At 44.8% G+C, this 69,248-nt stretch overlaps 4 protein-coding genes across 4 annotated transcripts; all 4 read right to left on the bottom strand.

Moving 5' to 3' along the window:
• Positions 1–10,881: 10,881 nt before the first annotated feature.
• HOXC5 (homeobox C5) lies at positions 10,882–12,857 on the bottom strand. The gene is made up of 2 exons (XM_054398607.1): positions 12,401–12,857; positions 10,882–11,096 (listed from the first exon to the last, which is right to left on the bottom strand). Exons 1-2 carry the CDS (start codon positions 12,855–12,857, stop codon positions 10,882–10,884), a joined length of 672 nt encoding a protein of 223 aa, XP_054254582.1.
• Positions 12,858–17,696: 4,839 nt separating this feature from the next.
• Positions 17,697–19,495, bottom strand: HOXC6 (homeobox C6). Its single transcript, XM_054398606.1, has 2 exons — positions 19,096–19,495; positions 17,697–18,013 (listed from the first exon to the last, which is right to left on the bottom strand). The coding sequence occupies exons 1-2, from the start codon at positions 19,493–19,495 to the stop codon at positions 17,697–17,699; spliced, it is 717 nt and encodes a 238-aa protein (XP_054254581.1).
• Positions 19,496–43,051: 23,556 nt separating this feature from the next.
• Positions 43,052–46,342, bottom strand: HOXC8 (homeobox C8). Its single transcript, XM_054398597.1, has 2 exons — positions 45,907–46,342; positions 43,052–43,344 (listed from the first exon to the last, which is right to left on the bottom strand). Exons 1-2 carry the CDS (start codon positions 46,340–46,342, stop codon positions 43,052–43,054), a joined length of 729 nt encoding a protein of 242 aa, XP_054254572.1.
• A 10,971-nt stretch (positions 46,343–57,313) lies between these two features.
• HOXC9 (homeobox C9) lies at positions 57,314–60,517 on the bottom strand. Its single transcript, XM_054398598.1, has 2 exons — positions 59,971–60,517; positions 57,314–57,558 (listed from the first exon to the last, which is right to left on the bottom strand). Exons 1-2 carry the CDS (start codon positions 60,506–60,508, stop codon positions 57,314–57,316), a joined length of 783 nt encoding a protein of 260 aa, XP_054254573.1. The 5' UTR covers positions 60,509–60,517.
• Positions 60,518–69,248: the final 8,731 nt, after the last annotated feature.

Raw genomic sequence — 69,248 nt, 5'->3', positions numbered from 1 at the left:
TGCTCCAGCCCCCTGATCATCTCCGTGGTCTCCTTTGAACCCCCTCCATCAGGTCCAGGTCTCTCTTGTATTGAGGACTCCAGAGCTGGACACAGCACTGCAGGTGAGGTCTCCCCAGGGCAGAGCAGAGGGGCAGGATCCCTTCTCTCCATCTCTGGCTACACTGCTTTGGATGCAGCCCAGGCTGCCGTTGTCCTTCTGGGGTGTAAGTGTCCATCCCTGGCTCCTGTCCAGCTTCTCATCCATCATCATCCTCAAATCCTTTTCTGCAGGGCTGCTCTCAATCTCATCCCCCCCACCGCAGCGCGGATTGATGTCGAGGGTTGCCCGGACCTAGGTGCAGGACCTTGCACTCTTACGACCTGCTGACTCCCTCCAAGTTCAATTTCTTTCTTTTTCCTAAACCTCCACGAACCAAAAGTTGCTGTTTTGGGGTTTGATTCGTTTTGGGGGGGTTGTTTTGTTTTTCTCTTCCTCGAGAGCAGCAGCTTCATTTTACCCCAACTCAAATACCCCTCTAAAAGCCCTGCCCTAAGCGGGAATCAATTCCTGGGGTCAATCGCAGCCACTCTCCCTTTGCTGGTGATTCTTTTATTGCCGAAAGGGAATCGGAGTAGGATCTGGTGAGTGTCAGGAAAACATTCCAAGATCTCCGTGCCTGTTTCTGTAAGTGGGGGTGTCAGCACCACCCTAGCACCTATAGATCACATATCCATACATCCATACCACCCTCTGGCAGCCTATAGCATAGAGCTGCCAGGAAGTTAAAAAAAAAAAAAAAAAAAAAAAAAGGAGAATAAATGGAATATAGGTGGGGGAGGGAAAAAAAAAGGCGGGGGTTAGTTCATGTCATGGTGCTTTGACCCCTTATCCCGTGGGATAAAGGGATGTGAAGGATTTGTCTGGAGTGTAAGGGATTGGAGTGTTTGTTTTCTTCACGTGGAAAAGTGGATGGGGAGGATGGAAATTCCCAGTTCCTGCTGGGAAAAAAAAGAAGGGGAAAAAAAAGAAGAAAAAAAAAAGGGTTGGTGGCTGGCCGGTAGGAGAAAAGAAAACAAACAAACAAAAAATCACAACTAAACAGCTCCCGAAAAATAAAAGGAAGGGAGGAATAGAAATGGAGAACTCAGGATTCAACTCTTGACCGGGAAAACCCACAGCAAACCATGGCTGGAGAGCAACGTGCTGGGAGGAGCGGGTCATAAATCAATAAAATCAATCCATCAGTGGGATCTGCAGGGACAGGAGGGAATGGGCAGGGAAAAGGGGAAATGATGGTTGGAAAGCTTCTTCCCCGCCTCGGGGAGGAGAGAAAAACCCTCACAGATGATGGGGTGGAAACGTAGGCTGTGCCTGCTTGAGCTGGATTTCACCTGAATCAGTGGCATTTCACCTTTTTTTTTTTTCCAGTGGGATTTCCCCTTTTTCGATTGGATTTCACCTCTTCCAGACAGATTTTGCAAATTTCCAGCCAGATTTCCCGTTTCCAGCCAGATTTCACCTCTTTCTGATCAAATTTGCTCTGTTTCAGTCGGATTTCACCTGTTATTTCCACTAGGTTCTCCCTATTCCAACCACATTCCTCGTTTCAGATAGATTTTCCCTATTCCAAACCAGATTCCTCTTATTCCAGGCACATTCCCTTGTTTCAGCCAGATCTCCCCTATTCCCAACCAGATTCCGCCCTATTCCAGGCAGATTTCCCCCATTACCAGCCAGATCTCCCCCCTTCCGAACCAGATTTCCCCATTCCCAGCCAGATTTCCCCTATTCCCATCCAGATTTCCTCTATTCCAGCCAGATTTCCCCCATCCCCAGTCAGATTTCCCCCCACACCCTCTAATCCACCTTTCCCACAATCCATTTTTCTCCCAGCAGCAAGCTGGATACGAGGGAAATTCTATTCCCCAGGGTCACTCTCCGACTTTATTTATTATTTTTTCCCCTCTTCCCTGTCCAATTATGCAGAAAATTATTTCCCTTGTTCCCATAAAGAGGAATTTCTGTGGCTTTTTCATTCCCTGTTTCACAACTGGAAGCTTTTCCCCCCCCAGCCCGCCGGTCACACATGCAACATCTTGAATTGAAATGAAATTAGACTGAAGTGAAAAATCCCAAATATCCGGCAAAACCCGGCTCCAGCCCAGCATCTATTTTTAATGTCCCTTCATCCATCATTTTCCAGGTGGGAAATAAGAAGAGCCGGGGGGCAGAGGAGCGAGGAAAAAACACTGAGTTCCACGTCGGACACAAAAAACTTCCTTTTTTCTCCCCAAACCTCAGCCACTCTCCCGTCTTTCTCCCCACACGCGTGGGAGAACATTCCCTTTGACCCCTGGAAAACTCTGGACGTCCTATTCCACCCCCCTCTCCCCTCAAATCCCTTCTTCCTTTGGGATGCTCCCAGGTTTGGAGTCAGTTCGTGTGATCCCAGAACTATGTTTTCAACACTAACTTCTTGTTAGGAGTTTCGGGGGGGGGGGGGGGGGGGGGGGGGAGGGCTGGAAGAGGGGGGTAAGCAAGGGTTCCAGGGTCTCCCCAACCTCTCCCCTGTTCCCAAATCCCCTGGGTAGGATTCTCCCGAGTTTTTGGCGGGGGGGTGTGGAGGTTTCTGTCACCTTTTCCCGACCGATAAATAAAGGGAATCACTCCAATATTTAGCATCCCCCCCCCCCTTTCCCAAGCCCTCAGCACCCTGACAGGGACCTCTATAGACCCCCACAGACCCCCTAAGGATCCACCTCGAGAGATAGAGCTCAGGATCTGCCCGGGGTTGGGGGAATCCCCCCCAGGACACCCCCAAAATGAGGGTCCTGGATAAGACATTTGGACAAAGGGTTCACAATCTGCCTTTCACCTCCCCTTGGGAGACCCCCAGAGGACCACAGGTCCCGAGAGGTGCCTGCCCCAGGGTTACTCCCTGTTTTTTTAGGGGGACTAGAGACCCCCATCCCCCAAGGGCTTAAGACTTGGGGGTCCCAGGCCTCTTGCTCCATTCTTTCCTCCAAGGCACACCTCGGGGGTGAATCAGTCTCGTGTGTCCCCCCATCTGGGTGGTCCCTGGGGTGTGGGACAGTGGATAGCTCAGCCCTGGCTGCAGGGGGGGGTCACTACCCCCTCTTCCCAGTACCCACATCCCCTCCCAGCACCTACAGAGCCCTCCAGAACCTACAAAAACCAGCAGGACCCACAAAGGTCTGAGAGGGGGGGTTAAGGGAGGTCTGCGAGTGGGATGGATGGTGTCTGAGGAGGGGTCTGGAGGTGTAGGGTTGTCTGTGGAGGTCTGCGTGGGCCTAGGAGCCACAGGGCCGTAGCCAGAGGGACCCTCCCCTTGTTCACACCTACATCAGTCCCTCCCAGCCCCCCCGCCCCACGTATGGCCCCTCCCAGCTCCCCCCACCCCACAGTTCCTCCACGCAATATTTACCTTTTTTCTTTTTTACCCTTTTACTCCTTCCCACACCCCCCCCCCCCCATTTATCTCCCTTTCCCTTTCCTCTCCTTCCAAAGCCCAACTCTCCACCCCTCAACCACAAATAAACAACAAATCCACCCCCGACCCCCTCCAAAACTCGGGGATGGGATTGAAAGTTATGGATGAACCCTGAGGGGGAGAGGTGGGGGGGTGGGGAAGGTATGGAGCCGGGGCCGGGGGGGTCCTGCCTAACTGGCAGCCCTGGTGGTAGGAGGGGGAAGTATGGAGGGGGAGATATGGGGGATACAGAGAGAGAAGGGTACGGAGTGGGGGGTTGGGGGGTGGGGAGGGAAAGGAGTTGAGATTCTTGCCAGATAAGCTTCTCACTGCTTGGCAAAAGTCACATCCCACCACCCCACCCCCCTTTTACAACCCTCTTATTCCCCTTTACACCCCCTCGCCCCCTTTCCTACACGAGGAGGGGGATTCTTCAAGCCTTTCACCATTCCAAGCTGCTTTGAAACCAAACCGAACCTTAAATCACTGAAATACACCAAAACCAACCTCAGAATAACCCCAAAGGACTGAAATACACCAAAACCGACCTCAAAATAAGCCCAAAGCACTGAAATACACCAAAATCGACCTCAAAATAAGCCCAAAGCACTGAAATACACCAAAACCGACCTCCAAATAACCCCAAAACACTGAAATACACCAAAACCAACCTCAAAATAACCCCAAAGCACTGAAATACACCAAAACCAACCCCAGAATAATCCAAAGCACTGAAATACAACAAAACCAACCTCAAAATAACCCAAAACCACTGAAATACACCAAAACAAACCCCAGAATAACCCCAAAGCACTGAAATACACCAAAAACAACCTCAAAATAACCCCAAAGCACTGAAATACACCAAAAACAACCCCAACACCCCCAAAACATTGAACTACACCAAACCCTAACCCCAGAAACACTGAAATACACCAAAACCCACCCCCCAAAATGCTGAATTATACCAAAACCAACCCCCAACACCCCCCAAACATTGAACTACACCAAAAGCAACCCCCAGAAACACTGAAATACACCAAAACCCACCCCCAAATGCTGAAATACACCAAGAAGAACCCCAAACCCTGCCTAAAACACTGAACTACACCAACCCAACCCCCCCAAACGCTGAACTACACCACCCCCAAACCCCTAAACCACTGAAGTACACCAAAACCGACCCCAACCCCCCATAAACCACCGAGCTACACCAAAACCAACCCCCAGAAACATTGAAGTACACCAAAACCGACCCCAGCCCCCCATAAACCACCGAGCTACACCAAACCCAACCCCCAGGAACACCGAACTTCACCAAACCCAACCCCCAAACCCCTCCAAAACAATGAACTACACCAAGCCCAAAGCTCCCCCCCGCCAAAAGACCTAAATACACCAAAACCAACCCCAAACCCCCATAAACCACTGAACCACACCAAACCCAAGCCCCAGAAACACTGAAACACACCAAAACCAACCCCCACAAACACTGAACTACACCAAACCCAAACCCCTGACAAAACAATGAACTACACCAAACCCACCCCCCCCGAAAGACCTAAATACACCGAAACCAACCCGACCCCGGCCCAAGCCAAGAACCAAACCCCTCACAACACCCCAACCTCCCCCCCCCCCCCAAGCAAATAAATAAATAAATAAATAAGCGCGAGATTTACGCAGAAGCGGAAGAAACTCACTCGGGGTGGGGGTGGTTTGGGTTCGCCGGGCGCTGGGTGCGGGGCAGTGGGGGGGGGGGGGTTGGGGTGGGGGGGCGGAGGTTGGGGTTTAGCCGAGGAGCTGCCGGTCCGGGCTGGGCACTCTCTCTCACCACTCAGCGCCTTGTCCCTCCTTGTCCCCGCGTTAAGCAGCTCTAAGCAGCTGCGGTGGTGGACAGTTGGGATTATCTATGATGTAAATATATTGTGGGTTTGTCAGCTCCCCCAAACCATAAAACTTACTTTAATGACATCACGTGCTCCGGGAGAGCCACTCAGGGCTTTTGCTTAGGGCCATCCACATAAATAACCTTCAAAAGTTTTAAACTACTAAATTTCAACCTCGCCAGCCCATCGAGTATTTTTCTGCTAATGTTGGGCTATGTTGAAACTAAAAGAGCGTGGCATTTAATTTGATTGATTTCGGTTTATTCCGTTTTCTTTTATTTCCTTTATTTATTTGATTTAATTGCATTTATTTGATTTAATTGCATTTGGTTCATTTGAGTGCGTTTATTTTATTTGATTGTGTTTATTTTATGTAGTTGTATTTATTGAATTGTATTAATTTTATTTAATTTTATTTATTTGATTTGATTTTATGTAGGTATTTTATTTCTTTTATTTCTTTAATTCCTTTTACTTCTTTAATTCCTTTTACTTCTTTAATTCCTTTTACTTCTTTAATTCCTTTTACTTCTTTAATTCCTTTTACTTCTTTAATTCCTTTTACTTCTTTAATTCCTTTACTTTTAACCTTTACTTTTAATTCCTTTTACTTCTTTAATTCCTTTTACTTCTTTAATTCCTTTTACTTCTTTAATTCCTTTTACTTCTTTAATTCCTTTTACTTCTTTTAATTCCTTTTATTTTTTTATTCCTTTTATTTCTTTAATCTCTTTTATTCTTTTACTCCTCTTATTTATTTTATTCTTATAATTTATTTAATTTCATTTACTTCACTTTATTTTATTTTCATTCACTGCTTGATTTTCTTTTACTTCTTTTCTTTTATTTTACTTCTTCTTCTTCTTATTTTATTTTTTTCTTGTTTGCTTTTTTTTTGTTTGGTTTGTGTTTTTGTTTGTTTGTTTTTTCCTTTGGTTGTGTTTTTGTTTGTTTGTGTTTTGGGTTTTTTTTTAATTGGAAAGCGAAAAAAATACAAGGGGGGAAAAAAGAAAATAACAACAACCCAAAATCTCTCCTCACACACTAAAAATCATGACTTTTTTTATATATAAAGGGAGAAAAAAGGAAGTTTTTGGGTTGTTTGCTGGGTGGTTTTTTTTTTCCTAAGTTCCCACGGGGGTGACACGGCTGAAGGGCAAGGTAAGTGCTTTTTGCTTTCCTTCTTGGCTCTTTGGGAAGGGAGAGGGGAAATCAAAAGGCGAAATCAGACAGCACCAGCAACACCACCACGACCCCCATATCCCATCCACCCACCCCCCTCTGGAAAATGCCCCCTTCAAGAAGGGAGGGGTGCAGCGAGCCCCTTCTTTCTCCCTCCCCACTCTCCCTGGGCCAGCAGAAGCCAATAATTAATCACACTCCACAGGGTGGGGGGGTTAAAGTGGCTTTTTTTTTTTTTTGACGGGTGAAGAGGAGGGTTTTAGTGAGGGGGGTGGTGGTGTTACCCCCGCCAACTAAACCACGCGTGGGCTGGGAGCTGGTTAACCCTTTCCTTGCCAGAGCTGAGTTGGCTTGACAGCTTGCCGGTGGGAAAAGGAAGGGAGGAGAGGGGGTGGAGTGGCGGCGGAGAGGCGGCGAGGGGGGGGAGGAAGGTGTTGTTGGAGTAAATAATAGACTGGGGGAAGAAAAAAAATAATAATAACAACCCAGAGATGCTGCAATAACTCGGGGGAGAGCGAGGGGAAAACGTTGCTTAAGAGAAAATTGAATGGAATAACGAGCAATTACCAGCAGACGCCAAGAGGGTTTTTTTGTGCCTGAACAACCAGTCAATGGATTTACACAGCATGGGGAAAAAAAAATAAGAAGCAGAGAGGTGGGGGGGAGCCAAAAAAAAAAAAAAAAAGAAGGAAAATAGAAGAAAAAAAGAAGGAGAATGAGCTGATGAGAATGGCTGTGGAGCCTTCCTTGGAGTCACGGCAGGCCCCAGGAATTTGGGGGCAAATGTTAAAAGGGGAGCAAGGTTTGGGGTTTTGAAGTGTTTTGAGCCTCAAAGGGCAGTGAGGAGGGGGAATATAAAGGGAAATAATAACAGTTAACAACCACAATAATGAAAAAAAAAAAGAGAGGAACTTTATCCACTCAAAGCAGGAAAAATCAAAGGAGAGGCAAATTAAAAGGGAGGCAAGTTTGGGGTATTTAGTGTTTCAGCCCAAAATGGTAGTAAAGAGGGGGAAATAACAAGGGAAACAAGAAGAAAAAGAAGAAAAAGGAGGATTTCCCCCCCCCCCCACTAAAAGCAGTAAAATCAAAGGCAAGTCTACCTAAAGGGCAGCAAGCCCTTCAATGACAGTAAAATGAAAGTACTTTTGCAACTCTCTCCTCCCCAAATAACCAGACCCCAACATCCAGCAATAACAACCAATAAAGCAAAATCCTTAGGATCGCTTGGAATTCCCAGGGGGAAAGGAGGAAAAAGGAGGGGAAAACAGCCCCACTTGAGCACGCTGTGCTAATTGTACCCCTCAAGGCAGCCGGAGCCAAACTTTTGTTGTGCAGCTTGAGGAAATTGTTCCCTTGTTTCCTCCCTGTGTAAAGGAAATCCTATAAACTTTTATGGAGCCCTTGTTTTTGGCTTCTCTCGGCGTTTGTTTGCGCCTGTAAAAAAAAAAACCCAAACCAAAACAAACAAACAAAAAAAAACCCAAAACAACAAACCCAACCCAAAACCCAACCAACTGAAAAAAAAAAAAAAACAACCCACAACCCTCTGGAGGAACCACCCCTGATGCGTCTGGAGGATACAATCCCCAGCTGCCTGGGAAAATCCGTAGGTTGAGCCCTGGATGCAAATCTGATGTAAAGCTGCGGGGCACGAGTGGGTTGAAGAGGAGGAGGAGGAAGGGGGAAGGTTTGCACCCACCCCACGTCCCCGTTGAGGTGTGTCGGGGGGTTCCTACAGACCCCACTGTTAAAGTTTGGGGGTTGCTTGGGATTGTTGGTTTGGTTTGGTTTTTGTTTTTGTTTTTTTTTTTTGCCTCAGCCGACGCCATATGGCTATAGGGATGGAGAGATCCATATGGATCGGAGTGTTAGCCTCCGGGATGTATGAAGAGCCTATGGAAGGCGGGTTTGCAGCCCATGTGTTCCGCATTAGCCCCTCGCCCCCTCCCCAACCTCAGCAGAGAGGGAAAATAGTACATACAGACACCACCACCTCCCTTCCCCCCCCCCAATATCTGGATGTTTAAGAAGGAAAGTGTAGCGCCCCCCGCCCCCGCTTCCCCCGCAGCCCTCCTTCCGTCAGGAAAGGGAATCAGCAAGGCCCGAAGCCCACTCCCCCACACACACACATCTCCCCAGACAGCCCCCTCCACATCCCAGTCACCTCCAGCCAGGCACTGGGATCTCCTTCCCGCATCCAGGTCCTGCCTAACCTGAAGCGAGAGGCGAGATTTGGGGGTCAAATACTTTTATCCCGAGAATTAGACGGCGGGGGGGGGGGGGGGGAGGGGGAGGGAGGGCGGAGAGGAGAAACAGAGAGAAAAGGAAATTTTAATGACATATTCCCACGAAAATGGCATCTGCCAGGCGAGGACACCAGCCTGGAGGGACAAACCTGAGAGGAATCCAGGCAGAGAAGTCCGAGGTGGGACAGGGAGCTGCTCACCTTCCTCAGGGCCCAGCCACACCTCATCACCACATCCTCAAAATCTCCTTCCCCCCACCCCTTTTTATTCCGCGTTATGAGGAATAGGAAACGCAGCACATACCTTGGATGGGGTGGGTGGGAAGGCGGGGGGGGGGGGAGGGGGAGGAAGAGAAGGATGCTCCAAGCTCAGCATCCCTTCAACCCTCCTGCCAAGCTGCTTTTTAATGAACGAAACGTCCAATAACATTAAAAAAAAAATACTAAATGAGAAAAGGAAAGGAGCAGAAGCTGCTCGGAGGCGGGGAAGAAGCACAGAGGAAAGAAACAAGCCAAAAAAAAAATCCATTTTTTGGGGGTTATTTCCTGTTTATTCCATATGACAAAATATAGAAGTTTCATCAACCCTTCTGCAGATGAAACTGCTCATAAATATAACCGAGTACATAGTCATTATTTATATTTTTTTTTTGTAGGGGGTGGGGGAAGGTAGAAGAACCTTCTACCACGGACCAGACTTAGCCAGAGATGGAGAAATTGGGGTTCACCTTGGCTTTAGGTTTGGGATTTTTGTGTGTTTTGGTGGTTTTTTTTTTTTCTTCTTCTTTTCTTTTTTTAATATATATCTCAGCATTTAGCAAATCGACATCAATTACGCAACAAATAAATTACACAATCAGAAATTCAAAGGGTTTTTCACTTCCCGACCCTCCCCCCCACCCTCCCACCCCAACTCCCCACCTCATGCGGCACTTTTCTGCCCAGAGATTTCAGAGGGTCACCCCCACACACACACACATACGCTCCCCCCTCCCCCCTGGTCTATTAATTCCTTTTATATGCAAATAATAATTAAATTATGCCAGCCGAGTCCCAACGTCAACACCGAACACACATCGGGGACACCTCGCTAGCCCCACTTCCTCTCCAGGGTGGATATTAAGTGGATTTTTCCAGGGTTTGGGGGCAATATTTCCCTTTCCGACTCCAGAGAGCCAGAGTGGAGGTGCTAGAGCATCTTCCCGGGGCAATTCCCAGTCAAGTCCATCAGGAATTTCCTTCTCCTTCACCCAACTTACTGGATTTGGGGAGGATTTTGTTTCCCCCCCTATTTTCCTTTTTTTTCCTTCTTTTTAACCCTTTCCCCACCATTTTCCCTCTGAATATTGTGGGGTTTAGAGGTGGGAGGAGGCTAAGAATCGAGATTTTAGGTCGGGAGGACACTGAAACTTGCAATTATAGAGACGAGAGGACACAGGAAATTGCGGGTTTAAGAGGTTAAGACACTAAAATTGCGATTTTAGGCTGAAAAGGCTCTGAAAAGTTGCGATTTTAGGCTGAGAGGTCCCTGAAAGTTGCGATTTTAGGTTGAGAGGACATTGAAAGTTGAGATTTGAGGCTGAGGGGACACTGCAAGTTGAGATTTTAGGGCTAGGAAGACACTAAAATGACGATTTTATGCTGGGAAGACACGGAAATAGCGATTTTTAGAGCTGGGAAGACAGGAGTGGTCACTCTGCGGCTTATTTTTAAGCCTTTTTGGTGTTTTGGGTTTTTTCAGCTTTCTGGCTGTTTCTTTTCCCTCCTCAAGGAGTGCGCAGGTTGGGACACAGCAACAAAATGAACGAGACACGAAATTTTTTTGCGTGAAGCTGACAGCGGGGTTGGAGTCGGGGCGGGGGTGTTGCATACTAATAAGATTTTTCCTTTGTCTGAGGGGTTTGTGAGGGACGTACCCAAATCCACCCAGCAGCTCCTTCCCCACCCCAAAATGCAGCCTTTCCTCAAGGTATCATCCACCAGAAGTGATGGAAAAGACAAACGTAAAGGTTAAAAAAAACAAACAAGAAAGGGACACCACCATCACCCAACACCCCCCCCCCAAAAAAAAAAAAAATCTTCCCGCGCACCTAAAGAGCCTCTTTGCTTTTCAACTTGGAATCTTTCTTCCATTTCATCCTGCGGTTCTGAAACCAGATTTTGATCTGCCTCTCGTTGAGGCAGAGGTTGTTGGCGATCTCAATGCGCCTCCTCCGTGTCAGGTATCTGTTAAAATGAAATTCTTTCTCTAGTTCCAGAGTTTGGTAGCGGGTGTAGCTGGTTCGGGAGCGTTTCCCATCCGTTTCTGGAGGGAAAAGTGGAAATAAAAGGAGAAAAAAAAACAAAGAAGAAGAAGGAGAAGAAGATAAAAGGAGGCAAAAATAAAATAAGAGGGGGGAAAGGAAAAAATAAAAGGAGGAAAGAGGAAAATAGCAGGGAAAACACAACATTAAAGGGAAAAAATAAAAAGGGGAATAAAAAAACATAAGGAAAATAAGGAAATCAGAAGGAAAATAAGGAAATCAAAGGGAAAATAAGAAAATAAAAAGGAAAATAAGAAAATAAAAAGGAAAATAAGAATCAAAGGGAGAAATTAAAATAAAAGGGGAAAAGAAGAAGAAAGTAAAAGGGGGAAAAGATAGTAAGAGGGGGAAAGTGAAGATGACAGGGGAAAAATTGAAAATAAACCAGGAAATAAGATAATAAAAGGGAAAAAGAAGAAAATAAAAAGGGGGGAGAGGGGGAAAAAAGCCATGAAAAGCCAGAGCAATTCCGGGTGGGTTTAAATAGTTTTATTATCCTCAATTCGTTAATAAAAACCCCGTTACAAATCTCGAACATCCCGAAGTTCGCAGGGGGGCTGCAGCCACGCAAGGAGCAAAGCAGCCTCGAAATCTTTCACAGCCCCCCGCTCAACACCTCCCTCCCCAGTGTGTGTTTCCACCCCCTCTCCCCAAACCCCTTCCCTTTCCTACAGCCCCAGATCAAACGCATGGAGATGAGCCAGAAGTGAACCTGTTTCCTCTCGGACAATAAGGAAGTGTACAAAGAGGTGGAGGGCGAGAGGAGGAAGAGATTTTGGGGATGGAAAGGGAATGTGAGGGAAAATTTGCTTCTTTTTTATTCCCCGTCTCTATCTCTCTCATCCCTGGGATTAACCCTGAGAAGGAAGATAGAGGGAAGGGGGGAAAAAAAACCCTTTGCCACCTTCTCTTGTGGTGTATTTTGAGTGCTCGCCCTCCACGAGGATGTGGACTTCCAGTTATTTTTAACACACATCCCCCCTCTCTCTCTCCCTCCTTCCTTTTCCCTCCCCAAAAAAATGGAATATTGCCTTTTATCCACGTTTTGTTTCTATGATCCAATTATGCCGTCATAAATTTGGGCGTATATAGCCTCTAAGCCTTTTAGTGGACAGTTTTACGAGCAATTGATGCCTTAGTCGTAAAATTTACGACCTCAGGTTTTTTATTATTTGCCCCGTATGGCCTATAAAAACTCCAGGAAAAAAAAAAAAAGAGGGAAAAGAAGGGGGGGAAAAATAAAAAAAAAAAATCTCGTGAAACAAGAAGGGGGAAAAAAATGAATGAAGAAGCAAAAAGTTTTTACCATGGCTCATGTGCAGTTTGGTCATCCAGGGGTAAATTTGTGGAGGTTGTTGCTGCTGCAGTTGGGGTCCTCCTGGTTGGGTTGTTTGGATGGGTTCGGCTTTGATTTCAGCCGAGCTCTTAGATCTCTCCTCCAGCGCCGTGTTCACACTCTTCTGACTGTAAATCCCGGGATTTAGGGATGTTGGATCGTCTCTGCTTAAAGGATGCCCTGAAGAACCCATAACAGTGCAGGGAGGTCGCTCAGGGTTAGCTCGGGGGGTTGTGGACATGTCCAAGCCGCTCAGGGAGGAGGCAGCCCCGGAGGAGGGGAGGGCGATGCTCAGCTCCTGGCCACCGTAGCGGTACCTGGGGGGCTGAACCTCAGGCACACTTCCATAATTTCCATAACTTTGCATGGAATAGGCAGGAACGGGGGGACTTTGCTTATAGAACGAACTGGCGACGTAAGAACTCATGGCGGAGGAGGGGAGGGCGACCAAAAAAAAAAAAAAAAAAAAGGAAAAGGGGGGGCGCGGAAAGGGAAAATTTGGGGAGAGAGGACTTTTTCCCCCCCTCTTTATTTTTTCTTCTTTGTTTTCCCCTCTTTTTTTCTTCTTCTTTATTTTTCCTCTGTTACTTTCCCCCTCTTTTTCCCCCCTCTTTTTTTATCTTTAACCCTCTTCTTTCTTTTTTCCCCTCTTCTTCCTTTCTCCTCTGTTTTCCCCCTTGCCTTTTCCCTTTTTATCTTCTATTTCCCCTTTTTTTCTTCACTTTTCCCTTCTTTCTTCTCTTCCCCCGTTTTTTCTTTTTTCTTTCCTCTTTCTTTCCTTTTATTTTTTCTCACCCTCTCTTTTTTCTTCTTGTTTTTCTCTTTTCCTCCAGTTTTCTGTTCTTTGCCCCCTTTTTTCTTCTCTTTTCCCCCTTTTATCTCTTTTTCTTCTCTTTTCCCCTTCTTTTTTTCCTCTTTTCCCACTTTGTTTTTTCCTCTTTTTTCTTTTCTTTTCCTCCTTTTTCCTTCTCTTTTCGCTTTTTTCTTCTTTCCCTCTTCCCTTTTCTTTTTCCTTTTCCCCCTTTTTATTCTCTTTTTTCCTTTTTTTTTCTTCCCTTCTGTTTTTCTTCCTTTCTTTTTTTCTCTTCTTTTTGTTCTTTCTCTTCCTTTTTTCTTCTCTTTTTTTCTTGTCTTTTTTCTTCTTTTTTGCTTCCTTCTTTCTTCTTCCTCTTTTTTTTCCTCTTTTTTCCCCTTTCTTCTTTTATTTCCCCCCTTTCTTCCTGTATTTTTTTCCCCCCTGAACCTCTTTGATTTCGGTGATTTGTGGCCCTTTGAAGTTCAGGACTGGGATGGGGGGGAGGTAGGGTGAGGAAGGGGAGGGGGGGGCTGCGTTTTGTTCCCCTCCTTAAAGAGCAGAATTTATAGGTGGGGATTCTCCGCTTTTTTTTTTTTCTTTTCTTTTTCTTTTTTTTTTCCTTTCCCCCCCCCCTCCACGCGCTGCCCAAATATGGGCCTTTGAAGTGGCATCACGTGACGCCGCCGACCCTCGCCCATTGGCCACCCTGACCCCCGGGGGGGCGGGTTTTAGCGCTCAGCGCCCGCGGAAAGCGCCGGGGGGTGCGCTGGGGGTCGGGGGTGGGTTTTACGCGGCGGGCGGCGGCGGCAGCGGAGCAGGGCGGCAGCGGCACCTAGCGCTGCTCCGAGGCACCGCACCCGGCTCCGCGCTTCCCCGCGCAGTGCTCCGCGCGGAGCTAAAAACCAGCCTTGGGCACAGGGGGAAAAATGCTGAGCGTAGAGCTCCGCGATTTTCAGACTTTTTTGACGAGATTTGACTCCTTGTCAAAATTATCATTCTTGCGCGGCCCAAAGTAGCAGATGCGCGGGTAGGGGCGGGGGGAACCCGGGTTTTGGTAGGGTTTTGTCTCTTTTCAGTGGGAATCTGATAACGGTGCGTTACTTCCGCGGCAGCTTGCCTTTCTTTTTGAATTTCCTCTTATAATTTCCTTTTGTGTGTTTAATTTTTTGCCCAGTTTATTTTCTCTTTTTCTTTTTTCCCCCCACTTTCCCCATATGTTTTTCACTTTTTCACTTTTCTTTCTCAATGCTCTTTTCGCACTTTTTCTCTTTTTCATTTTTTTATTTCCTTTTTCATTTCCATTCTTTTTTCCATTTTCTCTCTTCCCTCTCATTTTTCACTTTCTCCGTTTCTTTTTCCATTTTCTTTTTCACTCTCTCTCTAATGTTCTCTTTCATTCTCTTTCCCATTTTCTCTTTCTTTCTCTTTCCAATTTTCTGTTTCCCCATTTCCTCTTTTCTTTCTCTTTCCACCTTCTCCTTTCATTTTCTTTTAAAATTTCCGTTTTCCTGCTCCCTTTTTGTTCTTCTTTCTTTTTCATTTTTCTCTTATTTTTTTAAATTCTTTTTTCTTTCTTTCTTTTATTAGTTCTTTTTCTTTTTTTAACCACACCAATCTGGACTGACAGGGAGCATCCAAACACCTTCCCCAACCTCTTTCCTGAGCTTTTTTTTTTTGGCGGGGGGGGGAGGGAAGCTCCTCTGCAGGGACTGCTCCTCTCATGTCAGCTCCTCCAATGCGCCAAAGTTTACATTCCTGTTACCTTGCCCCCCCCTCTTCTTTGCAATTTATTGCTGGCAGGAGCCTGGCTCTTCCTTGTCTCGCTGCAGAATCCAGCCCCTCTCTTCAAAGGGCAAATAAATACCTTCAAATCTGAATTTCCAGCCCTTCCTTCTGCTCCGGAGGAGGGAAAGCTGGGGGGGCAGACAGACAGACGGGCAGCTCCAAGCACCCCCAACCCTGAGCATGTTTTTTTCCCCCTCTGTGTTCCGTCTCCTTTCAGCAGCCAGAGAAAGCCCTGAATGCGCTGAGGGTTTCTTCTCTCTATGGGCGCTGAATTCTCTCCGTGTGCTGCTGGATGTGTTTGGGTGCAGGCTTTGGTGGGGTGATGAGGAGGGAGCTTCACACCCAGAGAGCCTCCTGCTCCCTCGCCAGGTCTTTACCCTCTTGCAAGACCCTTTCGACTTCTCCTTCTTGATGCAATTTTGTTTGCTTTCTTTCGCTTTATGATTTTTTCCCCCTTCGTCTTCCCTGAGCCTCCGGGGGAAAAAAAAAAATCGCCTCCACATTCCAGGCTGGAGACGAGCGAAGGATGGGCTGGGGAAAAAAAAAATACCAACCCTGCTGCTGTTTTTGAGGTGCTTTGTTGTTTTTTTTTTTCTCTTTTTCTTTTCCTTTTATTTTTCGTCCTCTTTTTATTCCTTCTTTTTTTTCCACTTTTTTTTCCTTCTCTCTCTTTTTCCCCCCTCTTGTTTATGTCCACTTAGCACCAAATCCTGCTTGCTTCATTCCAAATATTGCAAGGATTTCAGCTCTTTGCAGGGAAATATCAACCCTGGCTAAAGTCCTACCTCCAGAACATCCCAGAAAACATTAAAACAGTGACAAAAAGGCGAGAAAAGATGAGCTTTTTTTTGGGTGGTTTTGTTGTTGTGTTTGGGGTTTTTTTTCTCCAATCCAGATTTCCCAGCGGTTTATCCGAGCCTGGTTTATTTCCCAAGCTTCATATCCACAATTTCCACTCTCCTAAGGATAAGGTTCTGGATAAAAAAGTGACTAAGTGACTTCCCCCCCCCCCCCCCCCCCCCCAATCTCACATGGAAAGGTTTATTGGGTTGAAATGTCTGGAGGGGAGGAGGAGGAGGGGAGGAGGGAGGGGAAGGTGGATCCTTGCGCAGTGCTGGGGGGATTCTCAGCTGGGTTGGAGCTGAAATTAAATCAAAATAATAAAAAAGCGAAGCGGAAACCTTTGACCTGGGGGTTTGACTGCGGAGGGTGCAATAAGAAATATATACTGGTGCGAACTTTGGAAATCCATTTTTAATCCATTTTTAATCATGAAGCGAGAGGTTTGGCACAGATTCCTGATGCCACCGAACAATACAGTAACAAGACTAAGTCAAGGAGACAAAGCAAAATGGTTTTGTTTTGGGTTTTGGTTTTTGTTTTTTTTTTCCTCCCTTGTTTTTTTTTTATGTTTTGATTTGGCTTTTTAAATATTTTTCTCTCTCCCTTTTTTTTTCCTTTTAATCTGAGAGGGGGGAAAAAAAATCCTCTTTTGAGGATGAGAGAGAGGTATGAAGGAGGGAGGAAAAAGGGGGAAGGGGGAGTTGCTCTTTTTTTTTTTTCCAGCGACAACACACAGAAGATTAAGTTGAACTTTGCTAACAGGCTTCTTACCAACACCAAAAAGGTTTCAACTGAAGCTCAGAGGCCATTCTATAAACTTTAAAAATAATATTCAGTTTTTATTAAATACTCGACATAGTCCTCTGGACATTGACCTTTATACATGAGAGGGTTTAACACAAGGAAATGTTTTTATTATCATTATTATTATTATTTTATGCTTTTTTTTTGGTCTTTTTGTCTTTTTTTCCCCTTTTATCACTTTTTTTCCCTTTTTTTTTTAATTCTACCGCTATATAACTCCATTCACTTTTTTTTTTTTCCTTTTTCTTTTTTTTTATTTGTTTCCTTTTTTTTTTTTTTAATACCGTGGAACATTATTACAGTGCTAAAACATAAATATAAATACAGGTACCACGAACACAGTTAAAAATATTCACACAGAAAACTGTCACAGTTTGTAGAACGCAGCGATGAGCTCAGGTATCTGCTTAAATACGAGGAGGATACTCTTGGAAATGCAATATTTAGGTGGAAGGAGGTTGGGTTTTGTTTTTGTTTTTGTCTTTTTTTCCCAGGGAAATCAAGATTATTAATTATTTAATTTTCTGTTTGTTTGTTTCCACCAGGGGAGGAAGAACTCGCTCTGGAGGTTTAGGGAGTGGAAGGGTTTGGGAAGGCATGGAGGGGAAAGAGAAGCGTTTGGGCACAGCCTTACCCTGCACAGAGGAGGGTGGGTGCCCAATTTTTGGGGAGGGGGAGGGTTGAGGTTTTGAGGTGGGGGGTGGGGGTGTGGGGCTTGAAACAGTCTCATCCCGAGTTAGATAAATAGGCGATGGTGGGGCTGTGTGTGCAGGGTGGGGGAGCTGGAATAGGAAGTGGGGGGGAAGAGGCTGTGGAGGGGGTGTCTACATTTCCACCTTAATTTTTTACACGCACACCCCCTCCCACCCCCCCTTTCAATTATTATTATTATTATTATTTATTATATTTTCTAATTTTTTTGAAGGTAGCCAAACATTGTGCCAGTGATAAATAGGAGGGGAAGGGGGGGGATGTGGATATGGGGGTAGGCTTTGGGGGTTTAGGAAGGGGGGGTCCTGCCGCCGAGCTGTCACTTTTTCACTCCTTCTGCTTCTCCTCCTCTGTCTCTTCTCTCTTCTCCTCCTTGGCCAAGCTGTCGGCGGCAGCAGCGGCAGCTCCCCCCCCTCCCGCCCCGGAGAGGGTAGAACTCAAATTACTTTCTTTTTTCCATTTCATCCTTCGGTTTTGGAACCAGATTTTGATCTGCCGTTCCGTCAGGCAGAGAGCGTTGGCGATTTCGATTCGCCTCCGGCGGGTCAGGTACCGGTTGAAGTGAAATTCCTTCTCCAGCTCCAAGGTTTGGTACCGGGAATAAATCTGGCGGCCCCGCCGGCGGTCGGCCCCGTAGCCCACTCCTAAAGATGCCGAGACAAAACAGACTAAAAATCATCAGCCCGCTTTTAGAAACCCCGCACCCGCGTAAAAACCAACCCCACCACCACCACCACTCCGCCCCCGCGCAACCTTGCCCTCCTCCTTCCCATTCCCACCCCCCCATCACCACCACCACCCTCCCTTCCTTCTTTCCACCCCTGGCTGCCTTGCCCTCCCCCCTCCCCAGCACCTAAAAAAATTTTTCAACGTCAAATATCCTCATTTTTATTATTAGAATATATATTATTATATTCTCTGTCATTATATTCTCAATTATTATTAAATTATATAGTATTAGATTATTTCATATTCTTAGCTGAGAAAACCCTAACGTTTTCTCTCGGGGTCATTTTCTCTCGGGATGGGGTTTTTTTTTTTTTTTCCCCACCCCATTCTTTCTTTTTTTTTCCCCACCCCATTCTTTCTTTCCTTTTTTTTTCCTTTCTTTTTTTTTCCCTTCTTTTTTTTTTCCCCTTTCCTTTTTTCCCCCCTCTTTTTTTTTTTTAATTTAAATTTTTTCCCCACCCCAACCTGATTTCTTCCAATTGCAGGATTTTGGGGGGAACTGAGAACTGTCTGTCTTTGGGGCTGCTGGGGAGAGGGGATAGAAGAAGCTTCCCTCAACCCTTTTTTTTCGCTTTTCTTTTTTTCTTTTTTTTTCTTTTTTTTTCTTTTTTTTTGTGTGTGTGTGTGTGTGTGATGTGGGGAAGCCGCCAGCTCCGCACATCCCCAACCCACCCACCCCCCCCCCCCTTTCCTCCCCGTCATTAAAAACTTCTTTTTCACCCCGGTAATATTTTTGTGCTTAACTCCCGAGCAGAGCACTCGCTGCACTTTATTATGGATATTTTATCCTCTCGAAGTCTTTTAATTAGAAAGAGCATAACAAGCCATATTTGCTTGCAACAACTTAACAAATAAAAGGCCTGTAGCTGCAACTGTGAAGGAGCTAGATTATTGTTTTTATGGGGCCATAAAAAGTCGCTCAGCCTGTTCTGCTAGGGAGAAGGTCGTAAAGATGGTTCAGTTTATTTAATTTATATCTCCGAGCTGTAAAACTTACCACTGTGGGAGTTCATACGCTGCATCCAGGGGTATATTTGAATGCTAGTTTTTTGTTCTTGCGAAGTGTTCCTGTTTTGGTCACTGGTAAAATCCTGTGCGATTGATGTCTGTGTGTTATGTCCCATAGAATTTTGCCTGCAGCTAGAAAGCATGTCTTTTTCTTGGTAAAAAGCATTAGATCCATAGTCATAAGGTCCTCGGCTGGAGCTAAACACAACATTATCTTGCGGTGAATAAAAAGGAGAAGAATAAATCCGGTTTTGAGCAACGGCTGCTCCATAAGTAGAAAAATGCCTGACAGGGTCATAGGCAGTTGAATTGAGGGCTACGTTGGGAAGCACCTCTTGGCCACTGGTTAGATGGCAGGATAAAGATGGGTTTGTAAAATAGGAATTCATATCGTCCTCTATACCTGGCTGTGTGATTTCTTTAATATTTATTTCTGTCTCCAGTTTGTAGTCTGAACTAGATTGTTATAGGGAAGGCTCTGCTCCAGGACAGACAAAATGACAAAGTCAGCTGACCCGGGGGGAGCCAATGGGGAGGCGGGTGTCAAAAAGGGAAAAAATTGCTTTTGCTTCTGTTGATTCCCTAGTTGAAACTAAGTGGGCATGGAAAGTAAGTCCTGCACCCCCAAAACCCCCCCAGCACCCCCGGGGTGCCGGGGGATGGGGAGGATGCGGTGGGGAGGGAAGCGCTACCGGAGGCAGGGCTTTTTTTTCGGGGGGGGTGGGGGATTGGGGTGGGGGAGGAGGGGGTCGTCTTGCTTGGGGGGGGAGTGTATGTATAGAGTTGGGGGGGCGGGGGGGAAGAGCGGCGGGGCTGGAGGAGGAGGAGGTGGGGGGCAGAAATTTCTTAAGCTAGGTTTAACTTTTCCTTCTTTCCCCCTTCCCGCCCCACTCCCAACATTTTCTCTCCCCCCCACCCCCCCCGCCCCGCAACCCCTCTTCTGCTAATGGACTGGGAGGTCTGGAGGCAGCGTCTGCGTTGTGTTGCTTGTGTTTGGTGTTGTGCTGGTTTAGGCAAGAAATGTTTGCTTAATATCTCGGAATAAAATAGCTCAGAATTCACAGTAATAAATCTCAGATGTCCACAGAATATTAAGCCATAAATTATCCTCTTTTTTTTTTTTCCCCTCTTTATTTCTTTTCCCCCCCCCCTCCCCCCCCTTTTCCCCATTCCTCCTCCCCTCTTCTCCTTCTCCTGTAGCACTTGGTCAATATTATGGAATCAAATGGTTGTGTTCCTGATGAGAAAATATTGCATAAAGAGAGAGGGGAGGGGGGGGGGATGTTGGGGGGGAAGGGAAACATGGCGACTTCTGGATTGATAACGTCTTTCAGAGCCTTCCCAAAGTGAGGGGGAAAGGGGAAAATAAAAGGGGGGGAAAAAAAAAGGGGGGGGGGGGGGGAAGAAAAGAGGGAAACATCCATAAAAGCAACACCCACCCCTGCGAACTCACGTTAGGCTGGAAGTTGAGATTTCTCCCCTTGCTTTGACATTTCGCCCCCCACTCTCCATCGTTTCCCAGCTCTTTTCCAGGGCTTGGAGGCCGGGGGTGCGGATATTGTTTCTATTTTCCACAACAACCCCAGTTCCCCCCCACCCTTCCCACTCCACCCCCCGCCAACGTAAAACACAGAAAGAGGATTTTGTTGTTGTTGTTGTTGTTGTTGTTGTTGTTTGGTGGTGATGGTGATGGGAGAGCACTGAGGAGCCTGGGCTGGGGACGCGACCTCGTGTTAGTGTTTGCAGCGATTGATAGTTGCGAGATATTTTTTCTTTTTTTTTTTTTTTTTTTACAACTGATGGGGAAACTTCTGCAAATATTTCGTCCAGAGGGAAAAGAAGGGAGGGAAGGGGGTGGCGGCGGGCTGGGGAGGCAGGGGGGGGTGGTGGTGGTGGTGGAAATGATTCTATTCTCTCTTCTCTGGGTGGATTTGCACCTAGAACTAATTGAAATGAAGGCAGCTAATCTCATTTTCAATTCAATCTAGAGCCATAAATTGCCCCTTAAATGTAAAACATAACCTGCTGATCTGTAAATATTGCGGGGTGTCTTTAGCATCCTGGCTAGTTAAAATAAAATAAAATAAAATGAAAAATAAAATTCCAGCCTGGCAGGGAAACCCTGGCCTCCTCTCTCTGCTCCTTCCTCCTTTTTTTTTTAGCCTCCATAGCGTCCACGTTGTGGGTTTTGGTGTTTTATTTTTGGGTTTGGTTTGGTGTTGGTTTTTCCTTTTTCATTTTAAACGTGAGGGTGGCTGGGGAGAGGATGTTTTTTCTGGGTGCTTCTAAACTCAGGGGATTTGTTTGCCCTGCTCCCCTCCGTCAACAGACTTCATTCCTTTGCTTAGCGATGTATCCCTAAAAGATTTTAGCTGACAAAGAAGGCTTGAGGTGGGGTGGGGGGGTGCGTGCTTGTGTGTGTCTGTGTGTATATTTTTTCCCCCCCCCAGCTATAACAGGAACCCGGATGCCAACGGATTTTATGCTCTTTTTCCTCTGTGTAACAAAGCAAAGTAATCAATGGTAGCAATAAAACCATAAACGAGACTACAACTGAAAAAAAAAAAAAAAAGAAAAAACAAAAAAGAAAAAACAAACCAACAAAACAACAACCCTGGTGTATTCATCTTCTATAACGTTAAAGGCTTCCCCCTGAGTGTCACCAGGGGAAAAAAAGAAAAGTTTCGAACCCAAAAAGGAGATAACTGGAAGTGTTCACCATCTTATTTCCACGTTGGACCTTGGGGTGGGAAGCGCAGCCCCATTGCCAGCTCCGGGCTGCCCAGTGGGAGCCCGCCTGGTACAGAACTAATACCCCTGGGCGGGGGGGGGGGGAAGATTTACAGGCGTTTTTTTTCCCCTCCATCACAACCCCAGCCCCCCCCCCCCCCCCAAAAAAAAAAAAAAAAAAGGAAAAAAAAGCAACTTTAGCTTCTTTTCGTTCCCCTTTTCTCCCTCTTCCCAGGAGCCTGCGAGGGAATATCTGGAATCAAAGAAAGAGGCGAAAAAAGAAATCAAGAAATAAGGGCAGAAAAGCGATTGCTGGGAGGAAGGGGAAATATTGATTAATATTCATGTTAATTTTTTGTTTATGGGGCTGCCTTCTACTGGGCTGGGGACCTCCCCTCAACCAAAGGCAATTCCCAGCTGGGCGAGCCCCAAGGATGTGTGCTGCAAATATTTGGGTAGCCCCCATGGGCACCTCTGCCCCCAGCCCAGCTCCTTCCCAGGGCAAGGTTTCTTTGGAAACCAAGGGAGCTGCTCCAGATATGAAATCCAGACGGAGGGTCCCACAAACACCCCGGGGAGAGAGGAGGGGGGATGGCTGGAGGGCTTCTGCACTTACTGGTGTGATGGCTTACCTTGGGTAGCGCTTGGAATGGGGCGAGTAAATTAGAAGTAGCTACAAGCAGGATGAAGCTAGGAGGAATTAAAAGTAGCTACAAGCAGGAATGGGGCTTAGAGAAATGAATTAAAAGTAGCTACAAGCAGGAGATGAGGCTTGGAGGAATTAAAAGTAGCTACAAGCAGGAATGGGGCTTGGAGAAATGAATTAAAAGTAGCTACAAGCAGGATGAAGCTTGGAGGGATTAAAAGTGTCTACAAGCAGGATGGGGCTTGGAGAAATGAATTAGAAGTAGCTACAAGCAGGATGGGGCTTGGAGAAATTAAAAATAGCTACAAGCAGGATGGGTTTGGACCTTGGCAGGGGACAGACTGATATGGGGAGCTGGCACCTCTGGATGGGCACTTCCACCCCTGCCAAAGGTTGGAGGACTGCTTGTAAGGATTCCTTTTTTTCTTGTCTTCTTTTGGATGTTAATTATTTTTTTTCTTATTATTATTTTATTCTGCTTATTGTTACCCTGCCTATTTTTATCATTATTGTTTAGAATTGTTCTTATTTTTTGTCCTCGTTATTTTTTATTATATTTTTGTTCTCCTCCTCCTCTTTTTTCCTTTCTTTTTTATTTTTGTTTTCTCCTTTTTTCTTTTTTTTTTTATTTTCTGTTCTTCTCCTCCTCTTTTTTCTTTTTTTTTTAAATGTTTTGTTCTTCTCCTCCTCTTTTTTTTCCTTTTTAAATTTTTGTCCTTCTCTTCCTCTTTTTTTCCTTTTTTATTTTTCTTCTTCTCCTCCTCTTTTTTTCTTTATTTTTTATTCTTCTCTTCCTCTTTTCTTTCTTTTTTATTTTTCTTCTTCTTCTCCTCCTCCTTTTTTTTTTTTTTTTTTGTTTTATTTAATTTAATTTTATTTTTTAGTGTGTGTTTTTTTCTTCTGTATAGGTGCTGGGGGCTGTTGTATCAGAGACCTGTGTGATAACCGTGTGACTAGGAGTCGAGAAAGTTAAGTGTTTTATTACTTCTCTAAACAGAGGGCAAGTCTTAAAAGTCTGCTCGATTTATAGTGAACAGAAACCAGCTGCCGCAGAGAAACTTAAAATAGAATCCCTCTCCCCACATTAAACCCCAGGTTTCTGGGGAGAAAAGGGGAAAGGAAAAAAAAAAAAAAAAAAAAAGAGGAGGGTGGGGGGAAAAAAAATTTACAGCACAACCACCCCCCAAAAAACCTGCAAATACAACTGGGGCGTCATTAAAGTGGAGTTTACTCATCGCCTCCCGCTCTGAACACCCTGCCTGGAGTTTCTCTTATTCATTTTTAACTCCCCCCCCATTGATATTTTCGAGCAGTTTGAGGCTTTTTTAATTATTATTCCCCGAAGTATTTCCATCCCCCCCCCCCCAAAAAAAAAAAAAAACAAAAAAAAAACAAAGACCCACAACCAAAAAAAAAAGTGTTTAGGTGTTTGGGTTTTTTTTTTTCTTCTTCCTCACTTTTTTTCCTCTCTTCCCCCACCCCCCCCGCCTCTCCCCAGCCTTAAAGACATGCAGAGGGAATACGTGGGGCTCTCTTTGGTTAAATTGGTCTGCAAACAATTATGTAAACTCATCAGCAGAAGCAAGAACAGATGTTTTATTAAAAGTGCTACACAGCAGCAGAAATATGGACAAGTCTTGGAGCAGCTCTTTAATCCGACTTGCTCTTTGTTCCCAGGCAAAGAAAAGCGCCCATGGAAATCTAAAATACTCACACCCACCCCCTCCCCCCCGCAAAACACACTCATAAACCATATCCCACCCTACACACCCACCCACCCCTCTTTATTTCATTTTTCCTCTCCGTACCCCCTCCACCCCCACCTCGATCTTCTCACCACCACAACAACAAAAAGGTGGGAAAAAAAGAGATATAAAGAACAACAACCCCTCAAAATAACCACAATATAAAGATATTTTCCTCTGCGACCCCCCCCCCTCCCACCTTCCTCCCTCCTCTTCCCAGCCATAATTAGCAAATTGATGAACTGATTTAGGGGCGGCATAAATAAATAAATAAGCTTTAAAAAGAAGAAGAAGAAGGGAAAAAAAACCAAACAAACAAACAAAAAAAAAACCAACCCCAACCCTTCAGCCCAGCGATGCCAACACATGTGGTTCCTATCCCCTAGCAATTACTGAAAGGAAACAAACCCAAATCGGTGTCTGGGTGTCCCCCCCCGCTCCCGCCAACCACCACCACCTCCCCGCCCCTCCCTGCAGACCCTGCTACTGGCAGCGCGGAGCTCCCAGCCCAGCGCTCCGGGAGGAGGTTTATTTGAGGGGGGTGTTTGTTTGTGTCTCTGGTTTTACTCCTTTTTGGTTGTTTTTTTGTTGTTTTTTTTTTTTTTTTCCCACCCAGGCTTGGGGTAAGAGATGAGGGGGGAGGGGGTATTGTGTGATTTTCCGCACCCCCACCCCCTCCTTTAATATCCACGCGTGTCGTGGTTGGTGCCTGCTTGGGGTATGAAACCACTCCCCCCCCCTCCCCCCCCTTGATAATTAAAAAATCCAATTATTGAAGCAGGGTGAGGAAGGGTTTGGGATAAACTGGTGGGAAATGGGATTCTTTTGGGATGCCCTAAGGGGGGCACTCTTAATTTTACGATATCCCTCCCACCCCCCCGCAAAGAGAAACTCTCGCACCTATGCCTCTGTGTGTGTGTGTGCGAGACAGGCGCGCCCCCGCTGCCATCTGCCCACGGGGCTGCGCGCTCCCGGCTGATTAAAACCTCCAAGCCTTGAGGAGGTAAAATTCGAGTTGATGCCATTAAAAGGCTTTTTATTTACAGTGATTTCACCTTGTCCTGGGATCTGGGCTCCCCCCCACACCCCGCCCTTCCCTCTCTCTTTTTCCTTATCCTTTCTTTTTCTCTCTTTTCTCCCTACCCTTTTTTTCCCCCTCCTTTCCTCCTGCTTTTTTTTTCCCCCCTCACTTCCCACCTTTTTTGCCCCTTTTCCCCCCTTTTATTCCCCATCCCCGGTTTTCTTTTTTAAAAATTATTTTCCTTTTTTATGTTTTCTTTTATTTTTTCCCTTTTTTTTCCTTTTGTCCCCCTCTTTTTTTTCCCTTCCCCCCCTTTTTTTTTTAACTTGACATTTATTGCGCACGTGAGCCCTAATTATTTATTTGGGGCTTTCGTTGGGAATTGACTCCTGTCCTTTTTTTTTTTTTTTTTTTTTTACAACCGCCTTCTCCTAGTCAAATCCAGGACGTGTGGGTTGTAAAGAACCTTTAAAAACCAATAATAATAATAAAAAAATAGGGATCACACCCCCACAGCCTCGACAGAAAAAAAAAAAAAAAAAAGGAGTAACAGAACCACCAAACTCTTGGGGTTTGACGTGGGGGTTATTTACCACCACCCCCCGCCTCGGGTTGTTTTGGAGCCTCCTCTGTTCTCTGTAGTTAGAACCTCGCATGCGGAATCTAGGAAAATTTAAAGGCAAAAGCATGGGAAAAAAAGGGGATTTTTATCCCGTTTTCCCCTAAATCCTCCTCTTCAGCCCTTCGTCGCCTGTTTAAAGTTTGATCCCAGCACTGCAGACACCACGTTTGGAACGGAGGGGCCTGACTGGGTTCGGGTTTGGTTTGGTGGTGTTGGTTTTATTTTAAGGGGGGAGTGGTGTTTATTTCCTAATTAAAAAGCACTCTGTGCACCAAGCCAGGAGTAGCAAAACCCCCAATTTCCTCCCCATCGCCCCAGGGAAAAAAAAGGCTGCAAAAAAACCTCCCAAAACCTCACACCCAGCGCGAATTCTGTTGCTTATATTTTTTTATCTGATCTGTATTTTTCTCACCTTAGGTGGATTAAAAAAAAAAAAAAAAAGAGTTTTAACCACCCCAGAGTTACCCAGAAGGGTCATTTCTTTGCTTTCTTTCTTTTTTTTTTTTCCTATTGATTTCCCCCCCCCCTCTTTTTGTCTTGCAACGTGGTAGAGGCAAAACGGCCTTAAACGTGTCGGCGTTGCCTTTATTTTCTCCTCTGAGCTGTTTGTAGGGAAGTGCAGCAAAAGTTCAGGGTGATTCCCGTCAAGCTGTAACCCTCAGCGCGATTTAAAAAAAAAAAAATTAAAAAAAAAATACGCGGGATAATAAAAATAATAAGAGTAAATTAACAAGAAAAATGAAGTTTTGCAGAGTAAAACAACAACTAAACAAATCAAAAACAAACACAAAAAATCAAACCAAACCAAACCTCCCAGGCACTGCAAATATTTCCAGAGGTTGGAAGGTGGGGGTGGCGGGGGAAAAAAAAAGGGGGGAATTCTGGAATTCTGGCAATTGTCAAAACACATGTCTGCTAACCAGGAAACCGGGACGTGTGCTGGGGGGCGGAGGGGGGGGGAGAGAAATTAATCTGTTCTTGGGAAATTCATCCCATTTCTGTCTGCTGAGGTTGGGAAGCGCTTTCTGGACCCTTTGAAGGTTTTATTTAGACATTTAATTTATATATATATATATTTTTCCCCTGTGATGTGAGGCTTGGAGTTCTGAAATATTTATTTTCCCAGAAAAAATTTTTTTTTTTAATTTTTATTTTAAATTTAAATAGAAAAGGGGAAAGGAGGTGGTGGCAGAGAGGGGGGGGGTGGTGGTGCTGGTGTTGTGATTTATTTCATTATTTTTCTCCTTTCCCCCAGATTTATTGGCGAATCTCAGCCCAACAAAAGGCGGCAGCACCGAAAATCTCCCCGCGGAAACGGGACTTCGTCGGGTCTTAAATTACCAAGTAACTAAAAAAAAAAAATAAGTTAACAGCAGTGAAAAGAAAGGAAAAATAAAAAAGAGGGGGGGGTGGAGGGGGAGAAACCCCACCACGCACACCCTATCCCCGGCTATAGAGCCTCAATTAAATGGAATTTGATGATTAAAAAAACGCTTCCAAATGGATTTTATCAATGCTGGGAAGGGGGGCGGGTACCGCATATACACCCCACACACACAAATAAAAAAGATTTTAAAAAGAGAAAAAGAGAGAGGGAAGGAAAAAAAAGAGAGAGGGGAAAAAAAAAGAGGGGGGGGGAGAGAGAGAAAAAAGATAGGAAAAAAAAAACCGGTGGGAAGAAGGGGGAAAAAGAAGAAAAAGAAAAGGGAGGGAGGAAAAAAAATCCGAATATTTTAAGGGGTGGAAAATCGTGGAGCGGTGCTTTGTTTATAGGGAGGTGTCTGGTGGCTGCGGCAACATTCCTAGAGGCTCCTGAGCTAAAATCGGGGGATTTATCCCGGTTTGGGGGCAAAAAAAAAAAAAAAAAAGAGGGATTTGTTTGTTTGTTTTCCTTGGATAAGTCGACTTTTTTAATTCAGCCCCATCTAGGGAAATACCTTTTTTTTTTTTTCTTTTCCTTAAAAGTGAGGTCAAAACCTGCGCGGGCAGCAGGTAGCAACTTTCCTGGGGGGAAGGGGGGGAAAGAACCTAAACCTAATCCAACAAACTCTACCTTCCAGCTTTTAATTTTTTGATATGGGTGGGTTATTTTTTTTTCCATGCTGGTGCTGAAATATTCCCCCCTCAAAACCCCTTCAAATCCCTAAAATCCCTCTCTTTTCCCTTACAAAAGAGAGAGCAGAAAATGACCACTGGCTCTCATGACGTCACATACAGCACCCCCAAAAAATTGGATTTTTATGGTGTAAAATGGGCGTAAGGCAACAATTTGCAAGGGGGGGTGGGGGTCAGGAGGGTCTTTTTTTGTGCATTTTTGGGTGCAGCTTTCTGGAGGGAGGTGCGGGGATTAAAAAGCTGAAAACCAAGGGGAAGTTGTTTGGTTTGGTATTGGTGTTTTTTTGGGGGGTGGGTGGGTGGATTTTCTTTGTGCTGTGCGAGAATTCAGGGGTGAAAAATTGTTGTCATTAAACCCAGGCGGGTTTATCCTTTTTTCTTTTTTTTTTTTTCCCCTTTCTTCGCCTTTCTGGAGGCAGAAATTTAATCATAGGTGGCTCAGGAGGCAAAAAAAAAAAAAAAGAATAATTCAGAAAATAATAAGAGTTGGGTTAATGATCTGCTTGTGGGGTTTTTTTGGGGGCGGGGGGCGATCGTTTAGGCAGAATTAAACTATATATTTGGAAAGAAGCTCTGGGGCGCTTTGTGGGATTTATACCTTTGCAGCTTCTTTAAATCGAGCAACGATTGAATATTTCAGGATTTGCTTAAATGCACACATTTTGGGGAAGGGGAGAAAGGGGGGGGGGGGGGGTTTGTTGGGAAGAGCGTTCCCGAATTGATATGGCTTATCTATTTTTATGAGCTCGCCTGCATCGGGGATGATTTAAGCTCCGTTAACACCGAAAAGAGTGGAAAAGGAAAAAAAAAAAAAAAAAAGAAAGAGCAACAACAACCAAAAAAAAAAGAATTACCCAAACCCGCCTCGGATTAGCAGAAAGTGCAAGTGAAGAGTTTCAAATGGCTGCGGGAAACTTTTGGGGGTGCAGGGGGTGACACACACAAATCTCGGCGTTTAAAGGATTGAAACTACTTTGAAAAGTGATTTTTTTTTGCGAGGGGAAAACAAAAATGGGATTGGGGGGGGGGGGGAGGAGGGTTCAGCCTTTCCCAGCCGAAAAGGGAGGGGAGGGTTGCTTCTTTCCTTCCCAGTCTGTGTCTCTCACCACCACCACCACCACCATCACCACCACCCCCCCCCCCCGCCGCCGCAATTAGACACCCAGACGGAAGGGAGGGTGGTTAAGGAGAGGAAAGGGGAGGGGGGGGGTGGGGTGTTGGAAAGACACCAAATTGCCCAAAATTGCAAGTTTCTGTCACTTGGTGGCAGTATACAAAACAATAAACAAAAACCGGGCAGAAATTTAGACACCCGAAGTGTGTGTGTGTGGGGGGGGGACGACGACGACGACGACGACGACAGGGACACAAAGGCGTGGGACCCCCCCCACCTGTGGGACAAATCCCCGGCCCACCACACCCCTTGGTCCCTATCTCTCAAGCGATTCTATGGGGGGCTTAGGATGAGGATTTTTTTTTTTTTGTGTGTGTGTTGGTTTTAGTGTGGGGGTTTTTTTTCTTTCTTTTTTCCCCCCCCTTGCTCCCTGTCTTTCTCCCCCCCCCCGCTTTTATTTTTCTCCTCCCCGCCCCCCACCATTGAAGCGCGGGGTCTTTAGTCTGGGGACAAAGACTTTTACAGCAAGGTGTGTCCCCATGCGACAAAGGCGACCCGAGCAGCCTGTCCCCCCCCCCGCAGACTGCGTCCAGACACCCGCAATTTCGGAGCATTTCAGCCTTTTATTGTGTTTGTGTCTGGGGAGTGGTGAGGACGGGGCGGGGGGGTCGGCGGAGAGGGAGGGAGACGGGGCCGCATTTCTCCTTCTTCCTCCCCAGCATCTTCCTCCTTTCCCAGCTTCTTCCTCCTTTCTCCGAGGCTGGAGGTCACACCGAACCCCCACCTCCCCCTACCATTTGTAAAAACTAATTTTAAATTCCCCCTCTTTTTTTTTTTTTTTTTTTTTTTTTTGAGCTCCTGCCCTGATTTCTTAGCTTTTTTTTTCATGCCAAGCCCGAGTCCCCACTCCAGCTCCACCGCTGTCACCCCAAATCCGAGGGGGAAAGGCCTTAATCTTTATTTTAAATATATTTTAGTATTATTTTGGGTTTTTTTAGCCCTGACCTCAAGCAACTAAAACTTGCATTTATTCTTTTTTTTTCCACCCTTTTTTCTTTTTTTTCCCACCCTTTTTTCTTCTTTTTTTTCCACCCTTTTTTCTCCTTTTTTTTTCACCCCTTTTTCTCCTTTTTTCTTTTTTTTTTCCTATATCCTGCGAACCGCAGAAATGAAATCCCCGCCAGCAACAGCAACAAGATCCCAAATTATCTCTTCCAACAAATAAAATCCTTAATCCCTCGATGTTCCGCATCATCTTTTCCCAAACAGAGGGATAGAAGGGGATTTTCCTCCCTTCCCCTTCCACCTTTCCTCCTTCTCTCACACTCCCAGCTCCTCAAATTTACCTCTAAACCCCTCAAACCACCACAACCCCCCCCCCCAAGTTTTCTCCACCAAGCTCTGTGTAGAAACGCAGGGCGGGGAGGAGGAAGGGGATCTAAATACTGTTTTGTTTTAGGGTTTTTTTTGGAATTTGGGGAATAACCACAAAAAGCCAAGCCCCCCTCTCATCGATCTGATCACTGCTCGCACCTGAGGCTGGTGGCTGATTAAATATTGATAGATAGATTGAGATATATTAATTTTTAATCTCTTCTTTCGGGTGGATTCGGTTAATTCGTTCCCCATCGAATTCCTTCACACAACAAGATTGGGCAATGGCTTCTTTCTAATCATTTTTAGGTGATTACAGGTTTCTTGTTGTTTTGGGTTTGTGTTTTTTTTTTGTTTCAGGCGGGTTTAACATAATAACCCACCCACAGCTTCCTGCTCTCTCTCTCTCTTTGGAGAGATTTGATCTCAACACGAGGGTTTTAATCCCGAGATAAGCACCCACGGGCGGGGCAAGATCCTTATCGCTCAGGTTCGGATGTGCGAAAATAAACGAGGAAATAAAACGTACATTTTGGTGCCTGGATCTCTTCTTTAAATTATTATTATTTACCTCTTGATTTCATGCGATCGTGTTCAATCTTGGGAATTAACACCGCCGCCGCCCCCTAGAAATAAATCCGGGAGCGGGAATTCCACTCAAAATAATTCTATCAGAATCCTGATTTTTTTACGTTATTTAATTTATTTTCTCCACCTGTCGAAGAAAATTTAATTCCTCAAAGTCTACGCCAAGATCAGGAGGCGAATTGCATCTAATTCTCTCTATTACAGCTACAAAAAGCAATTTATTTCGAATGGTTTATACTGGAGGAAGGAAAAAATAAAAACAAACCCAAACCCTAACCACCAAACCAACACAAAACCAAACCAAACAAAACCCCCATCTCGTAGAATATAAATCAAGGCGCGATTCCACCTCCACCGCCTAAAACCGACAAAACTTCAAGGCAAAGGAAGGGGCGAAAAAAAAAAATCGATATATTTGGGATTGGTTTGGGGGTTCCAGGCCTGGTGAGGCGGTGGGGAAAGGAGGAGGGAAACCTGGTAACGGGAGCGGGGTTTGGGCAGGCAGTGGGAGCAGACGGATTTCAGGCTGCAAACAAGAAAAGATCCCATTTCTGTAATCATGTGGTTCCAATAAACACTCATTGTTGGCTCATAAAATGTCTTTACGACTCCCGCCGTCCGGGCACAGCCTTCACATTTTCCCAGCGAACAAAAACAAGGCAAAAACCACCTCTTTTTTTTTTTTTTTTTTTTTTTGTAATTATTATTATCACATTATTCTTTTATATATTTTCTCCCCTCTCTCCCCCCATCCCAAATCTTCTATTTATTAGGGGGGAAAAAATTATAAAAATAAAGAAGTGAACGGCGGGTTGATTCGAAGGTAAACCCAGGATACAATTTTCCCCCCTTCCCCTTTCCACAAGGTTTTGTTCAGCCGATAATTCCCAGCCCCAAAGGCAGGCGCAAGGATTTGTCCTAATTTTTTCCAAAGAAAATGGAAGGAACTTCGGAAACTTGGGTTGTGTGGGGTTTTTTCCCTCCCCCTTCATCTCTCTTTTAATTTTCTTTTTTTTTTTTATTTTAATTTTTTTTTAATTACATTTAACACCAGAACTTCCCCAACCACTTTTGCTAATTAACATTTCCCAACGCTCACTGGAAATTAAAATAGAGGAAGCCATTTTTCAGCTGAAAACCCACCAGAAAACAAGAAGAAGGAAAAGAAACAACAACGTGACGAGGCCCCCCCGCCTCCTCCTTCCCTTCCAACCTCCAAATCCTCCCCCTTGCCCCCCCCCCCCCTGCCCCCCCTAGACAGACGTAGACTGGGGAACCCCCAAAATCGCTTGGAATAAAGCAGAAAATGCTCCTCGCTTCTGCTCAGCCCCGGGGGGGTGGTGGTGTGGGGGTTATAACGTCCGCCCCTATATATTCCATACATCCCTCCCTGTACATGCCCGGGCTGGCAGCGCCAGCAGCAAATCCCAGCTCCCACACACACTCCTTGTTATTCTTATTTCTTTGAAACAAGGGATTTGGGTGGGAAAAACGACAGAAATACAACCCCGGGAGGAGGAAATGAAAGTCAAGCTCCGTTCTCTATCTGGATGTACAGATCTTTACGCGGCCGCGGTATAGAAAGGGCGAGAGATAAGAGGAGATGATGGATGAGGAGGTGGGGAGGGAGGTGGCTGGATAGGTAGATGGGGAGGTTAGCAGGGGAAGGGTCAGGCTTTAAATCTCTTCTGTTAAACCTGAATTAAAGTTGCTGGAGAGAGAGAGAAAAAAAAAAAAAAGGAAAAAAAAAAGGTAGAGGGGGAGAAATAATAAAATCATAATAAAAAATGAAAGGAAAAAACCCCGAGGAGGGACCCGCATGTAAATAAAACCTAAAATCCAGCAGTGTGTTAACCACTTCCCAGGAAACCCAAAGAGCTCCTGGAACTCATTAGTGTTGCTGTTATTATTATTGTTTTATTTTTTACGACGTGAAGCTCTCAGTTGCTCCTGTGCAAGGGGAGGGGAAAAACCATAAACCGCCATAAAATTCCATAAAACCCCATCAAATTCTGTCAAATGATCCCATAACCCCCCTTTGTAAAATTCCAGCAAACCCCCATGAAATTCCACAACCCCCCATAAAATTCCATAGAATTAGACACAGCTCAATAAAACCCAATAAAATTCCATAAAAATCGCATTAAACCTCAATAAAATGAGAGAAAATCCCATTCGACTCCATACAATTCCATCAAATCTCATCAAACTCAAGACAATTCCAAAGAATTCAATCAAATTCCATTAAAATGCCTTTTCCAGAGAACTTCCCTCCCCACACTCTACCCCCCCGCCCCCCCCCAAAAAAAAAAAAAACACAAAAGCCAGCAAAGGAGGAGCCCTCGGCACGCAAAGAGTCTCCCGTTAATCACCTCGCCCTTAATATTAATTAGCACCACGGGAGCGAAACGCACAGCCCTGCGGAAGAAGCGCAGGCCGCGGCCATGGGGTTGAAAAGAGGGGAGGGGGGAGAAAGCGAACTAAAGGGGTTCGGGAGTGGGGGGGTGCTGCAGAGTGTGGGGTTCTGCGGGGCGACACAATTCAGGGCCGGGCTTCGCAGACACAATTAACAGCGCAGCTCATTAACTATGGCACAGAAGCAGCAGCACTGCGCAGGGACCGGCCCCTCCGCGCATGCGCTTCCTCCCCTCTACTCCCCACCTCCCCCCCCCCCTCCCCGCCTCCTTCCCTCCCGCTTTTTATTATTTTTTTATTTTTAACCAGCAAAGTTCGCAGGCTTCATTTTCCCACCTCGACAGATTTTTGGTTATTTTTTTTCCTTGCTTTTTTTTTGGTTTTGTTTTGTTTGTTTGATCTCTTCCTCCCCTCTCCCTCCACCCCCCCATCAAACAACGCACACCTCCTTTCTCCATCCCCCCCCAACCCCATCCCACCAGCACCGCCAACCCCCCCGCACCCCGAATATGACATCAGCAACAGCAAATCTCTCTTTTTTCCCCCCCTCCATTTTTTTTTACCCTCCCCCGAATTAACCGCATTTCTGCCGCCCCTCAGCAGCTTTTCCCTCATATCCATGCTACACCGCCCCCCCCATTTCCCCCCCCCCTTCGCTCCCACAACGATGCATCATTATCCTTAACACCCGGGCTATGGATCATTAGTTACACATTTTAACCAATAAGGGAACACTTACCAGAGGCTCCTGTCTCCCCCTCTCCCTCTCTCTCACTCTCTCTCTCTTTTTTTCTCCTCTCTCCCTCTTTCTGATCCACTGACGCTGCAGCTCAGCTCCACAAAACATTCAAAAAAGGGCCCCCCACACAAAAAAAAAAAAAACAAACAGCGAAAAAGAAGACCGAAAAAAAAAATATCATCAAAAACTCCCTCACGGGAACAAAAGCAAAAAGAGTTCTTCTGGAGTTGAGTTGGAGAAGGGATAGGGAATGAAGCTGGAGGAAGATGTTCTCTCGAGGGTTGAGTTTGTTGTTTTGGGTTATTTTTTGTTGGGTTTTTTGGGTTTTGGTTGGGGTTTTTTTTAGGCTTTAAAAAAAAAAAAAAAAAAAAAGGTATTTACAACTGCTGGTGCCCCCTCATCATCGCCATCCTGCAAAGGAAATGCGTTTTGCCCCTAGGGGTGGGGAAAAAGGAGGCGGCAACCAGACGCAGCAGTAAACTCATTAATGCCAAAATGCCCAAAGCAACCAAGAATTCCAACCCCAAGGAGACGGGGAAGGAGGAGGGAAAGAGGGGAGGGGGGGGAGTGAAGAGAAGAAGAGAGGGGGGGGGGGAAGAAAGGGGAAAAAAAAAAAGAAAAAATACAACAACAACAAAAAAAACCCGAGATTTTTTTTTTTAAGCCGGAAAAAAAAAAAAGAAAAATCATCATCACGCTAATAATTAAAAGAGAGGGAGGGTTGGTGGGGGTGAGGGGGGGGGGATAAAAAAATAAAATACCATCCTACCCCTGGCACTGCTTGGACTGTTAAAGGCAAGACTACTGCGAAAGAGTCATAAGAGAAACCACAATAAAAAGTTCACGTTCATGGATGGAGTCCACATGACTTCCTGTGGCCAATCCAACTTGTGATTCAGTCGTAAACTTTTATTGCTCAGCTGTAAATTTTCTGCAAACAACCAGGAATGCGTTGCATTTTTTTGTGACGAGTGCAAATGCTCTCGTCTGTCGCCATGTTTATACAATTCCCTTCCAATATTCCCAGTTTTCCCTCCTCGGCTTTTCCCTCCCTTCATCTTCTTCCTCCCTCACCTCCTTCCTTTATTTTATTTTATTTTATTATTTTTTTTAAAAGCCCTTCGATTGCGTTTGGCCGCTTCGTAATTTTATTTATTTATTTATTTCTCCTTTCCCCCTCTTTTTTCCCCCCCTTTCCCTTCCCCCCTCTTTTCCCTCGTTAATTTGATGCTTATTAAGCAGATCCGCGTTAATTTGATGCTTATTAAGCGCTCGCGTTAATTGGCAGCGTTGTTTCGAACCGAATTTTTGGGCCTTTTAAGAGCTGAGTGTTTCTTAATCTCCGCGTTCTTAATTAATTAGAGAAGAGGGGGGAGCAGGGGGGTAGAATAGGCGTTGAGGAATAAAAGGAGCAGTGGGGACGAAAATGGAGCAGGTTGAGTTTGGGGGGGGGATTATGAAACGATGAGGCCATCTTGGTTTTTTAATTAATAATCAAGGACAATAAAAGTCGAGGATAAAGGGGGTGGGGGGGAAAGAGGGGAAATTATGATTTTTGCCCACCCCGAATTTCCCTCCCAGACATCTCCGCAAAGGGTGTGTCCGCTGCAAAAAAAAAAAAAAAAAAAAAAATCCAAACCACCTTTTCCCAGGGTGAAAAACCTGTCCCTTCCCATTGCCCACTCCTCCCTCCTCTCCCCCTCCCCCCCCCCAAGAAAAACCCACCTCAAACTCTCCTTATTGCCCCTTGCTCCATCCCCACAGCCAATTGGGGCACCTGGAAATGGTCAAATTCCACCCAAAAAAACCTTGAGTTGAAGGCGCGGGTTTGACCCCGAAATTCTGGAATCTCCTTTGGTAAATTCTTTCACCACCGCCCTCCCCCCCCCCTCAGCTTTATGATTTGCTGTCGCGATATATATTTAGATCTATTTAAAGCATTTAAAAGCTGATTTTCTGAACTATTCCCCCCGCTTCCAGCCTTTTGTTTTATCACCCCTACGGGGTCGGGGATCCGCTGCTGGATAAAAATCCGAATTTTTCTCGATTTTTTTTTTTAACTTCTTTTTTATTCCATTTCTCTTTTTTAAAATTTTTTTAAACATTTTTTAAATTATTTTCTATTTTTATATTGGCCAAGCCATGGGCAGAAGGCTCGCTGTGGCCGGCTGAGAAATATCGATTTGGAAGAGGAAGAGATATTTTTGTGCCGTGTCGAGGCCTGCTTGGGGGCACCACGAGAACCACAACTGGTGTGCAAAGAGGCAACCGCAAAGCCCAGCCTTGTTCTGATGAGTTCCTCTACCGTCAACCCTCCCAGGAACCTCCTTTTTCTCCTTGTCCACAAAGATTCCCCCCCCGCCTTTTAATTTTTTTTCCCACCCTTTTAACCCCAAAATCTCATCTCCCAGAGTTGGCCTTCCCCCTCCAACCAGAAAATAAAACCAAAGAGGAAAATCCACTATTTGCCACAATTTCCCCCCCTCTGTGCTGCGCATTTCCACCCGAATTCTTGTTATTTTCAGGTATTTTTGTGCCTTAATTTAATTTTAATGGAGGAAAATTAAGAAAAAAAAAAAAAAAAGGGGGGGGTGTGGAGGGGAGAGTCTGAGCTTTTCCTTCTTGAATTTATTTTTTCTTTTTCTCCCCTTGGCTGGGTGCGTGTCTGGCTGCCCAACCGACACAAAGGTTGTAATACAACCGGATGGGAGGGAAATTACTTTATTCACTTTACAAACCACCAATAAATTTTATAACAGGTAGTTAAAAGTTACGAGGGGGGAAACTACGACCACAAACAGCTTGCCCGAGCACAATGGAGATCCCATTTTCCAGAGGAGCAGACAAGATAATAAATTCCATAATGGGAAAGAGGAAATTTTGATCCCGGCAGGGAGAAAGTAACCTGGATGTGCACTGAAGAGGATTTTTTTAGAGGGCTAAAAAAGATTTGGGGGGAGATCGTTTCGCTCCATCCCCACCCACCCTGTTATAAAACCACGCTCCCAATATTAGGCGCAATTTTAAAGGGGGGAAAGGGATAAAAGAACGGTGAGGACTGAGGCGGGGGGGGGGGGGGGGGAAGAAAAAAAGGACTGCTAAAAATAATAAATAAATGGAGCAAAATTGCCTTTTTTTTTCCCCTAACCGACAAAGCACACGAAGTTTTCCCCCCCCCGCTCGTATTCCTCCCCTCCCTCCTCCCTCTCCTCCTCACCACCACCACCACCCCTCAAAAAAAAAAAAAAAAAGAAAAATAAAAATTGAATGCCTGGGAAATTCGTTGTCTCTCCAATCTAATCCCTGCCCATTTCGGGGTATAAAATCTAAACGAATTTTGTCGCCTAATGGTCGCGTTATGGGGCGGCGGCGGCTGTGATTGGAATAATAAATTAAGGGAAAATAAGCAATATGCTGAAACTCAGCTTTTCGAGGATTGATATTGGATTGGATTGGATTTTTTTTTATTATTATTATTATTTAAATTTTTTTTCTCTTTCGTTTCTTTTTTTTTTTTTTTTCTCCCAACAAATCACAATTGGAAGATCCGAAGGAAATTTGATTGGCTAATAAAAAAGCCTGGAATGGGACGATATTTCTTACTCCAGGCAGGGAGATGAAGCTAATTTCAGTAATACCGGAGCTATGATCATTTCTGAAATAAGCCACTTTGTGAGGAGCGAATCTTCTCTCAAATTACTTTCCCTCATAAAACGGTCCTTTCTCTCTCTCTCTCCCTCTTTTTTTTTATTTTAATTTTATTTTATTATATTTCCCCCCCCCCCTCCTCTGGAAATGATGGAACGATTACAGAAATAACTGGATGTCATCTGAAGATGCGACTCTCTTGTGTTGTCTACGGAACATAAACATTTACCCCCAAAACGAGCTGCCGCGATTGCAGTTTCCATAATTTAACTCCAAGACCCTTTTGGAGAGATAAATGTCATTCTCCAGCATTCGTCCGGGTGCAAACTACTTAGATTTGGGGATTTAAATATGATGGATAGAGTGCGGAGGCAGCTCCTTGGCTTTTTTATTCTTATTATTTTTAAACACTTTGATAACTTCTCCCTCTTCTCTTCTCCCCCCCTCCCCTCCATTCTCTCCTCTCTCTGCAAAGCGATTTGTTTTTTTCTCGAGTCACTTAACAGAAAATATTTGATTTTTACTGATTTCGGGGTGTTGTTTTTTTTTCTCATGAATGAGAACGCATCCACCTTAGGATGGTTAATGAGGAGGCATAAACACCCCTCCGCCCCCCCCCCCGCTAAATTCCCTTGTTGTAAAATACGCAGAAATACCTCCCCCCCACACTCCACTCCCCCCCAAGGAAAAAAAAATCTCTGTTAGAATAAACCTCCTTGGTTTATGACTTAATAAAACTGTTCCCTTCCGTGCTTCCCCCCCTCCACATGGAAAAGAGCAGAATAAACCCCGTTTTGGCTATTTAAAAAACATTTCTCCGGAGATTAACGCCGGGTAAACAAAATATTCCAGGCTCTGAAGCCATAGGAAAACCTTCTTGGATAGGGATTTTGTGCCACTTGGGACTGGCACCCCGCGGGAGCTTTGCACACGCGTTGCACACGCAGATGCTCAGCCCCATCCTCAGGCAAGATCCGACCCCGTTGATGCCGGTTTTAGCGTATTTACACCTCACCCCTCCGACCAATTTCTCTCTGGCGGAGCAAAAATGGGGCAAAAGGGGAGAAAAAGTGGGTGTGGGTGTACCCACTCGAGTCCCCCTTTTCTTATGCACTGAATAACTTGGCTGTTTCCCCTTTTCTCTCTTTTTTATATACACAGTTATATTTCCCTCCCAGCCCTCCTGGGCAGAATCCAGCAATTTCGAGCCCTGAGGCGTTTAAATCCTTTAAGCTTGGTGGGTTTTGGGTTAAGAATGTCTGAAGCCCACAGAGGAGCCACCAGACATCGCTCAGAGAGCATCAGGGCTGCGTCTGAGGAGCCTTGGTGCTGCCTTATCTGCGGTATCTGGGTAAACATCCCGTCAGCTCCTGCATCCCTGGGCTGGGGGTGATGGAGACCATTTATCAAGGGGGAAAAGGAAAAAAAAAAGAAAAAAAAAAACGCAAGAAAAGAAAAAAAGAGAGAGAGACACACAGGTTTAATAGATCAATAAACCTCGTTCAACGAAATGGGGCTGGTGGGAAGAGAAAGGTGGAGAAAGTTCATCTAAGAGAAGGAGAGAACTGGAGGCATCACCACGGGCAGGTTTAGCTGTAAATATGGTAAAACGTAATAAAACCTAATAACGTGCAATAAAATATCATAAATTACGATAAAATATAATAAAAGTGGGGTTAAATATGACAAAATTCCAGTTAAATATAATAAAGTCGTAGTGAGGTGTAATTAAAATAGAGTTAAACAGAACAAAAATGAGGTGAAATACAATAAAATCGAGTAAAACACAACAAAATCGAGTAAACCACAGTAAAATCGAGTAAACCACAATAAAATCGGGTAAAATGTGATGAAAAGGAGTAAAACGTGATGAAAAGGAGTAAAATATGGTAAAAATAGAGTAAAATATGATAAAGATAGGGTGAAATATGGTAAAGATAGAGTAAAATATGACAAAGATGGAGTAAATTGCAGTATAAATAGAGTAAAATATGATAAAATTAGAGCGACCTGTAATAAAAATAGGGTAAAATTGGATAAAAATAGGGTAAACTTGCATCAAAATGGAGTAAAATGCAATCAAAATAGAGTAAAATAGGGTCAAAATCTAGTAAACCATAATAAAACCATAGCAACGTATCATAAAATGGGGTAAAATGGAATAAAATGGGGTAAAACAGAACAAAATGTGATAAAATAGAATAAAATCGATCATTATACAGTATTAGAACCACCATTAACGCTACTAAACCTGCTGCTACTAGTCCTACTCATTCTATTACTAGTAGTAGTAACATAAAAGGATGTGCTGCATTAGGGATGGTGCCCATGAGGAAGAACTGGGGGGAGGGGGGGAGAGACTGAAAGGGATTTTTATGCTTCAGAGGGAATAAAAATCCACAATAAACCAACTGCTTTCTTGCCAGTGTCTTTTTGGGGGGGGGGGAGAGTGTGCTTCACGCTGTTTTCTATAGGGAAATGTGGTACCACCAGGTCCTGAGCACCCCCCACAAGTGCCCAGCCCTGCTCCCAGCAGGTTTGCACTCACACCTCATATCCTTCCAGCCTCAATTTCTCTCTGCCCATCACCTCCCAGCATCGATTGCACCCAAAAAGAGGGGAAAACGACGAGGAAAAAATGTAGGGGGGGGCGGGGGGAGAGGTTGTGCACCTCAGAGCCAGACAGGACCTAGGGAGAAGCTGGGAGATGCCTTCTCCCTAGCTGCAAGCAGCCAAAGTGACACCGCACCCCCTTTATCCGCCCACCCCCCGCAACCCCAACTCCCCAGCAAAGAAAGAAACCTTACAGCTCCCCATTCTTTGCCAAATTTCATTTTATTTCTATTTATTCTTTTTCGGAGGACCTACAGCTTCATCCAGACAATTAGCAGAACCATTCCCATTTTTTTTTTTTTAAGGAGCATTTGAACCCAGAGCAATGACCAGAGAGGGTAGGAAGGAGGCGGGGGGCGGGAGGAATATATCCCCCCCCCCCCACCACCTCTCTTTCCCTTCTCTTACCCCCAGCCCCTGGTTGCTGGGTGAGCCAAACTAGGTTGATTCCCTCCCAAATTACAGGCGAGCCTCGGGGTTTTGCGGCGTGGCAGCGATGAGGAGGAGGAGTGATGAAGGCAGAGGGGTGCTGGGGGTGTGGGGGGGCGTGCTTTGAAATCGAGACAGAGCACTGGAGGCAACGCAGTCCTTTTAAAATCTTTTATTATTATTATTATCATCATTATTATTATTTACGTAATGTCTCACGTATACAATACAAATCCACGGTGTCCAGAAATGCGATTTTGTTTAATGTGGTTCTTTTTTTTTTTTTTCATTTTCTTCCTTTTTAATTTTTTTTAAATTTTATTTTTCTCCTTTTTTTTAATTGTTATTTTTATTTTTTTCCCCGGCGGTAATCGCTACATTCAAGAGGGTTTGAACACGCAGAACTATGTTTTTTACATAAAACAAATGAGTTGGGATTTTTTTTTTGTTCTTTTTTTCCCGTTTCGAGCATTAAACAGATAAGTCAAGACATATAGGTAACTATACATTCAGTGCAATTTAGATCTACACTACTTTATAAGCACAATAAAATAATACAATACTGTGCGTTCTCAACTAGGCAGTTTCAGTTGTTGGGATTATTTTATTTTTTAATGTGTTTTTTATTGTTTTTATTTTTTTAATCTGATTTTTTATTTTTTCTTCCTTTTTTTCTTCCTTTTTTTTCTTCCTGCTTTTTTTCTTCCTTTTTTTTTTCTTCCTGCTTTTTTTCCTTCTTTTTTATTTATTGATTTTTTTCTTCCTGTTTTTGTTCTTCCTGGGTTTTTTTCCTTCCTTATTTTCCCCCTTCGTTTCTTTTTTAATTTTTTTTTTTAATTTTCATTTTATTGATTTCTCCAAGAAAATAAGCAGCAACAAACAACAAGAAAACCGCGTTACAAATACTTCCAAAGCATGACTCCTTCTATAGGTAGTGATAAAGTACAATACAAGGTTGGGTTAGGGTTAAGGGGGTGGGGATGGGGTGGTTGTTGGATTTTTTTTTCTCTTTTTTTTTTTTCAGTCATTATTTGATGCTACTTAGTAGCTCGCATCAAACAAACAAACAAAATAAAAAAAAAAAACAAAACAAAAAGAAACCAAAACAAAAACCCACAGCGCTCTCTTGCTCTCTCGCTCTCTCTCTTTCTCTCTTTTAAATAAATTTAAGGAAAATTCAGGATAATTAAGCCCCTTGTTGATAATAGATGCGATAATTATTGCAGGTTTTCCCTTTAGGTAGTACGTGAAGAAGAATTTCGAGTGCTCACACAGGCGAAGGGTAAACAGCGCCTATAGAAACCAAGGAGAGGGCTTGGGGTGCATATTTTGGCCTATTAAGGTATCTACAATCCTCAGTCCTATAGAAATAAAGGCTGGGGGCATTTTGGAGGTGGGGGAGGGTGGTTGTTGAGTGTCTTTGAGGACTCTACCAGGTAGCGCTCATCCTCCTAGCCCCCTCTTCTTCTCAAAGGGGTGCTGCGGGCACGACCCCTCCGAGGGAGCTGCTAAAGGTTGGTGGAGATGGAAACCTCCACAGCGAGACAGTCAGACAGGCAGACAGACAGACAGACACAAGCAAGCTGGGGGAAGCTGGGAGCACCCTCGCCCTTCCCCTGGGGTCATTCGGGAGAGGCAAAACCAGCTTTAAAAAAGGCAAAAGAGCTAAAGAAAAGAAAAAGAAAAATAAGGCAAAAGCCAAAGCTGCTCCAAGAAATTCATATTTCTGCCCCATCCCTGCGAGTAGTCTCGCAGGGAAAGGAGGGAACAGGGGACAAGAAGTGACATTTGCTGCCAGGCTCGGGGTTTTAGGAGGGTTGGGGATGGGGTTTGCTTTGCTAGATCGTTCAATTATTATTTCCCCCACTTCCCTTTTGCTCCTGCAGCCAAGCCAGCTATGAATTTATTGGAGTAAAAACGCAGCTATTCCAAAAAGATGTAAAAAAAAAAAAAAAAAAAAAAAGAGGGGGTGGAGGGGGGGGGAAAGTAGGGGAAGTTTCTATGACAATAAAAAAGGCTACAACTGTTTGACAGGTAGTTACTGCTGTGTGAGCCTCTCCATTCTATACTCTATAAAAGCAAATGACCGTCGTAAACATCTCGATTTATCATCTGCCATAAAACGAGACTTCAAGGGGCTGAGAACTCAGTCCTTGCTTTCTTCTTTTTCCTCCTCTTCTTTTTCCTCTTCTTCATTCCCTTCTTCTTCCGTTTTCTCCTCATCCCTGGCCCCCGGCAGCTTATCTTTATTGTTTTCTTTTTTCCACTTCATCCTCCTGTTCTGGAACCAGATCTTCACTTGTCTCTCGGTCAGTCCCAGGGCGTGAGAGACCTCAATCCGCCGCTTCCGTGTCAAATACGGGTTGAAGAGGAACTCCTTTTCTAACTCCAGGGTCTGGTACCGGCTGTAAGTTTGTCTGCCACTGCGTCTTCCGGGAGCTGTAGGACACAAACATCAAATAACTTCTTAATTCACCCCGTTTTTGGAAGCTCTGCTCCCCTCCCAAACCCTCCCCTACCCCCACCCTTTGCCCTCCTCTCGCCTCGATTTTCCTAGAGAAGCTGCTGCCCACCCCCCGCCCCCCCTTTCCCCCCCCCACACAAAAAAAAAAAAAACAGAAGAAAAGAAAAGGAAAAGAAAAAAAGAGAGAGAAGCCTTTCTCAAGCCCTCTGCGTCTTAAAGGCAACTCGCTGGGTTGTTATTAATAATCGTAGGGCTGATAATCGCGATAATCAGCTGATATTGCTGATAATCGTGATAGCAACTGCCCTTCCTTGGCTCTGGTGGGGAGTGCTCAGCCCTGGCAGCTGGGCTGGTTGGCAGGAGGTGGGTGTCAAGCTCATGCACAAAAGAGACCTTTCCAGGTTCCTAAAAGGTGGCTCTGGCTGGGGTAGCCCTGCTGGGCAGCTCCATGTTAGAGAAAATCAGAGATTTTTCATAAAATCAGAGATTTTTTTTCCTAGGGAAGTTGCATTGTTCCCCAGGAAAAAAAAAGAAAAAAAGCCTTTCTCCTTCTCCCCTTTCCTTTCTCTTTCTTCTTTTCCTTCTACCCTTTCCTTTCTCTTTCTCTTTCTCCCCTTTTCTCCCTTTCTTTCTTTCTTTATCTCTCCTTCTCTCCTCTTCTCCCTCTTTCTTTCTCCTTCTCCTTCTCCCCTCTTTCTTTCTCTCTTCTCTTTCTTTCTTTTTCTTTCTTTCTCTCCTTTCTTTCTTCCTTCTCTCCTTCTTTCTTTTATTCCTTTCTTCTTTTCTTCTTTTTTCCTTCTTCTTTCTTTCCTTCTTTCTTTCCTTCTTTTCTTCATTTCTTCCTTCTTTCTTTCCTTCTTTCTCTTTCTCCCTCTCTCTTCCTTTCTCTTTCTCCCTTTCCCCCTCAAAACACTCACCTCCCCTTTACCTTTTACATCCCTCCTTTCCCCCAACACAGGCTCACAGGGTCCATCCTTTTCGATGATATTTATGCCCTGAGCACTGGAATTTTCTGCCTCTCCCCATCCCTTCGCTCAGGGCTGCGTCTGGAGCTCACCCAGACAGAGGTGGGATTTGCCTGGGCAGACACAGAGGTTGTGTCGAAAACAACTCGAGATGGACGCTTGCAGCCAAAAAAAAAAAAAAAAAGAGAGAGAGAGAAAACAGAAAGAAAGAGAAAGGTCGGAGGTTTGTGCAGCTGAGCCCCTGCACGGTCCTTTCTTCACGAGGAAAACAAAACAAAACCCCAAGCAGGCTCCAGTTTGAGCTGATTGCATCCTTGAGACGAGCTCTAGGTCAAAGCTTAGACAAAAAAAAGTGTTTTCCCCTGCGCCGTTCTCCAGCCTCTGGCCCACATCCTCTCTCCCCATCAGCCAGAAACTCCTTCCCATTTTCCCTTTCTTTTTTTTTTTTTTCCTCCCCTTTCTGTTGTTGTTAAATTTTGGTGAGGGAGGGGCTGTGGGGGAACAACTCTGGGGCTCTGATTGTCCTTAAAATTAACACTAACCTTCAGCTGGTTTGGATTAACGAGGAGGCTTCTAGACAACCTTGGTCCTGAGGTGGGGGGAAACTTGTACTTTGAAGTTACTCGCTCTCGGTGCAATTATTTGGACTTCACATCAGTAAAGTTCCATTCAGCTCAAATTATTTTGAATTTCCCACCCTCTTTTCTTCCTTCCCCCCCACATTTTTTTTTTTTTTTGGTTTTGTTTTGTTTGTTTTGTTTGGTTGTTGTCTTTTTTTTTTTTTTTTCTCAGCCAGGACAGCAACCTCCTCTCCTTCACCCCACCCCATAGCTCTGAGCTAAGTTTCCTTTCCCTGCTTCAACTTTTTTTTCTTTTCTTTTTTTTTTTTTTTTATCTCCAGGCTTTAAGAAACAGATGTAAAGTATTAGTAGTACTTCTACAAGTTCCCACCTTTCAGGCTTGGTCTCCAAAGCAGTTATGAAAGGCTCTATGACATTTTAAAGAGCAGTGTATTATCAACATGCAAATAACCTCGTGGGAGCTGTATCTTATTGCCTATCCTCAAGGCAAGCAATAAAAAAACAAGTTTTACTTTATTGTGATTTAAGCCTTTCGCAGGGAATCACCTTGCTTGGCTCCCTAGCAAACTGGTTTTTTGGTTTTTGGTTGTTTTTTTTTTTTTTGGTTGTTGGTATTATTATTATCTCTCTCTTTTCTTTTTTTTTTTTCCTGGCTTTTGCTTTCAAAGATCTTCCTAAAAAGAAGAAAGATTAGCACAAACCTGCCCGTTGCTTTCATATTTCACATCTCCGCCTCTCATCATTAGATTTGCACGTATAGATTGATATATATATATTTATATATGCATGCATCCGTGTGGCTGGGCATGTTTTGCAGAGCTAGACATATGTTTGTGCTTGGATATGCATACATACATATATATATATATACATATACAGACAGACAGATAGAGAGGAGAGGAGAGGAGGGAGAGAGGGAGAGAGAGAGAGAGAGAGAGAGATCAAAAAAATAAAGGCAAACATTTAAGGAGGAGGAAAAAAAGGTCCTAACCGTGAGGTCTCATCCATGGGAACATGAGACTGGGAGACGAATTTTGATTTAAATGCCCTTGTCCCTCGCTAGAGTTACTGTTGGAAGACGATTTACAGTCAGGATATTGTACAACAGTCGTCTCTTGCTGAGCACCATAAAGCGATTGCCTCGGTAGAGCTTCATATCCATAGAATTTAGAAGCGTCTCCGTGACAAGCCAAGGCGCAAGGGTTTTGCTGGTATCCAGAGTTGGAGATGCTGGAGGTTCCGTGGTGGAAAAACTCTTGGACGTGGTGTGAAGGGTGCTGGAAGGTGGGAGCAGTGGTGCCCGGACCATAAACGAGAGCATGGCTCCTGCTAACACTTTGTGGAAATCTGCAGTCGTAGTAAGTTGGCTCCAGCGATTCACCGCCTTTGTACTTGGAAAAAAGAGGATTTACAAAGTAGGAACTCATGACCCTCGCATGCAACAAGGGGGGAAAAATGGGAAAATGAAAGAAGAAAAAAAAAAAAAGAGGGGAAAGGGGAAAAAAAAGGGGGGATGGATAAAAAAAGGGAAGAAAAAAAAGAGGAAATAAAAGGGAGAGAGAAGGAGGAAGAAAGGGGGGAAAGGGGAGGAAATACAGGGAAAAAAGAGAAAAATGTAAGAAAAAGGGGAAATAATGAAAGAAGGGGGAGATTAATTAAGAAAGAAAAAACAAGGAGGAAGGGGGAAATAAGGAAGAGGGGAAATAAGGAAGGAGGGGGGAAATAATAAAGAAGAGGGAATAATAAAAGAGGGGGATAATGAAGAAAGGGGGAATTGGAAAAGGGAATATAATAAAAGGAGGAAATTAATTTTTTAAAAAAGGAAAAATTAATAAAGAAAGGGAGGGAAGGAATTAAAAAGGGGGGAAATGGATTAAGAGAGGGAAAAAGTAATTTAAAAAGGGAAAAGTTGATTGAAAAAGGGGGGAGTTAATTTTTTAAAAAGGGAAAAATGAATTTTAAAAGGGGGAAAGTAAAATTTAAAAGGGGAGGAGAAATAAAAATTAAAAGGGGAAAATAAAATGTGAAAGGGGGGAAATAAAATGTAAAAGGGGGAAAATTAAATTTAAAAAAGGGAAAATAAAATTTTAAAGGAGGAAAATAATTTCCAAAGAGGAAAAACAATAAAAAAGAGGAAAATTAATGACAAAAGGAGAAAAATGAACCCAAAAAAAAGGAGAAAAAAAAATGAAAAAGGAGAAAAAATTATGGAAAAGGCGAAAAAAAGAATAAAAAAGAGAAAAAATAATTTAAAAAAGGAAAAATGAATAAAAGAGGGAAAAATTAATGTTTAAAAAAGGAAAAATATTGCCAAAAAAAGGCCAAAAATATTAATAATAATAAAAAAGCCCGGCTTTAATTCTAGCTTAGTGCGAGGTTGTCCCTGGACTGTCTCAAGTCCTGCTTTTTTTTGGGGGGGTTTTTTTTTTGGATTTTTTTTTTTTTCAGTGCTCGTTGCCTCTTTTTTTTTTTTTTTCTCTTTTTTTTTTTTTGGGTGGTTGTTGGTTTTTTTGTTGTTGGGTTGTTTTTTTTTTTTTTAATGCGATCTCAAAGGCGTTTCATGGTGCCTCTGCGAGCCTGGCCGCTTGGTTCTCGGTGCTCTTGACTTCTCTGGGAATCTGTCGGTAGGTAGAGCTCTCTCTCTCTCTCGCTCTCTCGCTCTCTCTCTCTCTCTCAATTTCTCCGTAACTCTGCTCTCCTTCCCTTTAACACCACAGGCAAATTCCTCAAAATCCCGGCGGTGTGGCTTTTTTTTTTTTTCCCCTCTTTTTCTTTTTTTTTTTTTTTTGCTTCTTCTTCCTTCTTCTTCTTCTTCTTTTTTTTCTCTCTCCCTTTCCCTCCTCTCTCCCCTCACACACGCGAGATTTTCACATCCCTCCGCCACCGAAGCAGCCGAATGACAGCAGTTTGTGCAGCTATTTTTTTTTTTTTTTTTTTTTTTAAGAAGAGAGGGGGTTTGGGGTGGGGGGGAGGTAGGGGTGGGTGGGGGGAAGAGGAGGATGATGTGGTGATGAAGAATAGGTGGTGTATTCCAGGAGGAGGAAGGTGGTCATACACACAACCCACCGAAAAAAAAAAAGGAGGCGGGGGGGGTCCCCACACCTAATGAGTGGAGGAGGGTGAAGGTGCGCATTAATATCCACACACAGCGCCCCCCCATCCTTCCCCTCTTCCCCCAACCCCCCTCCCCCCCCCTTTTTTTTTTTTTTTTTTCCCAGCAGCAGCTTCTTCACTGATGGCAGCAAATGCATGCGCTGGGAGGTCAGCCTAGGTAACCTCAACAGGTAAATGGAGCCCAAGCAACCCCCCCACCTTGTCCTCCCTATCCCCCCAACCCCCCCTTCCACAAAGAAAACGCAGGCTGAGCTTCTTCTACCCCTCAGCATAGCTGCCCCCAACACACATCTCCTTCCACCCCCTCCCATGGGCTCACCCCATTGCCAGGGAGGATGGTGGGGGGCACCCCTCCTGTTGTTGTTGTCATTGCGTTGGGGAGGGAAGAGTACTGCCAGGGTGGGTTTGAACCCACCTAAAAGGGGGGGGGGGGAGGGAGCAGAAAAGGTGAGGCGAGAGGCGGGGGAGGGTGTTTCTGGTGTGGTTGGCATAGCTTGAGGTGCGATTTCCTCTTTTTTCTCCCCCTATTTTTTTTTTTTTTTTGGGGGGGGGGGAGATAGGGGGTGAGGAGAGGGGGTGTGGTGGTGGTGTTGTTATTGTGGTGATGGTGGTTGGGAGACTGGAATCAAACCAGCAAACAAAAGCAAAACCGGGAGCGAGCGGGCGAGGGAAACGGCTCCGTATTGATTGGCTGCTCCTTGCTGTCCTTCTTTAAAGCAAATAAAGGCAGAAAAATATGGGGAGTTATTTATTTATTTCATTTTATCCACCACCCCCCACACCTCCCGCCCTCTGTCCTCATCTCCATCCCTCCCTTTTTCCTCTTTGCTTCCTTTCAAACCAACCACTGAAAATCCAAGACTGGAAATAAAGAGGGAAGAGGCTTTCCAAAGGGGATAAAGTCAAGCGTTGGGTTAAAGAAAGCTCCTCTGGACCAAAAGAGAAGCAAAGTGAGACAGAAAGTATGTACCCCCCCTCTCCCTCCTTTTTTTTTTTGTGTGTGTATGTGCATGCTTGTGGAAAAAAAAAAAAAAGCCATAGCCATCGAGCTGGGTTTGTGTCCTTTTTGCTTTTCCACGTAGCGACTTCCTCCTATTTCCCCCCCCTCTCTTTTCCAAGTGCTCTTTGTGCCCCCTCCCCAACACCTTTAACTCTGGACAATTCACTGCATGAAGGAGTCGTAGCTAGTTACCAAAAAAAAAACCAAACAAAAAAAACCCCAACCAAACCAAACCAACAACCAAAACCCCACCCCAAAATAACATCAAATCACCAAAATCCTTCTTCATTTTTCCGAGGCTTGGTGTAGGGAGGTGGGGGAAGGGGGCTGAGGACCACAAAGCAAAGGAATATTTTATTTTATTTTATTTTATTTTATTTTATTTTATTTTATTTTATTTTATTTTATTTTATTTTATTTTATTTTATTTTATTTTATTTTATTTTATTTTATTTTATTTTATTTTATTTTCCTGGGGTTTTTTGTTTGTTTTGGTTTTCCTATCGAGCTGCAAAAAAAATACCAAAGCCACGAACTGTCACGATGTTATTAACACTCCCCCCTGCCCCACCACCACCTCCCCTTGTTTCCTTCACAAGTCCACAGACCTTCAAATCTTTCCCTCATGTTCTTCCACCACCACAAGAGGAGAGGGGGGAAAAAAAAATGAAACCCAAACCCTCAAACCTCAGCCTAATTATTTTCAGAAGGGACCTGGGTGACTCCTAAGCCATTTCAAATGTGGAGGGAGGAAAAAAACATTATAGATATAGATATATATAAAAATAAAATTCCATCCCAAGCTGGCTCGGGGTAGATTTTTCTCCCCAGTAAAGGTCACAATCACGATGAGGTTTGGGGTTGTGGCTTTGGTTTTTTTTTTTTTCTTTTGAGGCAAACCTTTGCTGAGGGTGAAAATCCTTTTTTTTTTTTTTTAATTATCCTTTAATTTTCAGACACCTTCCCAAGAAGAGGAATAGCCTCAGTAGCCACCAAATCCACCTTGATTAGATTTTCCCAAATCCAGGCTGTATTTTTCCACTTAAGGCTACATGTGGTGGTTGGGTTTGTTGGTTTCTTTCTTTCTTTCTTTTTTTTTTTTAATTTTTTTTCTCCTCCCAGTAAGCAGACAATGAACTGTGCAGGAGAAGAGCTTTTTTTTTTTTTCTCTCTCTCTTTTTTTTTTCCCACTGCCCGTCGTGGAAATATTTCCTAAAACCGAGGTGGTTTTTGCTGGGAAGGAACAACCTTTCGACCTCAATAATCTCAAAGACAGAACCATGAGCAGAATCCTTGGTTTTGTTGTGGGGTTTTGTTTTGATTTCAGAGGAGAAATCCACTTCATCGTCTCCTTCTCCAGATCCTTCCTTCCCTGGGTAATTCCCCTTTCCCTAAATTTCTCTTTTCTTGGAGAATTCCCCCTCCCTAGACATCCTCCATCCTCCCCCACCCAAGGAAAAAAAAAAAAAAAAAAAAAAAAAAAGAGAAGAGCAGCTAGGGACAGAAGCTCCTTAATTAACAGCTCATAGTCGAGGTGACCATTTTCTTCCCCTAATCAATAACTTTTCTATTTTTAAAAGCCGAGACCCTTCCCATGCAATAAAAGCAGCAAATTAAAGTGCTGCTCCCTCCCTTCCCTCCCCCCCCCCAAAAAAAAAAAAATAGAGAAAGTTGTCAAATTGGGATCAGTTAAGACTAAGATTGGAGGGAAACTGCTGCATTTTTTTTTCCCCAGTTGTTATCTGTGGATGCAAGAAGCAAAGGTGGAGAATCCTCCAGGATCATCCCTTAGGGTGGGAAATCAGTGTTTGCCTTCAGTGGCTATGGAAAAAGGACCTGACCCCCTCACCGTCCCCTTACCCCCCCTCCTCCAGGACCTCCCCCACCTTCCAGATTTGATGAAATAAGGGATATGCTTCTTTTGAAGGAAAAAAATCGGGATGTTTAGGGTCTGAGGAAAGCGCTGCTCTTTGTCTGGGCTGGGCTGGCCGTGTTTAGATGTGGGGATGAGGTCGGTTTTCTTTTTTCTTCGGGGGGGGGTTATTGATGTGTCTTGTGTTGCTTGGCTGTAGCTACCTCGCTGCCGTTGTATTGTACTTTTAGGTGTTTCATTGTCCCCTCCCGGAATTGGCTTTTTTGTTATTTTTCTATCCTCTCCTTCCGCGTCCTCCCTCCCCTCCACGCCACCTCCCTCCCCTCTCCTTTTGCCCTGACCTTCACTGAAAAAAAAAATGTCATTCCCTCCTTCCCCACCCCAAAATGAGGAAGCTTTGGAGAGATACGTGACGTGAGTAAATAAAGAGTGGGAAGGAGGGGGGAAAAAAAAGAAAGAAAGAAAAACAACAAAAAGCAACTCCCACAACCACTTGGAAATAGGCAATTTCTCTGTGCAAGCATTTTTTATGCAGTTATGTGCTCCCTGCGCTGTTAGATGTCAGCCCCGAGTGGGGGAAAAAAAAAAAGACATTAAAAATGCTGTCGATGGGAGGGGGTTTCAGCACGATTTGGCTGTGTGTGGAGGGGGTGAAGTCAGGCATCTCTGCACATCCCCATCCTCATCTTCATCCATCTTCATCCTTATCCTCATCCCTGTCCTCATGCTCATCCTTATCCCCATCCATCCTCATCCCTATCCTCAACCCCAATCTCATCTCCATTCTCATCTTCATCCCTATCCTTATCCTTATCCTTATCCTTATCCTTATCCTTATCCTTATCCTTATCCTTATCCTTATCCTTATCCTTATCCTTACCCTTACATTTATCATTATCCTTACCCTTATCCTTACACTTATCATTATCCTTACCCTTATCCTTACATTTATCTTTATCCTTATCCTTATCCTCATCCCCATCCTGCTCCTCATCTCCATCCCCATTGTCATCTGTAGCCCCAGCCCCAGCCCTAGCCCTCGCCCTAGCCCTAGCCCTAGCTCTAGCTCTAGCCTCCTCATCATCCTCATCCTCGTCCTCATCCTCATCCTCACCCTCATCCTCATCCTCCTCGTCCTCGTCCTCATCCTCGTCCTCATCCTCCTCCCCACCCTCACCCTCCTCCTCCCCATCCTCACCCTCACCAATATCTCCATCCCCAGTCCAGGCCGCGGGGGTTGCGCGGGGGTAACGCCGGAGAAGGGGGTCGCGTCCCGCCGCGCGCGGGTCCGCGCTAACATTGGGCAACAGCGCCATCTCGCGGCCGCGCCGGAGCGCAGCGCCGGGGGTGCGCTGTGAAGGAGGGGGAGGGATGTGAGGATGGAACCCCCTGAATCAGCGCGTTCTAACCGATAACCCCTTATCAGCACCCCAAAAACCTGTGTGTGTTTGGTGGGGGGAAGAAAGGCAGAGACCATCAGGCAGCGCTGTGCGGTCACCTTCATAAAAATGCTCCCCAGGTGGCTTATTTTTAATTTGGGGGGGGGGGGGGGGGGGAACGCATTTTCCCTCTGCCTTTATTTCATTTTGTCCCTATTTCCCCCCTTTCCCACTATAAAAAACAACTGGAAAACCCAGCAGCAGAGGAACACGGGTCCAAAATAACCCCACCAGATGTGACACCACCCCCCCTTTTTTTTCCTCTCCTCATCTCCCCACATTTATCAGTTATAGGTTCGAGCTGGGGGCTGATTATTCCTTTATTTCTTTCCCTCCTTCCCCTTCCTCTTCCCTTTCCCGATCTCCTTTCTTTTATCAGTTTTACCTTCGAGCTGGGAGTCGATTTTCTCTTTTATTTCCTTCCCCCCACTTCCTCTTCTCCATCTCCCCAATTTTATCACTTTTAGCTTAGAGCTGGGGGTTGATTTATCTTTTCTTTCCTTTCACCGCCCCCTCCTTTTCCCTTCCCCATCTTCACTCTTTTATCAGTTTCGCCTTTGAGATTTGTTCATTTCCCTCCCCCCCTTTTCCTTTCCCCATCTCGCCCCTTTTCCCCTTTTATCACTTTAAATTTCGAGCTGGGGGTTAATTTTTCTCCTTTCCCCCCTTCCTCCCCTTTCCCCTTCCTAATCTCTGCACTTTTATCAGTTTAAATTTCAAGCTGGGGATTGATTTTCTCTCTTTTTTTTTCCCCCTCTCTCTCTTTTTCTTTTTTTTCCTTTACCCCCCCTCCCTCCCCTCCATCCGAGGGGGGTCTGTTGTTTGTAGCTTGTAGACAAAACATTCCAATAATCCGGTTTCAAAGGGAAGAGCACCCACCTTATTTAAACCATAAAGCAATTAAAGCCAGACGTCTAGCCAGGGCCGGGGTCCTGTTTTGTTCGCCCCTATTCAGCCCTGCATAGCAGGGAGACAAACAGAGCTGTAAAAGAGGCTTTTTTTTTTTTTTTCCTTTTTTCCCCCTTCCTTTCCCCCCTTTTTTTTTTCTTCTTTTTTTCCCTCCCCCCCCCCTTTTTTTTTTTTCCTTTCTTTATTTTTCCCCTTTATTTCTTTCTTTTTTCCTCCCTTTTTTTCTTTCTTTTCCCCCACCCCCCGGGTTTTTTCTCTCTTTCCTCCCCCTTTTCTTTTCATTCTTTGAGGCTGCGGAAATGTACCTACGAGAGTGTCCTGCCTGTTTTATTCTCTTTACAAAAGGGGAAATTTCCAGCCAAGCACCACTAACCTCCCCCCACCAAACCATTAGATCCATGCCTCTCTATATCTAATTTTGAATTCCTTTTTTTTTTTCCTCTCCCAACGCGATAAGAGCATCTTTCCGCGGGCACAGCCGCATCTGCATGGTCCCCAGCACACAATAGCTGTATCAGTATGCGCCTGCACACACGCACCATATGTCAGAGGATGCCCAAATTGGGGCATTTTGACACATGAAGCCACCAGAAAAAAAAAAAAAAAAAAAGAATAAAAAGTCAAAATAAATTCAAAAACAAAAAAGGTTTGCAAACCGCCTGGATTTGTATTATATTGAAATACTTAATATTCTTTATTTTTTAGATGGGTTTGAGGTTTGGGAGTTGTTTTTGTGGGTGGTTGTTTTGTTGGTGTTTTTTGTTTTGTTGTTGTTTTTTTTTTTAAATCCCTTTTCTGTGCTGGTGGAGAAATTCAATGGCTGAGCAGCACCAGTACAGCCTCTCCCAGCAGGGCCAAATGGCATTTTATAACTGGTGTAACCCTTCACCGGGGGACTGGGCGATGAGAGGAGGGGAGGGGGGAAGCTGAGGATACCGGGGGCCTTGCACATGAACTAAAACTGCGGCAGGATTTTAACCCAACCCAGCACCAACAAAAGAAAGCCCCAACCAGCAGCTCGCTGGAGACAAAGGGGCATCTCCAGCGCTGCCCGACGACCCTACTGGGGGTCTGGCCGGAGAACCGGGAGGGAAAACGGATGGGGAAAAAGGAGGGGGGGGAGAAGGAAAACGGATGGGAAGAGGGGGACAGAGGGGTTGGAGAGGGAGGGGGGACTGTGGGGAAAAAGGGAGAGGGGAAAGATGGGGAGGAAGGGGGAGGGAGAAGGCTGTGGATTCACTGGAAATGAGATTCCCTTGAATGGGAGGGTGGGGGACACACACAAAATGAACTTCCATAGATCACGTCCCTACAGCATCGCTAAAACGCTCCTCCTGACAAGCCCCCACCAGAAAAGCCGGGTCCAAAACTACCTCCAAAGTCCTGGCCAAATGATGATCGGGATGATTATTTCATTTACTATGTTTGTTTATTTACTTATTATTATTATTATTAAATCCTTTTAATTAAAAACGAGAAAGCAGGGAATGGTTTTACCCCACTCAGGAAGAGAAGGAGGTGGGCGAGATGGCTTCCCAACCCTGCAGGGGCTTTAATTCTTTATTTGAAAGGGGATGAATGAAGGGAGAGAAGCAGACGAGAAGGAAAAATAATAACAACAATAATAATCATAATAATGAAAATAAATAAATAAAATTAACTGACGCGACGTAAGTGGAAAAAATTCCCCCTTTCTTTTTTTTTTTTTCGGTCTATAAATCTTCCCCTCCGCTAAAATATTTTCCAACCTGAGCTCGTTGGTTGGTCGTTTTGTTTTGTTTTGTTTTGTTTCCGGCACGAAACTGGGATTGTAAAAAAGGGATTTTTTCCCCCCCCCCCCCTTTTTTTAAAGCCCCCTCCTCCTTGCTCCAGGGACGTCTCTGCTGATAGCCCGCCGTGTGCCCTGTCCCCCCACCGGTGACCGAAAAACAGAGCCCGGGTTTTGAATCAGCGGGGACACAAATCAGGGCGAAGGAAAAAGAAACCTCCGCCAGGCTTCAGCAAGAAAATATTAAAGAGCAATATTTTATGGGATCAGCAGAAGTAATCGCTTCCAGATTTTTTGATTTCAGAAGGGGGGAAACTGGGACGAGGGTGACAAACGCATCTCGCTCGCCGGATCTGGTTCTGATTAGAAAGATTAAAACCCTGCTCCACTCATTTCATTAAAGAAAGGGACCTATAACAAGTTTTTATGATTAAACATCCCTCGCTGCTCATTTTTTACACAATCTCCTGCCTCTCGTTCCTCCTTCAGCAGCCTGGAAAGAGCCCAGAGCAGAAGCCCAACCAGAAACCCGGCTCTGGGCAGCGCCTTTCTCGCCTCTGCACCAGCCTCAGCTCTGCCAGAATGGGGGGGGTTGACCTTTCCGCACCCAACAACCCTTTTTTTTTTCCCCCTTTCCTTTTCCCCCCCACCCCCTTCTTTAATTTCCACCACGTATGGCAAAAGGAGTGCGTGCAGGGGGAGGACATGTGCCTTTTTTTTCCTCTTTCTTTCTTTCGTTTATTTTTTCTCTTATTTGCTGCTTCTATTTTTTCTTTTATTTGTTTCTTCTAATTTTTTTCTTTTGTTTTTCTTTTTATTTTTCCTTTAAAAAAAATTTAATTTTTCCTCTTTTATTTTTTTCCACCTTTTCATTGTTCGCCTTTTTACCCGCCCCCCCTTTAATTTTTTGCCTTTTCTCCTTTTTGCCTTTTACCCTGAAATTTGCAGTCTCCGCACATACATTTCTTTAGCCCCTGCTCTTTCTATCCACCCCCCCACACACACCGAACCCTTCTCCACCCCAAGCAATTTCCCCCTCCCCATCTCCTGAGCTGTCTTGCGAGAAGCAGCACTTCCAGCAAGCCTCCAAGCCTTGGCAAAGCCATCGATAAAGCAGAAAGAGGATGCTTTTGCCAACTCCTCTATTCCCAGCATCCATATTTAGCCCTTTTTAACATATCCTTCGATTGCCCGGGGTCATAAATTAGTACAATTAATTATCCCAATCTCCAAAATGGATGGCACGTAGAACCCTTACCTCAGCGCCTTTTTATTATGGTACTTTGAAAATGGGAAAGTGCTGGGGGAAGGAAGGAAAAAGGAAAGGAGAAAAAAAAAAAAAAAAAGAAAAAGAAAAAGCTTCGCTCTCCTCCGGGGATGCTCGAAGCTGCCTCGCTGAGGCACCAGCCCCGGCAAAGCTCCTTCCTTTTTTTTTTTTTTTTTTTTTGCAAAGGGTTTAAAAAAAAAAGACACCTAAATATTGCTCTCTCTTTTTTTTTTTTGCTGTTGTTGTTTTTTTTATCTGCTTTTCTTGTTTTTTTTTTTCTCTCGTTCCTGTGACCTTAGGTATATTTACATCGAGCTGCTCTACAACCGCGAACATAACAATATTACAGAACGATTCTGAGACGAGAAAATACACAAATAAGTACAGCAGAAACGTTCAACACCGTGACAGAAAAACATCATCGAGCCACATTCCCTTCAGTCTCTCCATTATTATTTTTTTTGTCTCCTTTTTTTTTTCCCCTCTGTTTTGTACAAAATACTCACGAGCTCGCGGAATTAAAAAATAAAAATAGCGGTTAAGTTTAATTTAGGAAATAAAATACTACTAACAACAACAAAAATATAACAAAAGGGGGGAAAATAATTAAAAAAAAAAGACGACACACAAATAATAATAAAAATTCAAGTACTTCTTGTGGGTGTTTTCTGAGGAGGATCAAACCCCATAAAATAAAATATATATATATAATATTATTTAAAAAAAAATAAAGGAAGGAAAAAAAAGGGAAAACAACCCCACCCCACCCCCCAAACCCAGCTTTTTTTTTTTTAAGTTATTATTTAGTTTCATTTTAGAGCAGATTCGTGGCCCCAAAACGCTTTGCTGGGGTTGCCTAGAACGCTAAAAACATTCATCCGCACATTCAAAGTCAGAAACATTTCAAATCCCCCCCAAAAAACCAGCTTTTTTTTTTCCTGTGGTGTTTTTTGTTTGTTATTTTCTCCTTTTTTTTTCCTTTTTTTTTTTTTTCTCTCCACCCTCGTTTCTCACGGACTTTGCCAACTTTATTGCTGTTCTTTATCGCTTTTCTCTTTATTCATTTTCTTCATTTTCATTCGCCTGTTCTGAAACCAGATTTTGACTTGGCGTTCAGTGAGATTAAGGACTCTGGCTACTTCGTACCTCCGGTCCCGTGTGAGGTACATATTGAATAAAAACTCCTTTTCCAGTTCCAGGGTCTGATACTTTGTGTAAGGACATCTTTTCTTCCTCGTGGAGCGCGCATGAATCCAATTTGCCACGGGGTTGTCTGAGAAAGAAGATTTTTTATAGATATATATAGATAGATATATTTTTTTGGGGGGTGAGGGGTGAGGAAGGGGCACACAACAAAAAAAAAAATTAAAAGAAAAAAAAAATCAATGTATTCAGCTATCTTTTCTTCCCACCCTCACCTCCTCCTCTTCCAAACCCTGCTTGGAACTACGGAGAGAAACCTGTTTAATTAGCAGATCTTACCTAAATATTTTAAGTGACCTTCAGAAGAGTTTTAATCTGTTTATTTTGGAAGGGGGTCATTTCCTTCTCTTTTCTTTCTTTTTTTTTTTTTTCCTTTTGCTGCCGTTCAGCACATAAAAGTTGCACTAAATAAAACTGTAGCAATGGGTTTAAAATAATAATTATCCACATGACTGCTGCTCGCAGTAATCTAAGAACATAGTCATAAAAAGTCAAAATTCCCACCATTTCATAGGCCCATAAACTCTTTTTACAACCTCAGGCTCTCCAATACTTTCCCTCCAAGCTTTCCCAGACCTGGAAAGCCGAGTTTGTTGCTTTAACATCTTAAGGATGACACGCGAGATGTCCTACTGGCTCCCAGAAATTGGGAGTTTGGGGCTGGTTTGGGGTTTGTTTTTGTTGTGGGTTTTTGCTCTCTTTCCCCTGCTCCTCCTTCCCCTAACCTGAAGGAGTTTCCAGGGGAGCAAACCCACCGCTGCCATCCTGGGGAGAAGCTTCTCCCCCAACCCCCGTGCCCCTATTTCAGGCAGTGAAAGGAGATTTTTCACCCCCTGATTCCTTTTACTTGTTTTTATTAGGAGGGTGCCTGGCACCAACCCGCCTGTCATCAAGAGAGGTGTGAGCTCCTGCCCTGAGAGACAGCGAAACCTTGAGCTGCTCCCATCTGCTGTCACCCCACTTTATCCCTCCAAAATCACCCACATCTTAAGCCAGAGATGATGGGGGGGTGTTGGGGTCCCGTTAAAGTCCCGTTAAAGGGTTTGGGGCCACGCGGGACTCCAGCGTGGACCCGCAGTATCCCCCACACACACTCCCCCGCGGGTTTTGGGCTCCTGGCCGGGAGGGTTTGGCCAGGAAAGGGATTGGCTTGGGTGGGTTTTTGAGCATCCCTCACCTCCTGGCAGCATCTCCAGAGAGAGATGTCCTGGAGTTGGAGGATCCTAGAGGATGTTGGGGTATTTTTTTTTGGGGGGTGGTGGTGGTGGTGGGGTCATGATGGTGGTTACCTGACTCCTGCCCCTACAGTGTTCAAGGTTCTGATAGTTGGGTTAAGGTTTGGGGTTTTTTGGGGTTGTTTTTGTTCTTTTTTTTTTTTTTTTGGGGGTGGGGGGGGAAGTTTTTCCCCACCTCCTTCTCTCACTTGGACTGCAGAAGATGTTTCTTCAAGTGTATGGTCCAATGTCCTGCGCTCGCTGCCTTTTTGCCCCCCAGCTACCTCCACACCACTCGGTTGATGCCTTTACGATTCCCATTTTTCCTCTTTGCTTCTCCCCTGCATACATTTCTCCCCGCAACACACAACCTGCTCCCCTCACCCCCCCAAATCCCACCCCCGACCCCCCGCCCAGGGCACCCACCTTTTTCATTTATTCCCACGTGTTTAGAGCGTTTGATGAATAATTTGCACCGCTGGAGCTTTTATTGATTTTTAAAATAGATAAAGAGACAACTCTGCTTTTTAGCCTTTTAACCAGGGCTCTTCCCTTTCCCTTTTCTTTCCCCATCTCACACCAAAAAAAAAAAAAAAAAAAAAGAAAAGAAAGAAAAAAGAAACCCCCCCAAAAACCCAAAACAACCCCAAACCCCAAGACAAAACAACCAACAAACCAACCCACATCAATGCGTTCACTTCCAGCCAGCTCCAACTCTTCCTTGTCCTTTGAAAGTGGGAATACTGGAAAGCCAAGAGGGTTTTTTTTCCCTGTGCCTAACTCCCCCTTTTTTCTCTCTCCCCCTCTCACACACGCATACTATATATTTATTAATTTTTTTTTCTTCTTTCCTTTTAATTCCCTCCCCCGGTGGAAGGTGATGAAGCAAAGCAGCCAAATTCCACCCCCACCATCACTTTGAGAGAAGAAAAAAGAGATTAAAAAAAAAATATATATATATATATGTATCAAATGAATTATTTTTTTAAAATATTAAGAAAAGAAAATCAGAAAAGGAAACAAAATTATAAAAACAAGGCGGGGAAAGGGGGGAAAAAGGGGGAAAGAAAGGGGAAAAAAAGCCTAAAGAGCCCCAAACAAAGTGGAGATACTTGCTCTCCGGCTCTGCTAAGGCGGGCTCGGAGATCTTCCTGCGTATCTGGAGTTTTAGGGTCGGGCTCTCTCTAAAGGTAATTTCATTTTATTGAGTAGGGTCCTGGAAGCCGTAATGCCTTCCCCGGTCGTAAACAAGAATGACTTCGACTTACTGGGGTCTAATTCGTGCTTTTCTTCTTTGTGTTTGCTGGAAGCGATGGCTTCGGACTCCGGGGAGGGAATTGTCTGCGCGGCTCTGTCCCTCAGCTCCCCCGGAGCCCCGTACATGTACTCCGCGTAGCCTCGGCCGTCGGCGGGGCCGCACTCCCCCCGTCTCCCGGGAAAAGCGTCGGGCTTCAGGCCGTAGGGGCGAGCACCGGGGGCGAAGGCCGGGAAAGAAACGGCCCCAGCGAGGGGCTCAAGCCAAGTCCGCATGTACCTGGGCTCGGCCCCGACGGGCGCCTGGGGGGCGTACGGGTGGTAGCCCACCGAGGACTGGGAGTGAACTGGAGCCCAGGAGGTGGTGAAAACGGTCGGCTTGGGGGCGAAACTGCAGGATGGAAAGTCGGCACAGTCCGGGACTAATCCTGACGGTCGGGAGGCAGCCGGGTGGGAGGCAGAGCCGGGGAACCTGGAGGCCAAGAGCTCTTCATTCTCGTGGCTTATCAAGGAGTCAACATAGTAGTTGCTTATGGGGCCAGAAGCCGACATGGTTCCCCCCTTCTTTTACATTCATAAGATTATTGTATGAACTGTATGTGTACTTTTTATCTTCTCATAGAACAATCAGGGCAGGTAATTATTTTTTCAGCCTTTCCCAGTGTGCCATTGGCTGCCCGCCCTCACGTGATTGTATTTACCCAAAAATATAGCGTGGATCAATCCGCAGCTCTTTTTTTTCCCTTCTTTTTTTTTTGTTTCCTCCCCTCTTTTCTTTCTTTTTTTTTTCTCTTTTTTTTTTTCCTTTCCTTTTTTTTTTTTTTTTCCCTCCCTTTCCTTTTTTTTTTTTTTTTTCCTCAGTAACACCACCCGCCTTCTCCTAAAGCCGCCGGCGATGGGGCGGAGATGGGGAGGAGATGCTCGGCCGGTCCTCAGCCGGGGGATGCTCTACGAGTGGGTTGGTGGAAGTTGGGGTGGGGGGTGGTATACAGAGCAGGGTTGGGGTGAGGGGATGCTGGTCCTGAAGGAAGGTGGAAGGTAATTGTAGAAGGTAGCCCAGGAACTATTTCTTGACGTAATTTGTCTCTGTCCTTTGCTTCCAAGCCTCTAATGGACACATTAAATTGAATATCGGTGGGAAGGGGGCGAGGGGAGAAGCGCGGTGGAGGTGGACTCCTAGCCGGGTGATGGAGATAGGGAGGATAGGGGGGGAGAAGGTTGGGGAGAGTAGTGGGGGGAAGGGGGGCAGGGGGGGGAAGAAGCTTTTAGCCTAAAAGCTAAAGGGGCTTTTGTCATCTTCTGCAGCGCTCTCTCCTCGTCAGGCTGCGATCTGAGGGGCACAGGCACATTTCAGGCTTTGCTTTAAGAAATAAGTGTCTTCAGGAGGCCAAGAAAAAAAAAAAAGGAGGGGGGGGAAGTAAATATATAGATAGAGGTACGAGGAGCATCTTTAATGAGAAGAGGGAAGGAGAAATAATAATTCCAGGACCCCCCTCCAAAAAAAAAAATTAAAAATAAAAATAAAAGGACTGAGCTTTTGCAGCAAAAAGGCTGCGTTATTCGGCAAGGAGTGGATGTTTTTATGTCCTTCAATAAAATTTTTACGAGGATCATTTGATTGTTCATAAATGTGTCGTTCATTAAATAAAACCGTAGGAGTGAGTTTCAGCTCTGGAGCTGAGGATGGGAGCGAGGTTTTTTGCCTATCAGGCAGAAGCAGCAATGTGCGTTGGGCACACTGATTTTTCTTCATTTTTTGGGGTTTGTTTTGCCTTTTTTTTTTTTTGTTGTTCACTCCTGGAAACTTTTCTTCATCTCTTTTTTTGTTTAAATGTTAATTAATTTAATTTTTTTTCTTTTTCCTTTTTTTCCACCAAATCGATTGAAGAAGTTGGGAGCCTTTAAAAAAAATAATCGGTGGTAGCCTGGCTGCATTTTTTTTTTTTTGAGGGAATAACCTTTCCTTTGTATTAAAGACAGGTAGGTAAATAGCTCACGCCCCTTGGAGTCTGAAAGAAGGGAGTGAGGCGATTTCCCTTACCAGGAAAAAAAAGATTAAGATTCCTAACCAAAAATAACCCCTCATTAATTGTTTTTTAGAGACAGAGTCCACCCCCACTCCGCCTCCCCCCACTACTCCCCCCTCAAAATCTGCTTTATCTGGGCTCTCCAGGGTTCTCCATCAGCTCGGGCTTTCGAGTATTGGGGGGAGATGGAGGGAAATAGTCCAAATTTGCAAGAAGAAGGAAAACTGTGGGCTGAGGAAGGGCTGAGGGGGTTCCTCTACGCGAAAGGGAAGCAGGCAGGGAGGGGGGCGGTGGGCTGGGTGTCTCCAGTGATGCAGCATTCACAAGTGACAGCAGCTCTGAGCAAGTCCCATGGACGGGCACGGCACAAACCTCTTCAGTCCTTCGTGTTAGGATTTCTTTCCCCTCAGTAAGTTGCGTGACAATTGCGAGCAAGAGGAGGAAAGAGATGAGGGCAGATTGAGGAATAAAGAGACAAGAAGAAATGATGCTGCCAGGAGACACCTCTCCAAACTCCCCCAGCCCCTCCAACCTTCCCCCCTCAGTTGAGCCAGGGTAAAATCTTGCACCTCAATCCACAGGAGAAAAAAAAACTACAATAAAATTACAAATTAATTCTCAGGGCTGCCCTCGCTGCTGGTCGAGAAAGGATTTTCTTCTGGAGAAAACAGGGGAGGCTTCAAAATACAACCAGGACTGGGGAGGGGGTTTGCCAAGGGACGGCAGATTTCCCAAATTCGAAGGGAAAAGTCATCCACTCTTCACCTCCCCCACTCTCGAATTTATCCCTCATCCCGTTTTATGTGAACCTTTAAAGGGAAATATTCCTGAAGGAGCAGAATGTCTTCCTTGGCCTTTATCGAGACCAATTTATCTGTCAGTCACTGCTCTCCACTGAAGGGGATTTTTACGTTGGGAAGGGAAAAAAAAATCTAAACTCATCATTCTTTGATCTCTTCCCATTTTCAAATCCTTATTCTGCTGGGCTGCTGGTGCAGCGGGGATGTGGAGGGGAAGAAGCAGCTCGGCTTCCCTACTTTGGTGGAATATTTCCAGGGAATCTTTACAAAAGGAAGGTTGGCTGAATATGGAGAAAGGGAGAGGGAGGAAGGGAAAAAGAGGCAGAGACTGAAGGAAGGAGCGAGAAAGGAAGGAAAAAAGAAGCAGAGAGTGAAGGAAGGAGAGAAAAAGGAAGGATTGAGCATGGCAGAGAGGAGCCCTAGAAAGCAGAGTCAATGGGGAAGGCTTCCAAGGGGAAAAAAGAAATTAAACAATAAAAAAATATAAATCAGAATACACAGCAGAGAAATCGCAAAATCGAGCAGAATTTACCAAATCCACACAGTTCTGAGAAGTAGCAGCAGGTTTGGTTTGGTTTGGGTTTTTTTTTTTGTAACCTCAACGCGAGCAGGCAAGGTCACTAGAGGATGAGTGGTGGTGGATGGTGCATGTTGGTGTGACACAAAGGCAAAGATTTCTTTTATTCGCACGGAAACCTGCAGCACACGGAGTTATCCCCCTCCCCAGATTGCCGGGGTTGTTCAATAGGGAAGAAACCAGCGGGATTTTGGCTACAAACCCCTCGAGTTCAGGGGCTGCTGGGCTCAGACTGAAAAGAGCACAAAAGCAGGGATGGGAACACTTCACCTTAGAGCAAGCTGAGGAGACGGCTTGGAAGCAGAGAGACGGCTTGAGACAATACTCGGTTTAAGGCTAAAGACACGGTTTAAGGCTAAAGACACGCTTTGAGACTCAAGACACGGCTCAAGACAACGTTTTTTCCCCCCGCTGCACAACCCCGTAAACGCGATGTGAACCCCTCGTAAAATTTAACACGAGGTGAACCCCCATAAAATATTCTCCTTTCACGCTCATCGCGACGTGAAACCATCCCCATGGCTGAAGGCAAAGTTATGTGACTCAAGTCCAGCCCGAGTGCAAGGCGACTAAAGCAATATCCTGAAATATTCCCCTTTCCAGCAGCAGAGTCTCCAAGGAAAAGATCCAGGCTGGAATTAAAACGCCTCGCTGTTGAATCCAGCAGCTACAAGGTTATCTCGCAGCTTTTCCACCCGCTCCAGCCAGACTCCTGCCCCTCCACAATAGCTTCGGGACTTGTTTTATGGGAGATTTTACCTCTTCTGAAACGATGGTGAACTATCAGCTCCCCTCCAGGCAGATTAAATATCTTTTCCTCTCACCTTCCCCTTTAAATCTGGGAGGAAAGAAACTTAAATGCTTCGAGCACCACTCACAGTCCCCAGGCTCTATCAGGATTTTTTTGTTGGTGATTATTTATATTTCTGCTGTTCCAGGCGGGGGAAGAAAAAGAAAAGAAAAGAAAAGAAATTCAACTCGCAAAATCGGAGGTTAGAGAAAATTCATCCTTTGTCTGAGTACCCTCCTGCCCAGTTGACTCCTGGCACCTTGCCGGAGTGAAATCTTTGCCCCAGCTCCCAGCCCGAACTCCTCCATCCCTGTCCTGTGCTTCCCTGGGTGCAGTCAGGATCTTTCCCCCACTTTCCAAATCTTTTTGCTTCGAAGAAATTCTCCCCTGATTGGAAGGAAGTGAGACAAAAAACTAACCCTAATTAAAAAAAAGAGAGAGAGAGAGAGGGAGGGGGGAAAAAGAAAAAGAGAGAAAAGAGAAGAGAATAAAGATGGAAGATGGAGGAGGAGAAGAGCAGAGGGAGAAAAAATTAGAAAAGAGGGAGAAATAAAAAGAGCAGAGGGAGAGAAAAAAAAGAGAAGAGGGAGAAATAAAAAGAGAAAGGGGAGGGGAAAAAAGAGAGAAGAGGGAGAAATAACGAGAAAGGGGATTTAAAAAAAGAGAGAAGAGAGAGATATGAAAGAGAAGGGGGATAAAAAAGACACAAAAAAGACAGAAGACGAAGGAAAAAGGCAGAAGAAGGGGTGGGAAGAAAAAGCAACTATTGAAAAGAAAAAAACAACTCGTGGACAGGCTGCCTGCTGAGATGCCCCTGCTTATTGTCTTTTTTTCTTGCCTTTTAATTTGATTTTATTATTTTTTGGTGCTAAAAGCGGTAGTAAGCAGAAGCCAGCCTGCTGTATCCAGGAATTGAGAAGCAGGGGGGGGAGGAGGGGGGAGTGGGGGGAGAGAGGGTGTATCCCTGTTTCCCTGTGGCAGCTCCAGGCCCCAGCTCCATCAGCAGCTCAGCAGCTTCCTCCGGAGCGGGGACACCCCGAGTCCCGCAGCTTCCCGCCGGGGACAGCCCCGGTGCCGCGTCTCGGTGGCCCCGGGGATGGAAGGATTTTTTTTTGGGGGGTTTGGGGGGAATGTTCGGCGGCAGCTCGAAGGCCTGGGGCTGAGCAGCCAAACGGAGCCTCCTCCAGGAAGAGGAAGAAAAAAAAAAACCAACCACAACAAAACAACCCTCATCCGCATTCCCCCGCTTTCCCTCGGTTCAATTAACACTGTCAAGTTCGGATTAAAACAGAAATCGGTGTTTTCTTCCCTCCCGAGCCCTCTCCAGCCCCACTGCACACCTTCAGCCCCCGCTCTGGAGGAGCTGGGGAGGGTGGTGCTAGCTTCCGAAACGAAAGTAACCCTCTAGCTAGCCCCTGCTCCTGCTCCCCGCCTGCATTTCCATCCCTAATCCCAAATAAAGTTCCAATTTTTTCCTCGCCTTTTTCCTCCTCCCCCCTCTTCTCTTTGTCCTTTTGCATCTCCCTTCGTCTTCTCTTTTGCCTGCCCAAGTTCTTTCTCTCTTTCTTTTGTTCCTTCTTCACCCCTCCTTTCCTTGGGGGAAAAAAAAAAAAAAGAGGAAAAAAAATTGCACACAATAGAACCGAATGACTCCCGAGCAGACGCTTTGAGGAAGCTGCAAAATAATTCCTGATCCCCCTAAATGCTTCGGTTTATTCCAGGATTTTTCCTGAAGGCAAAGAAATGTAGGGGGAAAGCTGCATTTCAGCCCAAACAGCAGCCGCGAATCCCTGCAGCTGTGCGGTTACAGTTATAGTCTTAACCTTTCCCCCCACACACAAGCAGTCTCCTTCCTTCTAAATTATTTTGGTTGCTCGAAACCAAACAAAATAATAATTTTTATTCAGGTTTCTCGAAGAATTATCTTCTAGGAGAGGGAAGGAAAAAAAAAAAAAAAAGAATGTTCTCCCCGCCAAGGCCAATTGCCCGCTGGAATTCTCTGCCTGAAAACACCAATCTGAGCCAAGATGGGAGTCACAGTTAAGGTAAAGAAAATCAGAGTTCGGCTTAAAAAAAATGGCACTGCAGGAGTTTTTTACCTGCTTAAGTGCTTCCACCACCACCACCGTCCCCTCCCACCCCCTCTCCCCTCTGTTTGTGCCGAAGAATTCCTGTCTCTCCAGCGCTGGAGGTACAACTAATAGACAATAAATTCCGAGGTGCAATTAAAGCGCAGCACAATTTCTTTAAGTGTGTTATGGTCTCCTCTTCCCCCCCCCCCCGCTCAAAATTTCAGGTCTCCGCCAGACGAAGCTTCCTGTGTCACAAAACTCAAAGAAGGAGCCAACCCCCCCCCCCCAAAACCAAACAACAAAACCCCAAACTCTATCTCCTCTCCCTAGGTTTGCTGAGTGGGTTTTGATTTTTTTTTTTTTTTTTTTTTTTTTTTGGGTGCGAGCTGAAACTCAGGTCATCAGAAAGTGGGGGAAAAAAATGAAATTATTTTAAATAAATAAATAAATAAATAAATTCCCAGTGAGGTAAATGAAAAAGAAGAGCAAGAAAACAAGCCTGAACCCAGAAAGGCGAAGTGTATACTGCCTGGAGAAACATATTTCTATACTTCTCCCTTTACATTTATTATGTCTCTGTCAGACACCCTGTAATTAGCATAGATAACTATAGTTGCAAGCTCCAAGTTGTGTCGGCAAATTCTATTGTCTGGCTGCTCCAGTTGCACCCCAGAGATCTTGAAAGCGAGCACAAGGTGTTAGGAAGAGCCTGGTGCCCTCGAATAAGACAATAACCCCGCGAAATGTAAGGAAGGAGGAGGTGGAGGGGTGAAGGGTGCTGCTTTAGGCGATGGATTCCAGCCCAATCTGCACCGCAAGATCTTTGGCCTGGTGCAAACGTCTCCTCTAAGGAGATCAGATCAGTCTTAAACCTGCTTTTTTTTTTTTTTTCCCTACCATACCATAAATGTGCCTGCAAATAAAGGATATTCAGGCAACGCTCCCTTTTCTGCCCTAATCCCCCTCTCCCACATACACACACCCCCTTCAAGCAGTTGTTTTAAAGGTCATCTGCAGAGCCAATACCTCTGTAAACACTCGGGTCCGAGCCAGACTCCCAGACACCTAAAGATAACAACCTTGAGCAGGGACATTTGCCACCATTTACACGATCCCCTCTCCGCCAGCCCCAGTTTGGTTTCTTTCCAACCCTGGAGCGGGTTCGTTCTGGTAGGAAAAAGCCGAACCTTCAAGGGACTTTTCCCAAATCCAGCCAAGGAATCATCTAGGAGAGCTTTAATTTGAAGAGGACTTTTTTAAAAAATCTCATAATAAAGTCCAAGCCTTCCCCTGCTGCAAATAAAAATGAGTTTATCAAGGCAACCTCCTCTCCCCATAGCCTCCCACTCAACTTCTCCGCCCCACAGCTTTTGCTAGGAGTTGTTTGGGTTTTGCTTTTGTTTTTTAAACCGCCCCGAAACCTTATTCCCAGCAGCAAAGGATGAAGTTCATCCACAGGCAACGCGTGTGACACATAGAGACAAGCAGGGAAAAGCCTCCAGGTCTTAAAATTACACCTGCTGGGAGAGGAGCTTTGCACAGACCCAAGGAGGAGAAACGATGCGAGGCAGCAGAACCTAATATCACCAATATTTTACCCCCATAACAGCATCAGGGAGCAAATAATCACAGGCGAGGGAAGCTGAAGGCGAACAGCGTGGTGTCTTTTTTGACTACCCATGTTTTTACATCAAATAAAAAACACCCAGGCACATCCAGGCAACAACAAAAAAATAAGATAATAGTCGCAGCAATAAATTCTCACCAGCCCTCCTAATATCATAATTAAAAAACCCAGTAGGGGAGATTTTAACTTTTATTGCATTTGTGGAGTTGGGTTGCTGAACATAGATTAAGTTTAGGTTCTTCTCTTTTGCTCCTTGGGGGGTGGTCTCTCAGAAATAAAAGGGGGGGAAAAAATCAATCTTAATATGCAGGGAATAGAAATTGTTGTGTCTCGTACATGCTGCTAGAAGAAAGGCGAAGGAAATCTGCAGATAGTTAATACAAGAGAAGGCAAACTCATCATACATGTAATGAATCCTTTAAATCATTCAATTATCACAGCACTATTATCAAATAATTACAGTCAAATGTACCAGTAACCAACCTTGTCCCTGCTGAAATATTAATTTACAGGATCATGAATTAGTTTCTTCCTTTTTCTTCCTTTTTTTTTTTTTTTACCTTTTAAAATTTCTTCTTCGCATTTTGAAACTCGCTTATTACATCTTATTACTCTTTCTCTCTCTCTTTTTTTTTTTCCTCCTCCAGTCTGGTGTATTCAACCCAAAAAAAAAAAAGGATGGTGAAAACCAAGGTGCTTTGAACCACATCAACAACTATTTTGTCATTTCCACCTTTCAAAAGCAGCATCTTTAACACACAGAGCAGACAAAACAAAGCCAAGTGTATACAAAACGGTGTTTAAAAACTCAGACATTCATTCCCCGCCAGAGATTTTACACCCCCTTTTTTTTTTTTTTTTGCCTCATAACCTTCAAACCAAGCAGGGTTATTGATATTTTTTCAATCGAAATATCCTCTTTGCACGGAAACTTTGCCTTGAGGCTCACCAGTAAGAAACCAAAGCAAAAAAAACCCAAACCCAAACCAACCTGAAAGAACCAAAATAAAACCAAATCCAAAACCAGCTCTTAAAATCCACCATTCCAGTCAGATCTCAACCTGCCCTGGGCAAACCTGCCAGCCCCTGAAAATTCCAACTATTCCGAGTTTCAGACTTTATTCCTCCACGCCATCCTGTGCTTTTCCACCCTAAAACCGGTACCCACCGGACCCGGGCGGGAGGGTTTCTGAGATACTACCACAGAGAAGCCTCTGCCAAGCCCCTTGCTTACCCTCAGCAGGTTTTTGCTCTCTGAATAATCTTTTTACTCGCCACAGATTTACTTTCCATGGCCATCTTTCAACCATCACGCAGCACAGAGGACCCCGCACTCTTTAGCCCTGAGCTCGGCCGAGATTTGCTTTTTTTCCCCCCCACCTCCTCTCCCTTTCTCCTT

Source organism: Indicator indicator, unplaced genomic scaffold (assembly GCF_027791375.1).
Source record: "Indicator indicator isolate 239-I01 unplaced genomic scaffold, UM_Iind_1.1 iindUn_scaffold_67, whole genome shotgun sequence".
Taxonomy (NCBI): Eukaryota; Metazoa; Chordata; class Aves; order Piciformes; family Indicatoridae; genus Indicator; species Indicator indicator.
Note: the sequence above shows the minus strand (reverse complement) of the source record. Positions and strands in the feature narration are given on the sequence as shown.

Excerpts from the sequence above, each read along its gene's own strand:
- HOXC8 (XM_054398597.1), bottom strand. The coding sequence starts at position 46,342 with ATGAGTTCCTACTTTGTAAATCCTCTTTTTTCCAAGTACAAAGGCGGT. Across the intron at positions 43,345-45,906 it reads CCCATGGATGAGACCTCACG|CTCCCGGAAGACGCAGTGGC; the intron begins GTTAGGACCTTT and ends TGTGTCCTACAG.
- HOXC5 (XM_054398607.1), bottom strand. The coding sequence starts at position 12,857 with ATGAGTTCTTACGTCGCCAGTTCGTTCTATAAGCAAAGTCCCCCCGTT. Across the intron at positions 11,097-12,400 it reads CAAACTGCACATGAGCCATG|AAACGGATGGGAAACGCTCC; the intron begins GTAAAAACTTTT and ends TTTTCCCTCCAG.
- HOXC9 (XM_054398598.1), bottom strand. The coding sequence starts at position 60,508 with ATGTCGGCTTCTGGCCCCATAAGCAACTACTATGTTGACTCCTTGATA. Across the intron at positions 57,559-59,970 it reads AAAGCACGAATTAGACCCCA|ACAACCCCGTGGCAAATTGG; the intron begins GTAAGTCGAAGT and ends CTTCTTTCTCAG.
- HOXC6 (XM_054398606.1), bottom strand. The coding sequence starts at position 19,495 with ATGAATTCCTATTTTACAAACCCATCTTTATCCTGCCATCTAACCAGT. Across the intron at positions 18,014-19,095 it reads GCGTATGAACTCCCACAGTG|GAGTGGGCTACGGGGCCGAC; the intron begins GTAAGTTTTACA and ends CGGCATCTTTAG.